Source organism: Fopius arisanus, unplaced genomic scaffold (assembly GCF_000806365.1).
Source record: "Fopius arisanus strain USDA-PBARC FA_bdor unplaced genomic scaffold, ASM80636v1 scaffold00052, whole genome shotgun sequence".
Lineage (NCBI taxonomy): Eukaryota > Metazoa > Arthropoda > Insecta > Hymenoptera > Braconidae > Fopius > Fopius arisanus.
Window position 1 is genome coordinate 472245 of NW_011887791.1, and position 60770 is coordinate 533014.

The following is a 60770-nucleotide window of genomic DNA, read 5'->3' on the forward strand; positions in this document are numbered from 1 at the left end:
GAAGTGATAATCGCACACAATTAAAAAATCATTGAAACACTTTGTTTTTTCTACTCAATTATTTTTGAAAAGTAACACAAAAACGAATTATTAACAAAAATAGAATTTTTGTTTCACTGGTTATTGAGTTATGCACTGTGACGAATTTTGTTTTTATTTTTCAAATGTTATTACCTCTTTCTGCTGTCAATCTGTCACGAATGGGGAGTCTCTTGAATATTTCCCGCAAGCAATCATCAGTCAGCTCTGCAATGGCACAGGGATCGTTTCCGAAAGTGTTATTCATTATTGAAGACGAAATCGAAGGAATATTATTCAAAAATTAATCGACTCGATATGCACAGAGCAGTGAACACTCGATATTTGAACAGATCAACCGAAACGACTGTGAAAGAATCTGGTGTTTTCAACTCAAAGTTTTAGCTTTGACTGAGGTAATGTCCTTTGGCCACCCTTTTATCTATCTACTGGTAAGTCATAATAATTGCAGGTGCCAAATGCTCTGATTGGTTGCAATTCAGTTAAGAAGGACCTGTGGGATTACGGGATTTTATGGGAGAAGTGAGGATTTGCGTTGGGGGATTGCAGGTACGGGGGGATGGATCATGCGCGGGGTATGACCCATTGACAAACTCAGGTAAGACCCAACCTTTCTGAGTAAAGGGTAATTGAACCCTTGAACAATGCAATCAATCCACTACAAATCTCGGGATCAGTCCTAAACTATTGGTGCAATAAACTCCACTTTTAACAATAAACTATTGTTCCTTTTTAGCGTTCATATAGAAAATATGAAAAGTCACTCCAAGGGTTATTATTCTCGCTGTCGCCAAACATTTTCCCAAGATTAAAGAAAATCAGAACCGTCTGGTCTTGTTTTAATTGATTTTCCACGAAATTCTTATTTTCCAATCATAAAATCCCCGGGAATTTTCATGGGGTATCATAACAAGTTTTCGGTGCACGTGTCAAACTGCGGATTTGTCCTTTTCTAATCCATCTCCATAGGAAAATGGAAGACTAAATGGAGGAATATGTATATAGCGGGGATATGTGATATATTAAATATATTTTATGCAGTTGGAAATATCTGTGAATATATCGCGAACATGACATGAACATGATTTATGGAGGAACAATTATATTTTACACGTGGACATATTTTCGTATGGCATCTCTGGAATTTTTAATTTCATGGAAAAATATCGGTAATAATTACCCTTGTTATGGTGCAAATATCATTTCCGATTGAAATATCCACATTTTTGTTTGGAGATGTAAATTTATTATATTTATATCCACAATTATATTTATTAAATAAGATTTTTGGCAGATAATTCATGATTACACTTCTCAGCAATAAATTCACACTTTCAGAATATACAAATATAATTTTTGGTATTCCTTGCCGTAAAAAAACTTAGGGTGATAATAAATCAGCAATAATAATAATTTTTAATTTAAAATAATTAAAAGATAATAATAATTCGCGATTAAGAAACCAAAACGTGAAAATCAGAAGAATTAATTATTTGAAAAACAAATAGTTGTTTCCCGGGAATTTTCAATGTTTTAACTCGAAGATTTCAGAGTTGACATTTCGAGAGAGACAACTGGTGTAATTGTCTTCTTGAACATACGAGACGAAACACGACAGAATATACGTGCAGACTCGGTAGAGTATGAATTCTGAAAAAATAATAATCGATAGAATCTAGAGACCGTCATGCAGTTTCAGAGTCCGAGGTGACAACCGGATATGAAGAATTATTTTTCGCGTAGAATAATAAATGCGATGGTGAACATAGACGAATAAATGATATTTTAGTATCGTGAAAACTGGCGTACAAGCAAGACGATAATCCAGCTTCAACGGGTAACACTTCACCATTTTAAAATCGAGATGAAAAAAGCGGATATTTTTAATGACGGGTATTACAAACGGAATAGAATTTTGATGACTTTTTTTGGATTATGGCCGGAATATCCCCAAAGTCAGATGATTTTTATACAATTTTGTGTACTGATGTTGCTGCTGAGCATAATGTTACCGCAAGTATTGTGGATTTCTCTTCTCATTAATGCACTGAGTAGAACAACAGTGCGTAGTGTCACGATAAAATAATTGCAACAATATTCTGTCAAAATTATAGAATAATTCACAATAGGAGTAATTCGCAATAGGAATATTCCGGAGATCTTTAGAGGAACGGAAGGAAAGAAATCTCACATATCCGGTGAATTTTTATGTTTATCACCGGATAAATTTCGGAATCGCCATGTAATATTTCTCCGAGTAAAATCTTACTGAAATTTTTCGACTTGTTTGCAAGTTCAATTGTTATTGGACAATCAACAATTTTTATGAAGGTGGTGAGTGATTTCTACCTTCCGTTCCGTTATTTCATTTTCAATTCCATCTTTCGCCTTTCCAATGACATTTTTCCCTCCGTGTAGCTCTCATTTTTTTCCTGTGACTAATTAACAAAATAACTCGCTTATATTCGCTGCAATAAACAATCACGACCATATTTCATCATCACTTACAGTAAACCTGGATAAATCATAGCAAATCCAAATCTTTATTTCATTAACAATGCCAAATTTTGTCGCACGATTTTTCAATCTGCTTACATTTTTTATTTATCAATTGACCCTAGAACTTTTTCATTTCGCTGTCTTTTTAGTACGCATTCATCTGCAAAATGTACAAAAATATAGATGAGCTGACAGCTGGATTAGTAGAAGACATGATTGTTATGTTGGGCATTACTTATTATTATGTTTTTGCAACAAATATGGACTGGGTTTGTATGCATTAATACTTGTGCGAAAATATTCTGACAATTAAATAATGCCATGACAATTTCATCAACATTTTCATGAATTACAACAGGTTCGTTTCACAATAAATAATATGCGCAAAGACTGGAAGACTATGGAGAGATCATCAACCATCAGAATCATGCACACGTATGGTAAAAAAGGATATTCAACCACTACATTCTATCTAGGTATGAAATAAATAATTCCTACAATAGGTATCAATAATGAGCACTCAGGTGCAGCATCAGAAGATTCAACTCGCAAATTAAATTATAAACAATGAATTTTCAGTTATGCTGTATACTGCAACGTGTTTGTACATTCTACTTCCTATGCAAGCAATAATTTCAGATGTGATTACTGCTGCTAATCAATCCGAATCGAAATTACTAATAGTGAAGGCTGATTACATGATCTACGGAATTAACATAAATAATCATTACGCAGCGATGCTAATTCATCAACTCTTCGAAGCTGTGTTGCTGATGAGTTTAATAATGACGATTTCTACATTTATGCTGATTGTTGTCGAACATTGTTGTGGGTTATTCGTGGCTGTTGGGTGATTTTTTTTAATTTATAATCTGCACTGGAATAATTTCCCCCGAAATATTCTCGTACTCCCACTGGATAAATCCTCAGACCCACTGAATAATTATTATATTATTATAAATTAATTATTAAAATGTTACTAACTCCTCTCTGTGTGACGCAGATTGAATGTTTAATGTTTTTTGAATGTTTTTTTGTATGTAGTTAATTTTTTTTTTATTGCAGGGAATTATTGCAACACGTAAAGGGAGAATTTTCTACAGAGCAACAGGATAGAATAATTTTTGAGGCAGTGGAGGTACATCAGCGGGCTCTAACGTAGGATTCTAGTCTACGTATTCTGTGCATTGAGAAATAAATAGGAAACCCATCACGATTTTTTATGGAATGGTACAATTGTTGGAAACGGCAGCAATTTTTTTTTTTCTAGCGGAAGAAGTCTTTGCAGCTCCTGATTTTTTTTCGCGAATTCATTACAAATATTTTTGTATTTATTCCTCTATGTACACGACATGAGCCTCAAGAGTCAGTGTCAGTTAATTATGGATTTGATAATTTGTATTCAACAGATGGGCGGATTTCATTGAGTCGTTATCTACTGTTATGTACGGGGTCTTAGTTTTGATAAGCATGATATCAATCAGCATCACAGGACTCCAAGTATGTAATCAGTTTCAAAGTCGGGTAATACTTAATGAAAAGCAATTGTCAATCCAATTGAAGTGTTACTCGATGCAATCATCAGCTAATTGAATACAACTTTTAATAATTTAAATATCCGTCTTTTAAATCACTGAATTTTGCATTGACTTTGACAATTCAAAAAATTGACTGATTTGTTTTTCAAAAAGTTCGCTGATATTTATGTCCATTTGTCGTTAACAATTTCAAACTGTTCACTTAAAATTTCAACATTGATACCTCAGGAATTTAATTCTTTTAGCTAATTATTAGATTTAACGAACCGACTGAAGCTGTAAGATTCGTTGCGTGTATTGGCGGTCAACTGGTTCACTTGCTCTTCATCAGTATACCAGGACAAGAAATATATGATCACAGTATTCGATTATCGATGGAAATGTAAGTATCACACAGAATTGATAATCACTTGTGAATTTATTTGTCTCAAATTTCTTTTTAGTTACAATTGCAATTGGTTCGAAGTATCACCCAAAGCGAAAAAGTCGATATTAATGATGTTAATGAATAGTGCGAAGCCGGTGTATCTGACAGCTGGAAAATTTTACGTCCTCTCGCTCGAAAGTTATGGGAAGGTAAAATGGACTCGTCCAGTGTATACCCGGGTAAAAAAAAATGTAATCGGAATATTTTTTTTAAATTTTCAAAAAATTTCTAGAGAACTTTTCAGAAAATTTTTTTTACAAAAAAAAAAAACGGGAAATGAAACAATCGTATTTTTTGGAAATGTTTTGAAAAATTTTTCAAAAATTTGTTTTTCTAGGAATTTTTGCGAATATATTTTTTTTTATTATACTGTTGTTTTCTTACTTTTTTAGTTTTTCAAAACCTTTCCCAAAAATAAAATTGTTTTGTTCTCCCATTTTTTTTGTGTTTCATAAAAAAAAATTTCTGAAAAGTGTTCCAGAAATTTTTTGAAAATTTGGAGAAAATATTCTGATTACATTTTTTTACCCGACATACCACATTAACTATTTTATTAAAATCAAGGTATTGAAGGCATCGTTTTCCTTCTTGACGATGATGCGTTCGTCCCGTTGAAGCTTCATCTCCAGCCATTTCTGCATTCTCCGTCTCATTACATCTGTACAAAAATTTGCCTCAAGGCAAACGCGAATGCAATTTATTATTTATTAAAACGACACCGACTGAGGAATATGAATGTATTGCAGGAAATGTACACACATGTTGGTCAATTGACGAAATGAAATCAGAGAGACAAACAGTCTAAAGATGGACTGACTTATTTTTTTTTTTACGTCAGAATCATGTGAGTTGTTCATTGGACTTTTCCCAGCCGCTTTGGAGTACGAGAAAGTTCAATTATATGAACTTTACGCACTCCACGCATGAAAAGGTACACTTTACCTCGATGAGTGAATTCCGATGAGAACTCGGCATGCATCACAAAAAATGGAGAATTCACTCATGGCTGTGCCTGCCTTCACGCATTCATTATTCGTGTGAAAAAGTGCCACTTCCCGCACTCGTTGCGCAACACACTATTTTCATACTCCTTGTCGTAGAAAAATGGTGATAATTATCAATTATATTACAATAAAAAAAAATGATCAATTATACAGGTATTATTAAACTTAAAGCCATAATAATTGACGATGAAGTCGAAAAAAAGTGAAAACCAGAAAAGTTCATTATTTCGAGTGCAAATGGAATAGTCGTGACGTCGAAACACCAGAAATTTAATTCTTCCAGATAATCATTAAAATTAACGAACCAACTGAAAAAAAAGACAAAGTGCGACGAAGTCTTATGTGAAAAAGTTCAGGAATTATTTTTAGCCACGTGGTGTAAAATAATCCTATCCCTCACTCGGAGAAACAGAGGGTGAAACTTATGTACAGGTCTGATATGTTTTTGACGTTTCCGGATATACCAGATCCCAGTTGTTCATTTTTCCCCTTTCGAAGACTTACACCTATGGTGTTTTATAACAACTATAATCCAAGTTTTGCATCCTGTCAACAGTGTGATAGACAAACATCAAATTCTGCGTACAAAAAACTTCACAGAGTACTTCTATATTTTCTCTAGAGTTTACTTCTGAAGTCGAGTTGACTCCGACTCCTTAAATATTTTAACAGAAGAGGGAAAAAGGGGGAATAAACTTCCGACGTCATTCTACCATTATAAAAATTATTATCGGAAGAGATTATTATCGGAGGGGTGATTATAATAATAATACTTGAAGATAAAATAAAATAAAAATATAAATAGAATCATTGGGGAAAGTAATATTATCCGCACATCTCTGATATTTCCTGTTAGACTCATTACACAATAAAAATATAACACGGTTGCTAAAAAAATCGATGGATCACCTCCGTGTCCCCAGGATAGTTCAATACCATTATGTCCATTACTTGTGGCATCAATCAGCTTATGCATCACCTAATGGAACATTCCCCGATAAATACAAAGTGAAAATTTCACATCACGCTGAGCTTGAGTAATAAGCGTTGCAATGTATCCCCTAAAAAGACCGTGGCACTTTATCCTGGTGTACAGTTTTTGGAATTTTTTGGGTGTCAATCCCTTCAGATTGAGAAAAACGAGCGTTATTGTGCCTTCACGCTTTGCCGCTCTCTACGCCATATTCCAAGTAATATTTTTCGGATACATATGCCTGAAAGTCATCATTGACAGATTCTCCAGGACAATTCCTGGTGAAACCCACGTCATGTTCGTAGTCGACATAGAAGTCGTGGTTTTAAAATTCTTGGATTCCTCCATTTTCTGGATATCATCCGGTTTTTACAACAAGAGATTGCTGAGAATTCTTGATAATTGCAGGATCATCGAATGCACTAGTATAAAGTTGGGAATTTTCGATAATCCTAATCTGTTCATAAGAAAAGTGACTCTTGTAGTTATCTCTTTCAATGTGATGATGATGGTGCTGGTCCCATGGACAGTTTGTCACATAATCAGAGCCGGAGGCAATCCACATCCTGTAGCATTTTTCATTTATCAGATGATCCGATTAGTGTCTTACAATATGCTCCTTTTGTTTGGCAGTGGTATTTTATTTGTCAGGAGGAAGTTTAATCTGTTGAATGAATATGTAAAGACTTTAGTCGATGATAATGGAAAGGAACGTTTTAAAATCAGGTAAACTATGACGGTATCACTATTTGTTATTACAGGCTAATGAATAAATGATTTTTTAATGCATAGCATAGAAGCCATATTAATACAGCATCAACTACAAACTTGTCGTCAATTACATCGACAGACCTACGAACTTCTCGATAAAATAACAGCACATTTCGCTTTTCCACTGTTAGTCACGATTATGCTTCATGGAGCCTATATAACTAAACATATTTACACTTATTGGTTGTACATACAAACCAATCCTGTGAATCGAGATTATCCTTACATCGTATCAGTCGGCTACTGGATTATGCTCCCTCTAATGTCAATGCTCATGGTTACACGTAATTGCAGCGTTGCATGTGCAGAAGGAAACAGAACAGCTCAAGTACTTCATGCCTTGGAATGGCCAATCAATTTGCGCTGCAATGCACTTATACTTGCGGTAATGATAATAAATTTATCGATATTATCGATATCACTGCTTTGTTGCGTCATTTTTTAATAACAAAGTCGGGATTATTTCCAGCAAGTTAACATTTTTTCTCTTCAACTGATGCTGAAACCTGTGAGGGTGTCACTATACGGCATTGTCAATATCGATTATTCGTTGTTTGTTCATGTAAGCTTGGAATTTTTTGCTTTTAGTTTTTCTGAAATTTCATCAAGTCGTGGTTATCACATATTAATACTGTTGCAGGTTGTCACTTTGATAACTACATGGATAGTTATACTTTGCCAATTTGACATGATTTGAGGAATTTTATCTACAAATTCTACCGGACAATCCGCTGAGTCAATCAAAATTTAAACTGCACAATCGGTGATTTTTCATGAAATGCATGAATTTCAATTAATGCTAATAATTGAATCAATTTAATCTGCGGACACTCAATCGTCTGAATAAGTTGCAATCATTTTGGAATGTTACTTATAATTTTAATTGTGGCAATTAAATTTTTCGAGTGCTCTATATTGTGGACATTGTTCGCCTTTTCAAAACAAAAATTCATCACCATCATCAAGGATTGGGGAAGAATTGAAGACGTGAATCATCAATTGGGAATTTCCGACGATCTCACTGAATTCATGAAGATATTTTTTATCTACGTTTTATGCTTGAATATTATGTTTACATTGTCAATGGGATTAACAATTCGATTTATCGCGCAACTTTCATTGGTCACGCATTATGAATGGATTTTCTTGTACCAATTAATTGCTCCCCCTGTCCTCTCGTGATTTGATATTCCCCATTAGCTCATTGAATAAAATCTTACTCCATATGAAGATTATCCCCTGAAAAAAATTTATAAAAATATTCTCAACGCCAATAGCTTTCCAATTTTTATCTCCATTTTCATAGTTTTTAATTTGGAAAAAAAATGGTATTGTTAAGTGTTGAATACAATCATTATACAGTATTTTTTAATATTCAGAGCCTTATTTACAATCAATTAGTATATACAAAAAAAATTGATGAATTAATAAGAATCATTACATTTATCGATAATATCACGACGCTGTACTTAAACGAATTATACATATGGCTAACTGATTACTATTTAACTAAGAAATATGTTTAATATCCATTACATAATGCCTACGAAACAATTTATCAGAGTACGAGATAACGTTAAAAGTTGTAATGAATTGGAGTAAAAAAAAATTATCCGATGGCTCATATGTAGACAATCTTAGAATCCACGAAGAAGTCCTTCGGCATTTTCCTCTGCCTCCACTGATCTCGATATTTCTCTTTTGCTATTACATCAATGGCAGATTTAAGAAAATTATCTCAGTTACAAAAGTAGAAAAAAAAAGAATAATTCTGATTACAAAGACTCTTTACACCCGAGTCCAGCGGACCAATTACAAATGCCTCCGACAGGATCGAAGGACAATTTATTGGGGCATGAGTACTCAGTGGGTACCACCTGTCCTCCCACCATTTTCGCGCAGGTGATAAATTTTTTACAAGAATACGGATGTGCGAATGTTCCCTGGTCCAGGCATCCAATCCTTCCACTCGCTGTTACGTAGATTTTATTCTTCAGCTCAGGTTTCACTGAGATGCGCACCTCTTCATCAACGTAGTAATCGTAATCAATAATGGCAGGGCGTCTTGGTTTATGCGAAGTGACTTGAGCATCTTGAAAGGCAGATGTAGGCCGTTGTCTTCTTCTCGAAATTGTCGTCCTCGTAATCGGTGTTTCAGTGATACCTTCAAACTCTTCGTTTTTATGCCTCTGTGCACCTCGATTCGTTAACGTTTCTTTACCTATCCATAACACAATCTCTTCATGTTTATTTACGATTTTACTATTCTTCCGTCGTTAGGGAATTGCACATTGTGGAGTGAAATTCGATTTAAAAAATAGGGGATTGTTCTTAGATGTGTGTAAACTGATGAGTTTAGGGGAACAATCAAAAGATATTTACTGCTGAGAATTTTATGATGTATAACGAAGGTCGAAGGTTTCGGTACATATTTTTGATAAATCTACTATTTTCAAGGATCATTGAAAAAACAGGGCTAATTATCTCCAAGTTTGTTTCGAAATTAATTAATCAATGACATGGGTAATATTATTCAGTGAAAAAATTCTACAAGATGTTCTTAATATTTTTCTATGAATCTATTGGTTTCAGAAATATTAGTACGATGGAGCCCCCAGTGTTGATGTGACTTCATTACAGAATTCGTTAGTAAATGAAGACAGCTATCTAATAAGATTTCTCTCTAACATTCACAAATACAAAGATGAAGATGATGTAATAATTAATTACGTAGATTTGTTGGAGAGTCTCTGCACCATCCGGAGACTTAAATGATGATAGTCGAGAGTATTTTTTTAGATTGTTAGTTGAATGGTGAAACGTTGAGTTCTTTCATAGCTGGAGGGAAGAAATCAATTAGAGAATTAATTTAGAGATGTAGAGTACCAATACCAAGAGGAACGAGAGAGATAGATAATTATGAAGAAAGTAACGTCAATTAAACTTTGATGTAATGCAATTGTTTTTTTTTTTTAATGGAATGATTTTTTACTGGTGGGGGACTTTTACCTGTTTTGAAGGAAGCGAGCACTGATGGATCTATCAGTGACACTGCGACTTCCTGGGCACGACCCGTTTGGTCGTTATTTTCTACTGAAGGCACCACGAATTTACTAGAGTAACGGCGATCTGCGGTTTCATATTCTGGAATTACAGTCATTAGGAAAATCGGTGAATAAACACGATAAAATTATGAAATTCACTGGATTTCAAAAGACAATAGAAAATAATAATAATAATATAATTATTCTTGGGACATATCGATAGCTTTAGAAAATATTTATCTGATAAATTTGATTCATTAAAAGGCATGTCATTCTGATTATGTATTTCCCTGCATGTATTCTAATTTTCATATGTTCACTAACCAATAGCGTAGCTCTTGGAAGTAGTGGGTCTAGCAATAATTCCAGGCTTTCTCAAGATGGCTCCCGGGCTCTTCAACGCTCCGACCTGAATATCAATAAATTCATTAACAGAATCCATCCTACAAAATATCACTGAAACAATAACAATCCGTCTTGTGATCAATTAGACAAAGAGAGAAAAACTAATCGCAAGCGTTAATACAGGAAGTACTATCTAGACTATTCACAGAAGAAAATAGTATATGTTACAACCAGGGTGCAAAGTCGTGCTTTGCAACCGGATTGTTTATGAGACTTTTCATCATATCTGAACCAGAAATTATAAATTTTCTCTTATCTAATCTAATCTTCTCTCGTAAAAAGTAATTCCCATTTTTTACTATTCATATTCAATTATGAATTTTCATTTTAATCATGAAGATATTCCATCGATAATTATATATATCGAAATAATTGTTTTGTCAATTATTATTATTAATTTATTTATTTCTGTGAGGATTATCATTCATATTGGTTCGATTCAATCGGTTCATTGACTCTTTACTGATGTTCATATTAATATAATGATGCTATGTTAATTTGTATATTTATAATGGAAGGTTTGATTTTCAAATTTCTGTTTTTTTTGGGAATCTCAAAATGATAGAATTCGTGCTTCGCATTGAAAGGGCACTCGTAGAATCGACAGGGAGAAATTTAACGTACAGATATGATGAAAAACGCGGCATAATCAAAAGCACACACTTTAGAACATCATAAACAAGAGCTGAACAGAAATTCAGAGGCATAAAAAAAAACAGAATGATTGTTATTCAAGAAGTAGCCATGTTTGTTGTGTTCGACGAAGCCCAATGTGTCCCACAATTCTGCTGAATTATTGAGGTGTTAGATGACAGGATAAGATCCATCATCTTGATATTGTTAAACCGTCCACTGTTATTAGCATTTGTGGGGGGGGAAAATGATTCTTATCTCCATGTGGTCTGAAGATGAACTAGAACTAGGACTCGGAGAAGAGACCCACAGCAATAGCAATAGGCGTATTTATTTGCATCAGAGGTATCTTCTGGATTTTATTTATAACTTAGTCGTTTGTTCATCATTTTTCATAAACTGACCTCCCCAAAGACATCCGTATGACTGCTCTCGGCGATGATTTGATCGTCTTCTTTAGTGTATTCTGTTTGAGGAGTCTTGAGGATAGCCTCCCTTTTCGAATTGTCATCTTTACTTTCGAAGACTTCAGTGGATGCTTCTGCGGATACTTCCGTGAATGTCTCAATCACTGGGAAACTTTGCTCAGTCGTCGTGCTCGAAGTTTGACGAATTCTCCCTCGCCCTCGGCCCCGGGAAAATATTCTACTTTTCGCGGTGGGTGAAGATGGCAATGACTTCGTTGGAGGTGATGGTTGCTGTGGGGTTATTACTCGAGGTTTTTCCTCTGATGATTCTGAAGACTCTGATCGATTTTTAAGGAATTGTGATTGCCGGCGAATTGTTGAGAATGGACGGGGCTTTCGCTCTCTAGGAGCGGAAGTTGTTGATGATTGTCTGAAGCGAACTCTTCCTCGTGTTCGAGCACCTGTTCGAGTTCTCTCCGGTACGATTTCAGGGGTAGATGGTGGTGATGTGGAGGTATACATAGGAGTTGATGAAGATGATAGAAGAGTTATTAATGGAGAAGTCATGAGAGTTGATGAAGACGTTCGTGGGTTTGGGACAGTTGGACTAGAGTCTCCGGTATCTTCTGGCATGGGAGGAGTCACTTCAGATGATTCTGTTGTTGACACTGTGGTTGCATTGGACTGTTGTTCCTCTTCTTGTGAAAATGTGATTATTTTAAGAATTATCGTTGATCCATTCTCATTACTTCCATCGACTACATCATCAATCGAAATTGTTGGAATTGTATCCGGAGTTTTCGTCGAACTTTCATTCACTTCTAACTTTATCGTACTGTCTTCAACGTCTGGTGAAACGTCCATTGATGGCACATCATTCACCATAGTAGTAATACTTCTGGGTGTGGTGAACACCATTGTATCGTAATAACTTTCCGTCGTCGTATATTCTTCCTTACTTTCACCTGTTACGAAGTTCAATTCATTCAGTTTTTCCTGTAAGCCATCGTAAATTGACGTCTCATCAACGGAACGCGTCGTCGTTTCTTCACCCCTAAAAGCTACAGGAAACGTTTCCCTCTCATCATCTTCATCGTTGACGTACGTTTCATTTGATAATTTTTTGTCCTCAATTATTTGCGACGGATGATAAACTGTTGTTTCTGTTTTCATTGTAGTTACCTCACGATCTTCCCTTATTTCAGCGTTGAGAGTCCTTTCATCGGGCTCAAAAGCCGTTGTTAAATCATTGGTGAAGGCTTCAGGAGTCGTCCCTTCTGTAAGAGGTGCATCCTGTTCATCGCCAATTTCATTATTCCGTAAGTGATAGCTTCTCGTAGTAACAGGTCTAGTAAAAACATTATCATCTTCTTTAACTGTTGTATAAATCACATCTTGAGGAGTGGAAGAAGGCATTTCTGTCGTAAACTCCGTTACACCAATTTTCTCAGTCATGTTAGGAAGTTCTGCAAGACTTTTAGTAATGAAGAATCCTTTGACAGGTTCATCACTGCTGTGAATCACCACTGAACTGCCACGCAGAGTAGTTGGTTTCACGGTCGTATTAATTTGTTCATCCACAGACATTGGAGTCGTTGAAGAAATATTGATAATTTCTGTATTTTGAGCATTCTGATCTACAGAATTTATCCTAGAAACCCTTCTTCGCCCATTTCTTCTATTATCAATCGAATTAGGAGTTGTTGGCTGCTGAACTCTCACTCTCCTTCTAGAACTTCTCTGAGATAATTCGCCGGTGACATTCTGATCTTCGATTCTTTTTTTTCTTGACAGTCGATTCTCCAGAGCCTCGACTTTGTCAGGTATCAATCGCTCTGCTGAGTCATTGATAACTTCGATCTTCAGGACAGTACTGGTAACGTTTGGATTGATAGCCCCGTGGGGTAAACTCAGGATAGCGAACTCGTTGATTTTAACTTCTCCACTTCCATAATCATCCAAAATTTTGACCCTCACTTTGATCCCATCGGAATCAATAGTCTGCGGTAATTTATTCTCAATCTCGTCATCGAGTGAATTGACATACATTTGCGTACTTTTCAATGAAGTATCAAACGACCTTGTACTTCCATAGTTATCATCAATCAGCTGCTTCAGTGTCGGTAGATCAGGCTTCTCAGCAATTAGCAGGTTCTGAAAAATATCATATAGATGTGGCCTTAAGTTCGCTACAAAATTTATCTCTCAGGTGTTCCATTTGCTCTCAAGTGCAGGTTCATTTATCATTTTTGGTTCATTGTGGATTTGTCAAAGCGTGGAACGACATTTTCGACGTTCAAGGTCGAGATCATTAGTCGTATTGGTGGTTTTGTTTGTTTTTTTTTTTGAAGCATAGCTCGTGATTATTATCGTCATGGCAATTTGTTACATTCATGAATGATGCATTGTTTGATTACGAATGATGAGAATTGTTTAAATATTATAACTAATTGGCGTTTGTGCGAGCCTATATTCTTTCTCTACCCGCGAGATCGTTGAAGACTGATTCGATCTCGATGGTAGATGACTCAATACTGGGTTCAGTTACAAAATAACGCGCGCGTCTTGCGAACACACGCTCAATGGGTAATGTTGATTTTTCAACAGCTCTTTCGGTTGGTTCATGAATCTCATTCAGTAAGAAGTATCTCTGGTCCTCGGAGGAGGGATAATCCTTATCATAATGAAGGGAATTGTCATATGGTATTTTTGTTGCTGATGTTAATGACGAGTATTTAGTCTTAATGAGAATAATCTGTCGTTCTGTTGTTCCAGATTCAACGACTGATGTTACTAATCTTGTGACTGATTGTTTTGGTGTTGGTGGGGTATTAGATGGTGGTTTTTGAGACTGCTGTTTTCTAAGTAATGCATCAGCTACATAATCGAATTTTCGGGCTGGGATGAGGGTTTCCGTGACTGATGACTCGGTTGTCGTTGGTTTTCGGGGGTAGGATCGAGTCTTTGGATTTTGACTCTGCCAGAAGCCTACGGGAACATTTGACTGTTTTTTTATCAAATTTCCTCTGCTGTTTTGTACTGGAGGCTTGAAGACTCCATCATCTTCATCTTCATCGATGTTTGTGGGCTCGGCTTCGTTTTCACCAATGAATCGATTCCTGCCCGTTCGAAAACCAACGGCGTTCCCCAGTTTGTCAGAGGATTCTTCAGGGGATGAATCGGGTTCTTTAGAAATTAGTGTGGATGACGTTTCTGAGTCGTAGATTGGGGTCAGTCCAATAGTCGTTGCTGGTGTTGTGCGGCGATTCCAGAATGTTTGTTGTTCTTCATTGACATCGGTGTCTTCAATTGCACTAGCTGTGGTGGAAGGGACCGGTCGTCTTCGAACAAACAGACCCTTCCTGCGAGAATTTATCCCACTATTGGAAGAATCTGTTGTTGATCTTCCTGACGACCTCGAAACACCGAATTTCCGCGTTGATATTGGAGGTGTTGCAGTTGTTGATGAGAAGGCCGGACGCTTCCTCACAAATTTCCTCCGCACAAATCTGGAAACAGGATCTGATGCTGTTGTACTTACTGAAGTCGTTGAAACTGTTGTTGGTATTGTTCTTGGTTCTTCAAGTTCTGGTTCCGTTGAATTTATTGTCGTCTCTAATAGATTATCATCATCTGATGGCTTTTCAGTCCCCAGGGTTGCAACACTTTCTGTCGTCATCTCATCTTCGAGAATTGTCGTGGGAATGATTGTTGGTTTTCTTGAATTATCGAAGATCGTTGTTAATTTGTCAATTAAATCTGTCGTAATTTCATTGTGCTGAGACTCCGCTGGGGGTTTAGTCGGTCCCGTTTGTTCATCGTATGATGAAATTGATGGAGTCGTCGATTTCTCATTGTACCTGGAGCTGAAGACAACCTCGGGTTCTTCAGCTGATGGTAATTCGTTAAAGGCACCTTCCAAGTGCGGTCGGACGAGCTTCAGAACTTTTCTCCTTCTTTTCACTTCGATCGTTGAGCTTTCCGTCGAGGTGGGAGTCACTGGACGCCTTCTCAGTAAGACTTTCCTTTTCAATGATTTTTTATTCTCCTTTCCCGGCTGTTCATTATCTGCAGTGCTATTATCTAAATTGGTATCATCGAGAGTTGTTGTAATGTCGGTTGTGAAATTAGTGTCAGCAGCTTCTGTAATTTCTGTGAAAACTTCCGTAGGCGTGAAAATCGTTGATGTAGAGACAGGCCCATCAGAAATTGACGAGTCAGGTATCGAACTCGATGTGTCTGGAATTAAACTCGATGTCTCTGGAATTAAATTCGATGTCTCCGGGATTAGACTCGATGTCTCCGGAATGAAATTCGATGTCGATGGACTCAAAGTCGATGTTTCTGAAATCGAACTCGGTGTCTCTGATATCGAATTCAATAACTCTGTAGATTTTGGCGTCTCATTTTCCACCCCCGATGGATCAATCACATTGGATACGTCTTCATCAACTTTGAATACTCGAATTTTCGTGATTTTCTCATCATCCTCATTATTCTCAATAAATTCCGAGTTCGGTTGCTTAAGTCGCTCAGAATAATCCGATGAAATTCGAATTATTTTGCTGTCTGTGGGTCTTCTTCTTCTGGCAATTCCAGAAGGATTTGTCGTGTTTTCAGTGGTAGAAGTGAGTCTTCCTCCTCTTCTCGAACTGAATTTCGAGGTCGATATAGCGTCAAGTGTGGTTAACGTACTTTTATAACTTTCCGTTGTTGTTCTTGACGAATATCTAACTCCCCCTCTCCTTGTCCCCAGCCTCGATCGTTTAATAGTCTGGACTTCAGGTTCCACTGAAGTAACCTCATTAGAATTGTCCTCCACTGATTGATTGATGTAATTGGACACTGTCGATGCTCTTGTTCGTGTTCTTACCCGATTTTGATACGAGCTCGACGACCTCGCAAAGTTTCTCGTTGGTCTGTTACTCACCTTGGCTCTTGATTGCTCAGTTGTCGATGGTGTTGGTGTTGTTGATGATGGTGATGTTGTCGTTGGACGTGTTCGTCGAGAATATCCAAAGGGTCTAGGTGATGATACTGCTGATACTGTTGTCCTTGGTAAAGGAGTTGTGCGAGGGGTCGATGGTGCTGGGAATGTTGTTAGTAGTATTTCAGTGACTGAGTTCTCTACCAGTTTAACTGGCTCTGTTGCTGGCTGGTGTGTTGTGCTTATTGTGGGGTTTGTGACTTCAGGGAGAAATTCTGTGGAGGACTTTGATGCCTCTGTGGTAGGGGAGGGAGTTGAGAAGACCTGGGGCTCGGTTGGGGTCAGCTCTAGGGGACTAGTTGGGGGAGACTCTGAGGTTTCTTCTGAAGATTTAACAGGATCTTCGGATTCCGTGGATGATACCGTTGTACTTCTGAAGCGATGAATATTGGTGTATCTAGAATAACGAAAATACTTGCATATCTGCGATAATAAAAAAATCATAAGTTACAGGTTATAAATACCTGGATTTTGGAGTATTTGATTCTTGAGAGACTTCCTCAATGGATTCAGTGGATGATGGTTTATTCGCTGGTTCCTCGTCGTTTTCAAAACTGAAACCCAAAAAAAATGTAGCTTTCACGAAGAAACGAGGCGAACTAAAATAAGTGAACGCTATTTACTTTCTGTTGTGCTGTTTGCGGGAAAATTTTGAAGAATTTTCTTCTTGGGAGCCGCTTTCTTTGATATCACCGTCACTTCTGTATAAAAATGATCATTGTGTAACTTTCGCCAAAGTTATTTCCGATGAAAGTATTTTCACTGGAGTTTTTTACTCAACGAGTTTTTTGTAACAAGTTTTTTTTAACGCAAAATTTGAATTAGATTATATGTATTCGACTCAGATTTATATGATCTTGATTGACTTACGCTGGAGTGGTCGGTCGAGATCTACGGATGTTGACGTAATTAGGTGTTACTCGTTTCAGATACGAATTTCTCTCTTTCCCCGGAGGATTACTCACTTCGCGATCATCAGAGGATGCATCATCATTGTCCTCTTCAACTTCTTCATTAGAAAGTTCATCCTCGCTCACTGCAGGTTCATTCGTTGAAGATCTGAACCGATGAAATAACTCAATATCAAAGAAACTTGACCTGAGCCAAGACTCCAAAAAAATATACCGCACTCACCTCTGGCGTGCAATTGTCACATACTGATGCTTATTTATTCTCCTCAAGTTCTTCACCTCTGGCAGTTCATCAAGCCCCTCGAATTGCGATTTCCCCGGTCCATTCTGGAGTGAACCCCTCGAATTTGTCACCTGCTTCGTATCCTTTCCACTAGACCCTCCAAAGAGCTTCGTGGCTTGTCGATTCAGCACTTTCTCGTATAAACTCCTACTGATCGTAGCTGGAGTAGCTAAACTACCCTCAGTGGTATCACCAACTAGACCCTTTTCCTGCAGATGCAGTTGTTTTTCAAGCTGCTCAATCCCTCCGGCTTTCTTAATCAAATCAATCAATTCTTTGAGGACCTTGGGATCCTCAGTGTCATCGCCCTCTCCATCTTCGATTCCTTTGAATCCTCTAGAGGTCTCAATAGTTCCTTGAGTCGTCGTTGCTTCAGTACTTGTAGTACTACTCGAAGTGGTCGGTCTATTTCTACTAATTGTCTTATACAACAAAGGCTTTGCAGTTGTGCTAACAGGAATTTCTTCCTCCTCTCCAGCTGAATTCTCCTCATCTTCTTCATACTCGTATTCATCGTCTCCCTCAATCTCTGGACTGGCAGTTGTAGTTCTCTTGGTTGTTTTGCTCGTAGGGGTGGGTTTAGGAGTCGTCGGAGATGCTTTCGCCTTTGGGCAGACGACATTGCGAGGATAATCGCAGGAATCGGCTGCTTTGTTGAAGACTAGACCAGATGGGCATGTGAACTGATGAGCAACCACTCCAAGACCGCTGGGACCACTGTCCAAACACCAGAAATACTTCTTGCAGTCTCGGGGATGAGGGAAAAAGCCCTCGTCCTCGCACTTGAAGTCTGACCCTGGATCTGGGGTCGTTGGAGGCTCCGGTGTGGTTAGACTGTTGCTGAAGGGAGATGGGTCTTCTTCCGTTCGCTCTATTTTTCTTGTTTGCTCTTGTCTGTGAGTTCCTGTGCGGAATTTTGGACGCGTTTTGCGGGGCCGAGTCGATGTGCCACGTTCTTCACTCGATTCTCGAGATTCAACTGTATCTTCTGAAGCAATCTTGGAACGAGGGGTCGATCGAGTGGAGGATGGACGCTTTCGAGGTGGTTTAGAACCTGATCGCCGAGGAGATGAGTATTTTCGTTCTGTTGAGGTATCTGATGTACGACTTGTTTGAGGCTTTGTCTTTTTTCGAGAACCCGTTGGCTTCGATATCTCCGAGATTTTCCTGAAGATTCCAAATTTTTTTTTAACAAATTAAAAATATCACATTCATTCTCGATTCAAATCCAAAAAATACTCATAAAATTGGTATTTAATTGTGATATGAATAATTGTGAATAATTAGATAGTGAGTGTTATTTAATTAATCGTACTCATTTCCGGAGAGGAGAGCCTCTTTGGCAGCTTCAATGAGTGGATACGGACGTCCATGACACTTCCCCCGGAAATCGTCGTTGTCAATGGACCAGAACATAATGCCTCCCAGTTTCTTCTCTTTAACGTAAAATGCTTTCACCCGGACAATATTCTCGTCGTCGTAGCCAACCCATTGGTTTCCTCGGAAAGCGTAGGGCCCCGTTGCCTTTTCATTCGGCTGAACCACTTCCCATTCGTCTGATTTCGCTATATTTTCGCAAATCTTGGGAAAAAAGTTCATTACACATTCATTCATTCATTCAATAAGTAAATTATTAATTCCATTTAAAAATCCATTTAAAAAGATTTCTTCAATTATCGAATTGGAATTGATGATTTATCATTAATATTTGCTTATTGGACCATTTTTTTTTTAATTTACGAGATAAAATGTAGTAATTGAGATAATGAAAATTCTGGAGCTCACTTCGTAATACGCCAAGTATCCTTTCTCTCTAGTTGCATCTCCTTCCTCTCCAGGTCCATCAGCTGGAGCTCCTATATCCGTTGCTTCTGCATTATAAAGTGTATAGGATCTTCCATAGGTGGGTATTCCAAGTACAACTTTCTCAGACGAAACGTCATGATTTAAGAGATAACTTATCGTATAATCCTAGAATAAAAAATTGGGGAGAATCCAGATATATTCTAATATATTCTGATATATTCTGATATATTCTCCTAAGGGATACACTGAGAAAAAAAATGAATCGATCAAGTATTCAGCGATTGATCGTCATTTAATCTTTTTTTCTTATTCATGTGCAAAATGACTTGTGAGAATCGGATAAATGCTGAAGAAAATGATTTTGTTGTAAATTTTAATGGAGATGGTACATTGTTGGCTTTTTTTCAGTTTACCCAGACCTGGTGATAGCAATATATACTCACGATGGTTAATTCACTGTCATAATTGTACTCATTAGCCTCTTCGAGTCCGTACAACGGCGAGTGATGGTTGACCGCAGGCTCGAAGGCCGAGTGATAATCGTAAGACAGGAGATTGAAGAAATCGAGATATTCGTTCAGTCTTGGGAGATCGTATCCTTTTTCCAAATACTCAATCCCAGCGGGTATTGCCATTGATAGAAGAAGTCGTGGTCTACCTGTTTTCAACGATTCCTTTTCAAACTCTTCTCTCAATTCCTGTAAAAATTTCAACATTGTAACTGGTCTATTCACGTAGAAAAAAATAAAACTGGAAATCAGATTATGAGATAATGTCTATTGAGTCATAGCTACCCCTGGACCTCTAAGAAATTTCCCTTAAACATCTTTTTCCTTTCTGTTTCATTATTATCCATTTTATTATTATCCCTGATGTAAATATTTAAGAAGTCAACTAATTCATCAAGATTTCATTATGAAAGAATAAATGTAAAGATAAAACACAAATTGAGAAATAAATCCTGTTTTTACTATTTTCATATAAATTTTGTTGACTGAATGTTTCTCTGCACTCGTTGAGACATTTGCTGTTTAAAAAGTCGTAAACAATTCCAAGTGTTCGCAATGGAAGGATAATTAATGAAAAAAAAGACCTGAACAAGATCGGCGTAATTATTTTTATCGCGGGGTTTGCCGCCGTCCCTGAATGCCGGATACTCCCAATCGAGGTCGAGACCATCGAAATGATTTTGTCTGAGAAATTTCACTGAGTTTTTCACCAACTCCCTCCTCCTCTCTGGATCAGCCACCATAGGTGAAAATCTACTGGAGCCCTCATTCCATCCACCGATGGCTAGCATTGTCTTCAAGTTTTTATTGTACGTCTTGAGACCAGTGAACTTGGCATATCCACCTAAAACCAATTATCCGTAAACCTTGATGTCTCGGACTGCAATTTCAATCATTTCAGGGTAATTTATCATGCCAATGTTTTCACTACCTTTCTCAACATCTTGGTATTTGTCGAATGGCTTCAGTGTGTTATCCTTGGTGAAACCCCCAAAGGCATAAATAAGATGAGTACAGAGGTATGGATTTATGTTCTGCGGTGAATATTTCGCCGTTCCTGGCCGATACACCGACCAATTTGTGTAATAACATACGACTCTTTGATCTCCATTACCTAAATCAAATTGCATCGATTTTTTTTATCTGTTGCCTCAATAGAATTAATTAATTATGCATGATTACGTTGGTGGCACTCGTCGAAATGAACAAGTGAAAAGACTAGTGGAACTTCTACATGTGAATGGAGGGCAGGGAAAACTAGTTGAGAGAAATTCAGACGATGGACTTTCGTTTTAAATATTCCATAATTATTTATCCATTGATGATGGCATAATCGATACATCGTCGGTACATCATAGCTGCCGTCGACCACTCGATTTTTCGGGAAAATATATATTTTTGGGAGGAGAAAAGAATTTCTCTACAAAAAAGGGAAAACGACTTTCTTTCGACGCAATCATTTTATCTCTATGAATTTTTATGGTGCCACTTACAATCTCTGATAGCTGAAAGTCCTATCACTACCCAGAGGATCAACGTCGTCGCCCTAAGACCCTGTAAAATAAATAAAATTGAAATATTAATTAATAAATAAGACCCCACTGCACTGTTGGAAAATTACACTTGAAATTTCAAGTAAAAAAATTCAATTACCTTGAAACAAATTAAATTCAAGATAAATGGAAAATTTTGTGACAATTTTTAATTGACACTGAATTCAATCTCAGTTATAGTTATGAAATGATAATTAATTATTATAATGGAATAATTTATTAGCTCGTGACCCAGACATGTCAAGGAAGCACCGAAATTCAATTTTTACGGATATTTCAGTATTTTTTTTACAGTGTATCTCATTAGCAAAATTTTGCATCGTAATTGACTTGCAATGTAACATTAATTGTATTGGGCAATGGTCTCCAGAGGAAGTGACACGCCTCGTAGCACGTCTACACTAACATTTCTACGTGCGTCTGTACCTGCAACATCCGTTTGGAAAATACAAGACACCCTTTTCCCAGTTTTTTTTTATTCCACGGACACAGCAGAATGCGGATAGAGATTATTTTACGACTCGATTACTATTGTCGTCACGTTATTGACGTGTTTGCGTTGAATAAACAGTTAAAATCCACTTGGGCCCAGTGTCTTTGAACTTCGATAAAAAAATACTCATCTCTTTAAAAAAAAAAATGGAGAACGTATCATATATAAATTTTTACAGTTATAGAGTCGGACTATTGATTATTGGGTTCGTTAACCGCTAGTCTTGCGGTGGACTATCGAGAACTTTTTTGTAGATCATAAATTTTCCAAATTGATTTTTTTTTTCAACGTCTCGTAAAATCGCTCGGGCGCGTAATAGCTGTAAAATTATTATTTTCACAACTAAAATAACAAAGCGTGCAATATTTTTCCTTTCCACACGTTTATCAATTCATTTTTTATATTACGGATTTTTCATTGGTGAATCATTGGAGAAAATATTCATTTTTTATCGTCTAGCTTTCCAATTTCTCATTCAAAATGTCACCCAACATTTTTCCTTAAACTTGATTATGAACAAGATTTCATAATCATTCTTACAGAAAAACTAAAATGTGAAATGCCTTTCCTTCTGGAATATTTAGCGTTGTGTATCCCAAGTTTATTAAACGAAATATCCAAAACTTTTCTGATCGTTTTTTAAATCCAATCGTTCCAGACTTCAAAGTCCAAATCATTCTCTCGGAATTCTTTCTCAACTGAATCTCAATGTTAAAAATGCCCCCTATTCTTTCTAAATTTCTATGAAAAACTCAGTAGCCTTTCCTGCCGATTATTAGACAAAAAAAAATCGGGGGTAACACATAATTTTTCTGTCCAAGCGCCGGAAAAAAAATTGATAGGATTTTCCATTAAATTTGAAACTGATTTATTCAAAAAAATGTATTTTCCTGCAGTACATCAATTATTGTTGAAGTTGTAAAAACTTCAATACCTTTAAAAAAAAAAACGCAAAAAGGGAGCGGATCATCTGCTTATCGATATTTAAAATATGTTTTGCATATATTTTTATATATTCCCCCTAAAAGACTATTATATACATCTTCTATATATTTTCGCATCCATTTTATCGTGGAAGAAATTTGACGAAATAAATTATAATGAACGAAAGATTATTTATTTTCGCGTAAATAGAAACTGACGACAGGGAGGAGTGTCTAATGACACATTAGATGTTACATTTATTAAACACTCGGGAATGTATGAGGCGATGCTGCAGTGTTGTTATGCAACTCGTGTGTAAAGAGAAAGCAAGAAAAAGAATTTGGAAAAAAAGAGAGAAGGAATGGCTGAGTTCGAGACACTCGACCACTTTCTCGGGCCGGTGTTTCGGGTCCAGAAGACGTAACTGACGTTACGTCGTCGGATGGAACGTCATGTCAATGTTAATTAGAGGATGACTATATTACCCGACCCCCGAAATACATTAGCAACAATAATACCTGTTGTCAAATTTATTCGCATAATTTGAATATAAAAATCCACACATTTTCAATACAAATATTGATGTACATTCGAATTCACCTGACACTAGTAATTTTTTTTACTTCAATCACTCTTGCCAATTGAATTCACTAATTATAAATAATCCAATTTAATTTTTTTATATACATTTATGCAGCGGGAAAATAATGAAAAATTAATTCCAATTGAATTCTTTTAATTAAATGGACTAATCACATCAATAATCCACACATTTCAATTGAAAATATTGATGTACATCCCAAATTAATCGAGAAATTTTATTTTCCCATCTGCGTACGCGATAATTGAATGAACGGGAAAAATGAATGAAAGCAATATCTTAGAGACTATTATTTTCATGAGTTGAAAAAAAAGGAAAAATAAAAAAATAAAAATAAATCACTCTTACTCGGGAAAGTGGAGCATTGCATACCATCGGGATAATTATCGACGTGTGAAATATCGGCTCTTTAATGCGTCTGGTAATGGATAAGTGGGTTATTATAATGGTGTTGTTTTTACAATTTTTTGTTGAATAGAACTCTCTTGGGAATATTCTGCGTGTATGATAGGCTCTTACTTTGTTCCAAACACGGTAATGAGCATGTGGGAGTTTTAATGAATGTAACACGCTTAGGAGAACACCGTGCGAGAATCCACTTTACGTTACGCTAGAATAACGATGGACTTTACGTATCTCAATTAATTTCGTTATGAAATTCTTCATTGACTTGATTTTTATCGAACGATTGAATTCTTTGACACTTGTGTATCGGAACTACCGCTGCAACTCATAAAATGTTATTTAGAAATTATTGGCCGGTCGAGATGTTTTATTGAATGAAGGTTGGGGTGAAAGGAAAGATCGGTAAAGAAATCAGAATCGAAAGGATATTCCTGATTTTTCCACGAATATCCATATGGTCCCTGTCAGCGCAATGAAAAATCTCCACTAAAATGAGAAAATCGGTTCCTTATTTTCTCTTTAGAATCAATAAAATGACGTAATGACGGGTAAACCGATTAATCTCATCGGTACTTTCTTCTTTCATCATGACCATCGCCTAAATTCCAGTAAAATCATCCACGAAACGGTTGCATCACGATGTTTTCAATTTTCCATTCAATTTTCCAAATTTTCACTGTAGAAAATTTTAGTTATATCAACTGAAATATACCCAGATGATAAGAAGACCTGTTTATTTATTTCCTACGATGTAACAGTGTTCTAAGACCCGTTAGCAAATTCCAGTTTAAAAGTAAAAGTGAGTCAGATCCATAGCCTCTTGATAGAGCAAGAGGCGACGCCTTAGATTAACATTTTGTTAATTTCAAAATGACGTCAATATTTATTAAAAGAGATTTATAATCGTGATAAAAATGAGGATATGATTTGAGTCTCTCTGTCTTTTGCACAGAAAAAATAAAAATGAAGTTCTATCAGGGATAATTTGCATCTTTTGAAATGTATGCGGTTTGTTGGCCATACGACCTTGAAGAGCACAGCTCTCTTGCATTCTGGTTTCTTTTCGAGACACCGAAAGGTCGAGGAAATACTATATGCATTTTTAAGAGGAGAAAAAAAGGGAACAGAAATTTAAGATGAGGGGAAAAAATTGAGATTTGTCGCCATACGAGGCTGAACCGGATTTTAAATTGGACTCCGGTGAAAATTGACTTAGAGGATTCTTCTTCAGGATTCTGATGAGTTTCAGGTCGACCCGAGACATAAATTCACTGTGAAGAGTGAAAAATTTGAGTTAATGGAATTTTTGAAGTTTAATGCAATTTAAGTGGCAGCCGTTCATGAAAGTTGCCATTTGACTAGTAAATATCTTAAAAATTCAAGAACATTTTATTTTTTATTGCTGTAATGCATAATGTAATCCTTAAAGGACGGGCGAGGAAACCATGTTAAATATTCAAATAAGGTGAATAACCGGGAAAGAGGCAGGGAGTGGAATTTTCAGTTTATATGCAGAAAAAAAATCATGAAATTGAACGAATTTCTTACCGAACACACAAGCAGTTCGGAAATTAAATCTGAACAAGTACCATTCATAAAAAAATAGCCTAAGCAATTAATTCCACTGATTCTTCAAATTAATCAATTACAATCATGAGATATTCACAGATATTCACGGATAACAGTTCAAGACTAACGAATTAGACAACAGTCAGTTCAATTGATAGGAAATTAATACAATGCCGATTTGAGAGACATAATTACATCTAAAATTTGAATATTACGTTAGATTCCGTCTGAATACCGGAACATTCTGAAACTATTTCTCCACGAAAATTTGAATAAAATCGGCAGTACTCCACACTTTCTAAGAAAATTAAACTGACGTTGATTTCTACGCGGGTGATTTTATTTTCCCACAACAATTACCCCCAATTAACAATTTAGAAATCGAAAATTCCACGAAGCCAAGACCTCTGGGCGTTAGATTTCCATAGCGAAGTACAGTAAAGCATACTGATTCCCTGGAAGACCTGTCGATGTATGAAGAAATGGGAAGCACAAGTCTGTAATTCTCGACCAGTCCAGGATGCCTGAAGGCACTGGAGAAAGGTCAACCAGCTGAACGTCCTCGGGAATTTCAATTTAAATTTATACGTATTTTAACACGACCGCTATAAACTTTTGTTGCAACTCCACTCATTCTCCTTTCACGATTTATTCTCTTATCGATATTATTCATGTATGAAGGAATTTGTTGAAGAGTTTTTCACCCATTCGGAAGGTCAATCACTTTATTGATTGCCAATTGCCCATGCATTCCAGGGGGTCTATACTGATACCAATTATCAGCCATGGCAATAGTAATTAGTCCTCTAAAATTGCCAGTACAAATTGTTCATACAATTGTATAATAATATCTCCTGGATAAATGAAGCTATTCCATTTCACATTAATAAGTCACTTGAGATGAACTTCATTAATTTGTGAAGATGGCCAGTACTTCTCCAATTATTTACAGAAAGTAATTTAAAAAATTTGAAGAATGTTAATTTTCTGGTAAATGGTAAGACTTCAGTGAAATAATGTAAATGAAAAAGTTTTCGATAGTCAATTTAATTATGACTTTAATTCTGATTATATTTTTGGTTGATCAATTATGGATTGATTATCACCTCACCCTCACCAATTGCATTCAATCGGCTCATCAATTTTTTAGAATAAAAAAGGCGAGAAGTTGCAAATGTAGCCAGAGAATTCCTACGACCTTTCAATTTAATAATCATTTACAGAGGATTGCTCTTCATGTTAATGACTATTTAAAAGTGGAAAAAATAATTACATACATATTTCAATCAGCTATTGAAATTTCCTCGTGCAATCTGTGAAATCATTTAATCTTTCTTTAATTAAACTACATTAATGGAGCAACGAAGGTCGTCGGGATGATCTCTTCCTAGATTACATATGTATTCTCCCTCCGTATAAATAAAAGATCATCGTTCTAGCTTTCACTATCCACTCGAACTACGCACGTGGACGATTGACTACTTTTCTTTTCCTCGAAAGCCACCGACTGTTTTTATTTTTTATTTTTTTTCACAAACATACCTTCTTCCTAATTATTGTTATTTCCGCGGCATTAAATTTGTCTTAAAGTACAGACCCAGCCAGCTACTCTGTTATACAATTGTGTTGATTTTCTAAATCATGAAAATTCCTAAACATCTGTTATTTAGTTTTTTTTCCTTGGCACTGCACAACAATTTAGAAATCACATTTTTTTTGTGAGCCGATGGAGTTCTATAATTTTTCTATGATTTTGCAATGCTAGTCTCTCGCCTTTGGGAAAATTGTCGGGATTTTCACATGTGGGACAATAGAAATGCGCGTGTATGTATTTTCTACTGTCTTGCTTATTTACACATTGATTGGAGATTATGAAATTGTTTGAGGTATTAAATTAAATTATGATTGAAAATTGACTAGTCAAAATTTCTAGTTTTAATAAATTATTCAGAGAGAAAAGGGAATCAATTAAATATTTTATTGATACGATTTGCAATTTTTTATTCAGAGATTTGGCAAATGATTGGCGTAAATCCTCTCTTGTGTCATCACAATATTGAAAAATTTCCAATTACGAAATTTTCCGGTACAACACAATCATCTAGCACTCGGTATTTCTAACGAAAGTTCATCCGTTGTCTCAACAGAGCTCAACGAGGAAAGGAAATAGAAAAATCTGCACAAAGCGAAGAGAAAATTATTTCTCTACTCACAAACCGACAATAAAAAATATAATGAAATTGATTGAGAATTTAACTGAATCGTTAAGAAAACTCTCCATTCACCGAACATACATTATTGTATTCATTCCCCGAATTATTTATGAAATCTAGGAAATGCACTCACCCAATTCATTATGGATAATGACTTCCTCTTATTTAACGTTGAAAAATTGATGAGTTACTCAAAACATCTCGATGATAACAGCAGAACACAAAAATTCACTTGGCAATTTTATATTTCTGGATTCGTAATGATTTGTATTGATTCGCAATGATTCGTTATGATTTGTAGTGATGATTTATTGGGAATAATCGAAGGAATCTTGGAGTCACAGAGGCACAGAAATAATGACTGAAGTCGAGAGTAAATCCTTTCGCATGCACCAAAGTGCTAGACAGCACTGTTACTTTCATGGGTGTTCATTGCCGGTTCAACTCCACCTCTTCATTCTGCCCCACCAGGACTCCGACATCGTGATTCTGCCAGTTGCCCATTCCAAACGTTCATCCGAGGTACTGGGGCAGATTTTTTAATGGTGAGGGAGGTGAAAGGAAGACATTTTTCTTCCTTATTGATGATTTTTAGAATTTATTTTCAGCGTTCAACTTTTGTCCTTTAGACAAGGTAAAATCATATGAGATATTATTAAAGCGACAATGGAATGTCAAGGAATTGACTAATTTACAAAGTTGTTACAATTCATGGGATTAAAAGTTTTTTCAAACTGTAGATTGCCAATTCATCTCTAGACTATTTTTCAGGAATGGATCTCATTTTTTACGAAGCTGTAAATAATTTCCATTAGAAATGAAAGGATCAGCTTCATTCTTACAATTTCCATTCAATTTATCACAATTTCTGTAATCTCCATGAATATGTTAATTGGCAGTAGTTATTACCGATTCAAAATGTATTCAATCCCTCGAGAATTCACGAGAATCGAATCCCAGATACATGACATTAAAACCGAGGTTGTTTGCCTCGCGATAATTCAATCGAGAGAGTGAGAGAATAAATTGAGGGAAGAGTTCTGTTTTGAGTACGTGACAGGACACTCAAAATTGAAAGTAAAAGTCAATTATAATTTGGAAATTTTGGCACAGACCCAGGCCAATTAAAAATTTTCCTCTCGACTAACTTATTTTTTTTATATTGAACAACTAAAGAATTTCATCATTCATTTTTCCTTTCGAAAGTCATTTTCGAATCATTCAAGATTCCTTGATGAATTAATAAGCCATTCGTCAATTACTATAAATGTTACTTTATTTACAGGCTATATATTTCAATCAATTCATATTTATTCTGTAGCTAGTCCAACAGATTCAGGATCCAGTGCTGCCTTTTTACTTCTCTTACTCGATGACTCTGGAATCCAGTGAAATAAAATTATTTACCTAACTATTTATGGTGTTAAAAAATTAGTATCACTTTTGAGTGGTGAGATGTCTTTAAAATGTCAGTGGAATGGATTAAGTTTGATACCTTGGTGAAAATGTTTTGCTGTTCGCTTTCTAATATCGTCCACGTCTTCAATGGCCTGGGCCCATTCCAGTACCAATCTTCTGCCATACAAATGAGTACTTTGGCACAACGCTTTGAAGGCTCTCTAAGTAGAAAACACAATTTAAAAATTTCAAGTGAAAATCACCTCGCTTGCAGACATCATTTTTTAAAAGAAAGTTGAGGAATTTATTTGGGTTGGACATCTGGGAAAATTGAACGAATACTGAAATTTAGGCAAGACACGAAATTCCTATTCCTATCACGTTCAAACCGCCATAACTATTTTTTTTAAGCTTATGCAATAAATTTTCGGATGATGATTCAATAAATTTTTTACCTTAGAATCACTTTTAGTGTAATATTCAACAAATCCAAAGCCTCTGTGTTTTTCCTGTCCCACGAGTTTCTTTGGTAATCTGACAGCTTTCAGTTCCCCAAAAGCCCTTGAAAAATAAAAATCACAAACATCTATCAAACACATCAGTTCCAGTTGCGAATATATTGCCAGAAAAAAATCTATTGGGAATTTCCCACTGGGACTAAATCTTCAGTTACACGAGAACAATCGAAATTTCCCCAATACTCACTTGAATAATTCAGTGATCTCGTCAGCATTCGCCTGGAACGGTATGTTCTTAATCAAAATCTTGGTGCCAGTCTGTTCCCCCACTTTTGTCGTCTTCTTCATCGTTGAAACATCGGAACTAAAAATAAAGTCATTAATTAAACCAGTCCCAACGAGACATCCCCAAATGCTAAAGAACTCACCTGAGTGTTCTCTCAGATCGTTTTAGCTCCAGTGTTTTTCCATCGAGGGTCGTTAATTGCAGTTCTTTAAGAGCCCTATCAGCATCTGACTTGAATTTATACCTGACAAAGCCATAACCCATCGAGAGTTTCTGGCCAGGATTATTCGGATCCTTTTTCGTGGTGACAGTGGCATAATGCAGCTTCCCACATTTGCTAAAATATTTATTCAGAGTCTCTTCGTCGGTGGTGAAATTCAAATTTTTAACGAAGAGAGTTGTATCAGGTTCTGGCTCATCATCTTCATCGTCGTCCTCACTGATTTTTTCTTCCTTAATTTTTATATTTTTTATATTTCGCTCACTCTTCCCTACTTCACTCTCTGTTTTAACAGTTTTATCAGCTGGAGTTAGACTGTTGTCAGGTGCCCACTCCAGATACAGTGGAATATGTTTGAATTTAGTGTAAGCCAACCTAGTAAAAGCCTTACGAGCCTCCGAAGGTTCAAGAAATTCGACTAAAGCAGTAACACCCGATGGAGGAAGTAACAAACGTCCTACCTCTCCGTGGACTTTGAATTTTTCCCTCAATTCATGAGGTTTGGTCCCTGGTGGAAGATTCTTCACTAGGATAGTGGTTTTCGAACGTTTCTCAGGGGCCTGATTGAAAGCATCCAGTCTCACTCCATTTTCTTCTAGAAATTTACGAGTTTCCTCGACGATTTGTGTCTCCCCCAAGGCAAGTCGCACAGCCACACTAGTTCCTTTGCCTCCATCCTCCAGAACTTTTTCCTTCGTTGTGTTGTAACTGGAGGCTATAGCGTTGACTACGGTGTTCTGACCCAGGAAGAGGGTATTCCAGTTGTGAGAGGAACCCGCTGTTGCTTTTCTTTCAATCTCTTTTTTCTCTTTGAAGGTGAGACCTGCGGTTTGGAGCAGGTCAGTCAGTGAAGGTTTCGATTTACCGGGGAGTAGGTGAAGCATTCTACCATTTAGGATCGATCCATCAAGCTCGGAATAAGCCTTAGCAGCATGCTCTGGCATCATAAACGTCACTGTTCCGAATCCCTTCAATTTTCTTGTAACTTTATCAACCGGTAAATTCACTTCCGTAATTTGTCCATACTTCTCAAAAATCCCTCTCACGTCATCTTCAGTCGTCGAGTACGACAAGTTCCTCACGAACATTCTCCCGGACTCGGCAATGGACTCCTCATCCTTGAGGGCTTCTTCCTGCTTTTTCCATTTCGGATCGCGTTTCCCGTCAGATGCTTTCAGTTGATTCAATTCTGACTGTTTATCACCGTCGTATTTTGTTATGAATATTCTCTTGCCCTCCAGGAAACTCTTGTCTCTATTCAATGCTTGAAGTTGTTGTCTCTCGGTTTTGAAACCCACATACGCGATTCCCTTGATTTTCTGGGGGACTCGGATTGATTTTGCTTTCAGAGGATGAAAAAATTGCTTTATATGTTTCTTTTTGTGATTGTAACCTAGCCCTTTTAATTTTACGGTGTAAAATTTAGTGGAACCATGACCTGAGGACTTTGTGGAGTTTTTTGTTTTTACGGTGGAGTCCTGGGATTTTTTCTTGAGAGATTCCATGTAGTCAAGGTCTGATAATTTCTTATCCGCGAGTTTTTGGGATTTTTTCTCGGACTCTTCGGCGGAGTCGTCAGAATCTTCGGCTTCTTCATCGGAATTTTCATCTTCTGAAGTTTTTTCGAATTTTTGGGAGTCCAGAATCGAGGGTTCGGTATCATTTCCCCAGATTTTTGAACCGTCTGCTCCATGGGTCTCCATAAACTCAACAAATAAGGGATCATCTTTGTTTTTTTCTATGAGGGATTTTACCTCGTCGTTCTGCTCAGCTTTTTTATTCTTCTTTTTCGATGGTTTTTCCTCAATTTTTTGAGGTTTTTCTTCCGAATTTATGAGGTTTTTATGGGCCGTACTGTCTTGGGCATATTTGCTCCAGGCTTTTGGCTTCGATGCATCTCCTGATATCGTTGAATTATGGGGTAAACGGTATTAAAGTACAGAATAAATAAACTTTTTCAGATAAATACAAAAAACATAATTTTTCCAGGTGTTGGGATTCTTGATGGAATTTTAATTAATTTGCCCGAGAATAATTATATTTATTCACACATTGAGGACTCACATAATGAGGAATTAATTAATCTAGTTACCCAATGCAGCACAGAGTTGAACAGTGATCTTAGCAGTGTCGATATAAGTTTTATCAAAGAAATTCAACGCAGCCTGCGCCTGCTCGTCAGTTTTGAATCCAACAAATCCAAATCTACGAAATTTTCCATCATTCGTAAACTTCAGTTGCACGTCAGTAACAACTCCCTTTTCACTGAACAATTCTTTTAATTTAGTATCAGTAACCTGTAAGAGAATTATCCAACAATAATAAAATTATCTGACATTTTCGGAGACCATTTTCATTAATTTTTTTGTTTATACTCACATTGGGCGGTAAATTCTTAACGATGAGCCTTGACATTTTCACATGTCAATAATTAATCACTCCGAAAATAAAGAATTTAAAACTGGTAGACTGAAATAAATATTGGTGCACTTCCTTAATTCGAACCCACGTGTTTTTAACCTAGCCGATGAAGGAATGAGGATATGAAGAAAATCTTATAGCCAGTAGAGAGAATGAAGAATCCCTAAGGTAATGATTACTCTACCGAAATGATAAGTTACCGACAGAAAATTTTAATAATAATCGACACAGTGCAAAAGACAGTTAAATCGCTCGACAAAATTATTTGATTATGTTCATTATATTTATAACCATCCCCGTGATAATTACTGTCCTAATTACTAACTATTTTACATATTCGTTCAGTAATTTTTTAGTCATGTTTCCCTATAGGGAAGGGTATAGGTGCAATTTTTTTTCGAATTTATAAAATTGCGCTTATCTCGGTTCCTATGCGTCGGAGCGCGGAAATTTTTAAAAAGGGAAAAGTGAGAAAAAAAACCGTTCACTTTTGCGATGAGGGCTACATAAATTACCCGTACAAATATCTTTTACGATTCATAAACTTATTTTAATTACCCGACGAGTTTTTTACGTTTTTCATTAATCGGAAAAACGTCCCGTTCTAAGTAATATTTGTTTTTCAACTGAACGCTGAAGTTGCTTGATTATTCTTAATTATATCGTAAAAAAATTGAGAGTAAAATTGTAAAGATTACAATATTCGTGAGAAAGACGTAAAACATGGTAAGAAAGGGGAGAAAATTGAGAAAATGGTAAGATAATCTTTTTAGGAAAGTTAAGTGTCCATTCGTCAAACGTTCGAATCTTATTTATTCAGCAAATAAATAATAACGCCTCATTGTTTCCTCAGTTGGTTCAGTATTTCATTATCGTCCATAAAATCCATTGTCTGACCGCAAAATGTGAAACTGAATGCATTAAACTTCCCATCACGCATCAGTCCAGTCGCTTCTCACTGCCCCAAAGACCCTCATATTTACAATAATTCTCGTTTCATCGATAAAATAAAATTGTAAAGGGGTCGACGAATGAATTATGAATGAAATTTCCATCGCGTCAGTTTCGGGAACAATGAAACTCTCCATCGAGCGAATTCCATTGCCTCGAGACGAATTGCTGAAGTATCGATAGTTCTCGATCATTCCCCACAAATTCTGATTTTTTTTTGTCGATATTCTCGTGGATAAACATCTCGAATTTTTTCAGATTTACTCTCTTGCTTTCGAGTTTTGAAATCACGGGAAAAGTGGAGCACTTATTGATTTTTTTAAATTATAATTTAGAAACAAACATTGACGCTGAAAATTTGGAAAATGATTGATATAATTTTAGAGAGCTATTTTGTAATTTGAAAGTTACTCTTTTTAATATTGAATTTATCTACTTGGAATTTCTATTTTTATGAATCTGGTAATTCAATCCGTTATAATCCGTAATAATTCTCAAGCGGTTCATCATTTCGTTAATTCATAATTTCCTTCATAAATATGAAAATTATGAAACGGTAAATATTGGATAAACTCTTGAGTAAGTTTTCAATTTCCGAGACATTAAATAATCCCCAGCCCCGTGTCCATAAATTCCAATAATCTGATTCGCAATCAGCAATAAAATGTAATTAGCAAGTGCTGTTAAAAATTCGTAATTTCCTTTAGTAATATGACACAGGGAAATATCGAAGTGTGCGTGAGCGTTTTAAAATAAATCCTATAAATAACTTCCTATAGAACAGGAAGTTAATAAATAAATAATATATAAATAAATTGAACAAGTATTGACATACCTTTGAACTGTTCACAAGTTTCGCTTCCCAAAATCGACTTTCCCACCGCCAGTGAAAAAAAGGCAAACCGGAAAAGCCTCTTCACCATGAAATCGCCGTGAGGACAGGAAGTGTTTGAAATGACTCCTTAGGAATGAAGATCCCGATATCGGGGCGGGATAATACGAAGAATCGTGGAGAGTTGTCAGTGTGTTTCTGGAACTCACGTAGCATTTTAAACCGGACAAAGGAAGACACGTTGGCAATGAAGTAGCCGATGTAACATAGATGCAACAAGTAGACAGACATTTTCCAAGTATTTCGATTCAGTATAAAGAACGATTCACAATATTGGGTTAGTTTTTCAATCGTTCCAGTTTTCCCAATGAGGATTTATATCCCGTACAAATCACAACGTCTCTAGATCTTTGTTCACGTCAAGGTTGACTGGCTGATATCTATTCATAAAAAATTAATTAAACATTAATTCCAAGTCAAATTTACCCCGATATTCTAGCAACAGTTGCCACCCTCTTAATTAGAAATGGTGATCTGAAATTAAATGATATGATGATTTTTATTCATCATAAAAAAATCGTCTCTCGACGTGTACAAAATTTAATTTACAATTGCAATTAAAGATTAACATTTACACAGATGTATTCATCAACTAACACTGCATAAATTTAAAAATAGCATTGTATAATATACGGCACAACGTTTAAAGCTTGATATACAGTATTGATACCAGTACACAACACGTACTAATGATAATAAATTAATTCATTGAATAAAACGACGAGATATAAGATCTAAGAACAATAATAATAATAATCATAAAATATACACGTCTTTTTTGAGAATATAAAAAAAATTTTCGAAAACAAATTTTTGGAAAATTTTTCAAAAGATTTTCCAAAAATAAAACTGTTTTGTTTTTCGATTTTTTTTTTGTTTCAAAAGAAAAATTTTCTGAAAAGTTTTCGAAAAATGTTTTGAAAATTTGGAAAAAATATTCCGATTACAATTTTTTTTTACCTGGGTAAACTAAATGATAATAAAGGCAATGGAATATTTCAATATAAATTTCTAAAATCTAATAAATAACACAATTAAATAAATAAAACGAATAGTGTGTTAATAATTATAACGTATACTGTTTGGTAACTGATTAAGAAAGATAAGACTAGTGTTAATATTAAATACTTATCAATAAGGAATATTCATCCATATCGTATACTGGCACTGGTACTATCTGATAAAACGATTTCCCGATTGTTATATCTATTTCTATCGATTTTATTGGACATTCCGTGGACTTTCAAACGGTAGATACGTGTGTAGTCGAGGTTTCTCCCCAGTTTGAGAGTATTTGAAGTGTAAATTGTTTCGTTACTGTTAATATCGCGTCACTCGTTAAAAATAGTGAATGCACTGACGCCCTTCTGCACTAGATTAAGCAGACTATCGTTCTTGTTTTCCCGTCGAATCCCTTCAGTGGTGGTCTTGATCTCCATCCGCCTGGTATTTTCATTAACAAACTGCTCGAACTTGGAAATCGGTCTCAGGGTGGTTTCCATTGGCAGGGGTACGCCATGCTTGCTAATCGTGGGTTTATAAGTCTTAACCTTAGAGTGCCCTTGGATGATCAAGTAAGGGGGTCCATGAAGAGGGGCTGCTGGTTGCTTGTAATGCGAAAATATGGGATCTGTTGTGAAGCTGTCAGCGATCAGCGTCGTAGAGGGCGTTGTTGTTGATGTTGTTGTTGTTGTTGTTGGGGTGGTGACTTTGGTGGCCTCCTTCTGGAGGAGAGCCCCGAGGGTCGACCTGATTGTGGTAGGTCGAAAGGCTTCATTGCTGAACATCATCATCGAGCCCATAGGTCTTCCTCCAAACAGAGGTCTATGATTGAAACCCGGTCTTCGATAGATCTTCGGTGGTGCCCTCATCGGAAACATCGGGGGTGGGGCCTGGTCCTGTTGCCAGGACGTGTCCATGATCGGAGGGGGTGCTACCGTCGTCGAAGGGACAAACGGCGTCGTTGCACTCATTTCCACGAATGAAGATGAAAATGAAGAGGTCGAAGTAGAAGAAGAAGTAGAAGAAGATGACGAGGAAAAAGTAGTGCCCAAATGTACTTCCGTCCCCCTGGAGATGCTCTTCGTGGTGTCTTTGTAGTTTGTTGGCATAACAACGCTCACCGTGACATTGGCCCTGCTCTCGAAATCCCCAGGTGTCGTCGAGGTGTTCGCCAGAATGACAGACATGTTGAGGTCCGGTGACTTGTGACCCACGACGATCATTTCTTTGGCATCACCGCTGTCCCCGGCGTCGACGATAATGTTGGCATTGGGACCGACGACGATCTCGTGGTTCATGGATGCTGCGTGGTGATGGTCACGCTCGAAGATGCCGGAGTCTTCCTTGGAAGGTCCTGGCCAGGTGATGGAGGGCGAATTACTTGGGTAATTATCCTGAATCGGACGGTGGAAGGCCTGTAGAGGCTTCCCTGGGGGCCAGTCCAGTGCCTGGTGACTTGACTGATGATAAATCAAGTTGGACTTCTCGAAGGAGATCGAGGATGACGTTGTCGAGGAGTTTGGCTCGTAGTTGGGTTCGTCATTTGAGTCGTAATTTGACTTCTTCTGCGGACTCTGGGGCAGTCCGAACTGAAGAGTGTTGGCGACGGAGTATAAGGGCGGAGGGAGCATCACTGTGTAGGGCTTTTGCTTTTCTGGGTAGTAATAATCGCTGGTTTCCGGGTGGGATGGGTAGTGGCCCTTCGTCGGGTGCTTGAAGTCTAGTGGACTACGAAATTTAGTGGTGCGGAGTGGCTTCGGGGGCTCCGCACCTGTGCTCCCGGTGAAGTCGCGCGTCAAGTACGTCGGCGGGTGCTTCGGTGTGTCCATGAACTTGAGAAAGTGCTCGGGAATCTGGGGACTTGTCTTCTTAGCCGTCACTCCTAGCACCAGGACGTCTCGCTTAGAGGAGGGCTCTGTTGTCTGCGTGTCGCCCAACCAGTATTGCACTCGTTCCAATACTGGGGGAACGTAGTCGAATGTCGGGTCGTTCTTCAGGGGATCTCCCCGGCCCAGGGGCGTCCACTCGTCGTAGTCCATACGGGGGGAGAAAATTCGCGTACTCTCGTTGATGCCTGCGGTCATGAAATCAGAGGTGACTAGCTTTCACTGGGAAGTTTCTTTTTCGGGGTGATTCTTCTAACTTCTGGTATTCGTGCCACAAACGTTTGATGATTATTTTATTTGCCCTCTGCTTGGGCTAGGCTACGCTTTTTAATTTGTATTTTAACTTTCTCAATTTTCCAAATTTATACAAAATATTTCTCATAATATACATTTTTTTACGTGACTGCCAATAAATTATGAAATATTATTCACAACGCGGTGGATAATTTTTATGAAGAGTCGATGAACTTTGTAATTTGGATTGATTGGTTCTCGAAAATCCTACCTCGCAATAAACATTTTATTTCACGATATGATTTATTTGGCAAAAACCTAAGAATTTAGTGACGCGCAGTAAATATTCTTCAGAGCAGAGATTTTTCTTCTCAGTGCACGGCACCTGTAGCTCCGCACCTCGCATTCCCTCGGAACCGTAGCCCCAAAAATGTAGAAAAAAAAAGGAGGTACCCTTGATCCCAGATTTATTAAACATAAAATCAAGGCTTCTGACAGAAAGGAACGCGTGTCCACGACAAGCAGGGCTCTTAACACCAAGTGGAGTATGACCTACTGACCCATCGTCGTTACAACCGCGCACGCCTGAGACTCGTCTATACTCTTTGACGGTCTCCTCTGCTTCTTCAACTTTTTCCTCACCTCCGCCAAAAACCAGAATGATGAGAAAAAAAATCCCCGGACAATCTCAAGAATTTCATTGAGAAAAAAAAAATAACTCACCACTCTTGTGCTGATAGGACTCGCTGGAGCACTGGCAGGTCCCCCAGAGCATGAAGCACCAGATGAAGAGTTTCCTGGCCATCGGGAAACTTTTCATCATCTGGAAAATTGATGATCAATAACTTGGATTAGCATGAGGGATTCTGTGCTCTTGGTGTCATTGAACATCTTCTGATTGTCAATGTCGACCTTGTCTTGGCATCTTCACTACTACATGTACTTTCACGATTCCCCCCTTGGGCAAAACGAGTTTCCTAGTCTCTCATGATTTTATTTGAGACTCGTTTAACGTGTGCGAACGACCCAAGTCGACATCGTAACAACTTTTAAACGCTCATCCGAAAGATATATACGACGAGAAAGTCCTTGGCACTGGGGCTCCACACAATTTTGCACTTGTTTGAGGATTACTTTTTTTTTTACGCTCTTTCAACAATCAGTGGACAGTGAGTCAACGATAAACATTAGATTTTTCACAATTTTTCATCGATTAATTATCGGATTGATCAATCCTTGAAATTGCCGATATCTTCTCATTTTTCATATTTCTTTGTAAATTTCTGGTAATATTTTGTGAATTTTTGCAAAAAATCACTGACAACGTGGGAAAATTATTCCACGGCGAAGAAACTTCACGAGACATTGAATAATAATAAACCTTAAAAACGATATATTTTTTTACATCAATTTCATCAACGGTTTCCCATAAAAAATATTAAAAGTTAAAAATATTAAACATTTAGACGGATCTGTTAAATAGCGATATGGCAGTTTCACCCGTCGATCACCGACGGTGAGAGCGAATTAATGAGGGAAAAAATGAAGCTGGGTGGAGTGAAAAGGGAGGAAATAATGAAAATGAGGGGAGACGGTGATTATGTTAATTCGATGTAATTTGTGAGAGAAATGGAACGGGTGAATGGTGGGAAGTGGAATTGATTGCATTACATGGGCAAGTGATTTTGAGAGGAAAAGAAGATATGGGAACAAGTCCATTGAATACGTGATAGCGAGGAGAGGAAAGAGGGACGAGAGCACGTGGTAACGGTAGACGACGCTGGGAGTGACGAATGAGTAGAGAGTATACCCGGGTATTCAATTCCCAGCCCTCCTTATCAGGATCCTTCATCAATCCTTCATCCAGTCATCTGAGGGATGCCCTCATGCAATAAAAATGGAGCGTAGAGAGACTCCAGCCGAATGGAAGCATTGTAATCGATCAGATTTAAGTTTTACATTTTTTGTAATGGATGGACACATCTATTAAGACCCAAAAAGTCCCAAAATACAATTTTTGGAGCATCTCCGTCGGTGGGTGTGTGTGTGGGTAACTTTTTTCAACTTTATCCGGAAATTGAATCTTTTTTTTCTGTAAAGTGTTGAAGACTAATTGTCGATATTAATCTCGGAAGGGCTGACACTGGAGGATCGATGACTTAACATGATCTAGAATTTGCTAATCGTTTTCCTCGTGAATCAAATTTACAATTATATTTTCCAGAGAAATCGATTTTTAGAAAATTTGATCATCTGTTTCACGGACTTTTAGAATTACAATATCATCAATACTCAGCGAATTTTTTTTTTGTGGAATGGGAAAGAAAGCCGTTTTCTTTGATAAATTTGACGGCTATTTTAATTGCTTAACCTGGAAATTCAGATGTCGTTAAATGTTTAAAACATGACAAGTCTATTATTGAAAGCCAAAACATTCTAGTAAACGAGGGCTCAAGCATTACGTGAAGTAATTCAGATTTGCAATTAAGACGATGCGTTATGGATTATTTCAAAATTTTTTCACGCAAATCGCCGAATTCATCCGAATTACGCAGATTTCTCTTCATTGTTTTATAGTAAATGTTTCAGCCGTGATTTCCCCTTCAGATTCTCCATCGACAGTTTTTTCTCATGTACCGATTTTATTTTCAATCACAATGAATACTGCTAAATCATGAGAAAAACCAAGAGAAACGAGCGTAAAGAAACCGAGGACTCACAGCCGATTGGACAGAGAGAAATTTATTTAAAAGAATTAGTCGCAATCCATAAAAATTTCAAAATGTTCCGTAAAAATGGAAATGTTTCCCTGGAATTTCAATAAAAACATTGTGTAATTCTTACTTGCATTTTCTGGTACACAGCGAGAAAAATTCAATAAAAAATACGTGAATGAGAATTTAAATTCTCCAAATTGCCACATAAATACCGCGATGTGTTCACAGAATCAATTACCCGTATGAAAAAAAATCGCCCGTTATTTGTCTACCCTGATTGGCAAATTTTGCGCAACAGAAATAAAAATAACTGACTAGTCCCCAAAAACAACGAATTATTGAAAAATAAAATAAGAATATATTTGTATATTTATTCGATATTCACATTAAATTAAATTTTATTCCGTGATCGAATGTATTAGTCATGATTTCTCTTCACTTTTATTAGGGAATAAAAAGGCGCAAACAAATAAATAAATAATAAATAAATGAGGACCATATTGAATATATTGTTATAGAGTTTATTGATCGAATTAATTTTTTTCCACGCGCCCGTATGTGATGACCTATCAAAATATCCGGAAGACGATTTGCGGATTTTTGATTGATCGATTTATTCGGTAATTGTGGCTGCATATTTCCCCGGGTGTGGGGTAATTTGTTAAATAAATTTCTCTCTGTGTGGGTCATCACGCCATGGCCTATATTAGCTAAAAAGCATTATGTATGCAAGCCACCTGCCTCCGCCCTCTCTCACTCGCGTGCAATGAAATTTCTATTTTTTTTTTTTCATCATGCATCTCTCTCTTTACAAGTGTCAAGTAATAGTGTTACACGCGTGATGTGACTCGGAATAATTTCGGGGTATTTTCAATTGGAATGGAATTGTCACGCGATTTTATCAGGAATGACGGTAATTTGAGTAATGGGAGCGAGTATGTGTGCCGATTAATTAAATCCTGTAGATTACAGAGTTTCACTATCGTTGGGGAGTTGTTCCCGAAAAAGTGGATCGCTGTTGAGAAAACCGGATCGATGTATGGGTGACAGCAGCATGAGTCGATTAACGATTTTTATCTTTATTTTACATTAATTTATTCGATCGGTCATGGGCAGTAAATCGGAAAAACTACTGGATCTTCAATTCTCATATATTCGCGTAATTATTCATTAAAAATCACTACCAATTGTAAAACGATTTTTTTCATTCAATTAAAAAATCGAATTATATAAATAATCAAATAAAAAATTGATAATAAAATTAGAAAAAACCAAAAAGTGATCATTCGATTCGAATAAAATCGTGACTTACGAATCAACTATTGAAACCGAAATAATATGAACAATTAACGACAATAAATAATAGGAGTAAAAAATAAATAGCAATGAGGTTTTAATGAAATTTGAGGGTTTCTCTCTTTTGTAATGATAAATTAAAATAACAAATGAAATTTGATGAACAAACCTGAATAGTAAATTCCGTAGTCCAGGAGTTTTCCAAAAAAATCGGCGAAACTGATAAAAATGGTCACCACTAATTTTGAGGACTCAGCAACGATGGGATCGGTATTTGATAGTCATGGTTCTTAGGAGATCGGAGGAGATCGCAGATCAGAGGAGATCAGAGGAGATTAGAGTAGATCAGAGTTGGTTTGGTTGAGGGAATTGCTGGTACCGTATTGCTCAAAGCTCAGCGAAATACTGAGCGATCGGCAGTCTTGGCTGAGTGACTGCCGGCCGGCGCTTCATCGCTTTTTCTCATGTTTTCTTCAGCACTCGCTAAAGCTACAGATGGCTCATTCACCAATCGCATATCACCTCTCACCCTGTCCACGTGTGGTCGATCTGTCATTTCACTTCGAAATCATTGATCGTGATAAAAATAAAGATATCGGTAATAGATAAAAATTTGAACTCCATCACTCAGTAGCGAAATGGTAAACTAGGATAAGTGCATTTTTTCCGAATCCACTTTTTACCCGGTATCTCAGAATTGAAGGAAGATGGCGAATTTTTCATATCAACATTTTCTATAGAACAGGATGAGACCTATAAAAAAGGTATTCACAAAAAAATCGTTATCTTCCTTCAATTTCGAGATATTGCGTAAAAATTGAACTCGATAAAAATGCACTTCGTAATTCGTCTTTTACCACTTCACAACCGAATTGTTCGCAAAAAACCTCAAACCCCCACTACATAGCCTTCTTATCGTAACAATAAATTTATAATACATTTTCCCTGTAGATAATCTAACGGTGGAAATTTCTCTAAGTGTACCACAACTATCGCCACTCACTGAAAACAATTCATAATTCATATCTGCATTTGCACTGGAGGTGAAAAATGTGCTTGTCACATATTGAATTACAAAGGATACAAATCTATATACGGATAATGATGAGGTGACGATAGTATCGAATGAAGTTTTAGGCCAAGCCCCTAAGCCCTGTGAGAGTTGACCGTGGAACGTGATCGAGGTCTCACTTTCGAGTCGTCTGAGTCGTTTATCGTTTTCCTCCAGGCAATTACACTGTCAGAATGTTGCATTTATGCTCCCCATTGGCTTATCCAACATTCGTTATTGCTTATTGAATCTCGGGGCTGTAAACCATTCGCCGAGACACATCGGGGATTTTTTTTTCACCCGTCTGCCAACTCGTTTGTGGATAATGAGTCGACTCAATTCACACGTTGATTGCAACCCAATTTTACTTTCAACTGCGATATGCGTGATGACTCTGTCGTTAATAATTGGACAACTGCCTAATGCTAAATAGTCTGCAATTATTTAAAAACATTTTAATGTGATTGAATCGATGAACTTGATGATTGTATATAATAATAATTTCTGGTATTTATTGTTCATTCATATTTCCATCTTTACACTACAGTAAATTGCTTAATAAATATTAATTGTTTTCCTGCGAAATTAAAAGAACGAATTTTAATATATAAGTCATCTTTATTTATACATATATATTTAATTTTCATGTACAGCAGAGAAAAATACGTCTTGCTTTATATCAATAGGTACACAGAGTTTATTTTTCTCGTCCTTCATTACTCACGATTAATAATGCACACACATCAAAGATTTTCATTAATATACACTCGGCCAATATTAATTACCACGTATGAGTGGAAGATATGACGTTATTTGACAGCACCAGCATCAAGTCCTCACTCATTAATGCATCGTAGATGATGCTAATAAATAAAGATTGTCGAAATGCATGGCAAAATAAGAGGATTCTTGGTAAAAATAAAATAATTAACAGGGGATGTCTGACATCCAATACTGACTTGCGTTAGTTATAAACATTTTAGATCCAATTTGAGAGATTCGCAAATTAAATTCCATTTTCTCTGCAATTACCAAAGAATAGAAATTATTATTTCAATTGTTGCAGTTTTAAAAATATTAATCAGAATTCTCCAATCCAGACATTTTCATCGGAAAAATTACATCACAAGAAATGACAATATTGAAAATCAGTAATTCTCAATTCCTCCCATTTGCTATTTAAATTGCACACACGATTAAGAATCATTGGGAATGATTGTGCGCCAGAATTATTCAATAAAAAATTTGTGCTGTGATTTCGAGGGTAAATTATAAAAAATCAGTAAAAACCGTAAATTCTAAAAAATTATTCTATGAAAATTCATTGATTCTATGAAAATTATTCTCAATTATGCGATGAATTGGAAAAAAAATTGCAATTCATCAGTGCAGTAGTAAAATGAAATGTCTCTCAACTCCAAAAAACATCAACACTCCATAAAATATTCTTAACAATGTGACACCCCGCTTGATTCCCATCTCCATTTTCATTTCAGCCATTAATTAAGTACTTCAACTCAGGAATTAAATATTCCTCCGCCATTTTTTCCTACTCAGAGTTATCTATGCTTCACCACAATGTATTACGTACTTTTCATGTTGAATGCAAACAGGTACACACACCTGAGTTTACTCAGTAATGTGATGAGTGCTGTATTATGCAGATAAATTCAAGTCTTCAGAAGTTTAAGTATCTTCATGTAGTTGTTTCATGTAGAAACATAATAAGTGACTGGATAACCTGAGGCGTCTCTCCATCATAATGACTCCACAAATGTAAATATTACAGCCGAACACTCCGAATTAAAAGTTACACATTTATAAAGAAATTAGATATAAAAGAAAAAGAGAACGGCAGAACGTATGATAGTCAATTACAGAATAATTTACCGATTCCTACGGGATTCAACAGAATAAATTGCTTGTCAGATTATGTGAATGATTTGCTTCTTGAGCCAAATATTCTTTCCGAATTGAAAGTAGAGTAAGTATTCATCCTGAGACCTTTCAAATTCTCATTAAGGCCCGCATGTACTATCGATCAAACACAATACAGAAATATTTTACACTAAAACGACAGAATTCAAGATTAGGTCCGATGGATAGTACAGGCTTAAATAATTTTTAATTAACTATCTGTTTGGATATTCAACACAAATATATGTAGTATCTAATAAATACTTCATTGCCCGTGATAAATCGAATGAATATTTAGTGACGCCAACGAAATCCAGTATTAATTCGTTCAATCAATGTAATGATTTTTCTCTCACGTATGCATGATGATAAATCTGGAGAATTGACTTACAATGATGAAGCCTCGACATCGGGTATATTAACAAGACCAGCTTTTTCCCAGTAAAAATTGGGTGGTCCCTCGGTGAAGCAGTACTTCGTATTGAGAGGTTCGCCTTGGTCCACGTAATACATCAAGTAAAAATTGCACATCTCGTCATCATTGGTCGATCCAATGCTCGTCCATCTGTTTCGATTGCTCAGCATCGTGCATCTCGCTGCTAAAGTGTCACCGGTGGTGATGGTCATGTTGTTGTGGATGGGATAGAACATCTGGGGTGTCAGAGGATCTCTCTTCCCCAGCTCCACCCACTCATTGTTCCTGATTACGTAGCCAGATACAACTTTACCGAGGGAATGTGTGTGCGTTCTGTATGCAAAAGGATGAATAGTCTTTTCCTCTTTTATGGTGCACGCTGTCTCCATCTTCTCGGTTTGCATCGGGGGAATGAGCCCAGATGTGCCCAGGACAAAAACACCGGCCAATTTGCTCATTGGTTCATCGGTGTATCGCAAAAATATTCCGGAGTCGTCGGTTTTACCACCGGCGAAGGGCTCGATGTGCGCATAATGGACTTGGAGAACTAGGTATTCGATTGCAGAGTCACGTCCAATTTTGAAACCCACTCCTTCTGGGAGCGAAAGGGTAGGTGCATCTCGGGCCCAAGCGTAAATAATCTGGAGTTTGAAATCAGGAGAATATGGTTTTACATCAAGAGATCGAAAAATGGGTGGGAAGGTGACGACTTCTTTATTACATTCGAGAAAAGGTACTTCATTCCAGGATTCTGAGTAATATTTTTTCAAGTCATAAATCAATATGGAAAGATGGTATTTAAAAAAATATCTACACAGCACATAAAAATAATCTTTTCCTCTAAGAAAATGAGTTATATAATTTTCCTCGAATCAGTCACCCTAAGAGCGAATCGGTAATTCCTGATTTATTTCCATTTACCTCGGAACCTTCACTGCAGGGAGCAGCTGTTTTCAAATCATTTCCAGATCTCGACATTTCCCCGCAATTCCACACACCCTTAGCAGCTCCAGGTTTTTTGCACCCATAAAGAATCATATGGTGGGCTGTATTCATGGTGGCATTGGGTTCGAACCCCACGATGTAATAACTCGTCGTTGAATTGACCTTGATAGGTGTGCAGAGGTACAGCTCGGGCTGAATCGAAATCAATAAGTTTAATTTAAAGAATTTGAATATTGCGCTCACCTTTTTAATTTACGTACAATATTCGGCTTGACATCTGGCATCAGCAGTGGATATCTTTCGATGCTGTAACATTGCGATTTGTCAACTAACAGGGTTACTATCACGATTACGGATAAAATGCACTTATTCATTGTTGAGATAATTTTTGAGCTAATTGTTGCTTTCCAATTTGTGCATTGGGGGTCGTCGGACGACGTGGTGCAATCACCTGTCGGCTGTCGCACGCTCTTATCACTACTGAGGTAAATCGATACGCACTTTACTTGTTGGCAATAGTGTACAGAGGAGGGGACTTATCAGACTTGTCAGCTGCATCTGTGCGCAAATTGTGACGTCAATGCGTGGGTGGATGAGCGCCACCGGTCGGCAAGGAAGAATTTTTTAATGATCAATTTCTCATTTAAAATACACTGCTCGTATGATAAAAAATAGAATTTTTAACGCGGGCGTGCGGAAAGCGGTTCTTTCCGCACTTGTAGCATAATTTAGTATTAGACAAAAATTAGGCGAAATGTGGAGCCGTTCGCTTACCGACAGATGCACATTGTTATCCACGAGTGTTTGTGTCGTGTTTGAGCGGTTTATTTCAGAATGTTTCGTTCTTCTACCGCACAATATTTTTCCCTGGACGTGACTCTCTGCGTGACTCTTTTAATTTCAATTCTCCATGGTTTACGTTACTTTCACCAACTTGTTTATTTGAAATGTCCAGGTGATTAGCAGTGTTTTGTGATGCTGATGGGTATCAAGTATTTTTGAGAAATTGTTCTGTTGGATCAATTCGTAACAAACGCGAGGGGTCAACAAATGATAAAATGGTTCGATACGCTGTGCTCAAGGGACTTTATGAGCTCGATAAAACAATTGGTTGTGGTGGTTTTGCCAAAGTTAAACTTGGAATACATGTTGCAACTGGAGAAAAGGTAGCAGTGAAAATTATGGAAAAATCGGCACTTGGGGTACGTATATTTTTAGTCATAACTCTTTGAACAGAGACGATAAAATTATTTCTAAAAGTTGCCCCAATGAAGTCTAATTTTATTTGGTTGCATTTTTTTTTAATTCGTGGTGAATTTAGGATGATCTGCCAAGGGTGAAACTTGAAGTTGACGCCTTGAAGACTCTGGTGCATCAACACATTTGCAGACTTTATCAAACAATCGAGACTGACAGTCATTATTTTATGGTTATGGAGTACTGTTCAGGGGGTGAACTCTTCGATCACATCGGTATGTTTTTCCTCGACCGTGGAATCCAATGCTAAATCATTTTTTGTACACTCGAAGAAGAAAAATCTTCCCATAAATTTTCGCCGTTTCAATTAATTAAATTGATTGACAATTTATTCCTTCATGATTTGATTATTCTTCGACTCAAATCGAGAAATCGGCATTTCGACTGAAGAATGGAGATTTTCAATGTGTGCTCAACGAAAATTGATTTCCAGTCTTATTCTCGTTGTGGTTAATTAATTACTGTTTACTATTTTTAATTTATCTTTTTTCTGCTACAGTTGAGAAAAACCGACTGTCGGAAACAGAGTCTCGAAAGTTTTTCAGACAGATCGTATCTGCTGTGGCATATCTTCATAGTTTGGGATTCGCACATAGAGACCTAAAGCCAGAGAATGTTCTATTGGACAAAGATCAAAATTTAAAGTTGATAGACTTTGGACTTTGCGCCAAACCCAAAGGTGGTATGCAGGCTCACCTGTATACATCTTGCGGATCACCAACTTATGCGGCACCTGAATTAATTCTTGGAAAAAAATATCTAGGATCAGAAGTCGATATTTGGAGCATGGGAGTGTTGTTATATGCACTTTTGTGTGGCTTTCTTCCATTTGACGATAACAGCATTGAAAATTTGTATAGAAAAATTCTTAGCGGCAAATACGATGAACCCGGTTGGTTGTCTACCAGCAGCAAAAGATTAATACGTGCAATGTTGCAAATCGATCCAAAAAAGAGAATAACCATTGAAGAACTCTGTTGTCACCCTTGGGTAACAGCTGGCTTCTTGTCACCAGTGACTTTCGCCAAGAAAACTAATTTAGAACGAAATGATGAAGTTTTGAACACGATGTCAGCTATTTGTTGTGAATCAATGGAGGACATCTGGAAGGCTCTGTCCAAGAGTACGAGAACTGATTACAGAACGGCCACTTACCTTTTGCTCCTCGATCGAAAACTAAAAGGATTATCATTACGAATTTCCAGCTCTTCGCGGTCTCATTTTCGACTACAAAACACCGAAAATTACCTGAGTCCTCCATTAAATAATTTTATAACTCAATTGGATCAGTCACCAAGCAGAAAAGATCCTAGAAAATCTCCGAAGGAAGGAAAAACCTACAATGTTCTCCCTAAGACCCCGGAATCCGGTGAATATCACGCACTATTAACTCCACGCTAATTTTTCCACTGAATTTATCGATTCCTAACGATTGACTTTGAATTATCAGAGAGACATCCCCCGAAAAGTTTAATGGAACCACCGGCTCCAGGACGGAAAAGACTTCGCTCCAGAGAGGAGGACGATCTATCTTCACCCGGTGAGTTAACTGGATGATACGAAAGCAATTAAACTTACAGTTACTTTCATTGCATCTTACTTCTCATTAAAAAAAAGTTGTACCTAGTTAGAGTCTTTAGCGTGAAAATATATGATACTGCGTGCCATGTCTGAGGCACAGCCTCCAGTGGGTAATTAACTCGGTGAAAAGATAATAGATCTTTTTTCTAGTACTTTCTCAGTTCGATATGAAACATTCAAATTTTTTTTAAGTCTAAAATATTCCGTGATGTAGAATCACATTTTGTGAATCTTCCACTCATCACAATTATTTTTAAATAATTCAGTTCCTGCGAAAAAAACTGCCGATGAGAGAGGAGCTGCGACACCATCAACTCCAGTTGCCACGCATTCCAAGTAAATAAAATGTTTATTTATTTTAATTATCGCATTAAGACTCAGTAGAGTAACAACTCAATAACTTCTATTTGTTTTCTGAATAAATTGTGGTATTCCAATTTTCCTATCACAGAGACATTCAATCAACCCCAGGAAGTGCAAAAAAAGTAATAATGGGCTTGGAAAGAGGTTTGAACAAAATGAGATGTGTCCTGACACCCAAACGACGAATGAAACCCGAGGAAAACAGTCCAGATCAGCCAATCGTTCTATCCGGCAAAGGTCTCTGCAATATTTCATCGACATCCAGTGATTCCCCAGAGTACGTTCTGCAGCAGTTGCGACGTGCCCTCCAGAGAAAAGGGATTTCTTGTCGACAGAAGGGCTTCACTCTCACCGGAGGAACCGAGAGTGGTAATACCGAGAATGTTAAAGAATGTGGCAGACCCTTTGGCACAAGGAAAGCCTGTCGATTTCAACTCGAAGTCTGCCTGCTGGAGGGGATTTCCGATGGAAAACCATTAGTTGGGATACGAAGAAAAAGGCTGAAAGGTGATGCATGGGTGTACAAACGGGTTTGCGAAGAGGTGCTGGCACTTGCTGCTGAGCCCACACCGAACAATTCTAATGAGCACACTGGCTCAAATTGTTTGATCTGAGGTGCAACATTACGAGAGAAAACTCATTGACGAATCATTGGAATTTTCATCCACACATTTCCACAATAACGAGATGTGTGACTTTTCTGTAACTTATTGTCCATGCATTCCACATTTTGTAAACGATGTAAAAGAAGAAAAGAACTTGAAATAATTTTTTTACTGTCTTTATAAGCCTCGAAATATCACATCAGGGGCGAAATTCTACAGAAAAGATGTCTGTGGAATCAGTCGTATTCAAAAATCTGTACTGAGATTTGTTATAGAATACTTTTTATAAATTTTTGAAACGAGCCAGCGAAAAAAAGATAGAAAGTCCAATAAAAATGAAGGTAAATGTGTATAAAATTGTCCATCACTAATAATTTATAATATTTCGGTTAATTGAACAAAGTTGGGTAATAACAATCAGATTATAAACAAGAACGGATGGAAAGGGTCCTGAGTTCATTTTTTTTTATTTCAGCCAAACTGGGTTGGGTTAAATAATCACCTGTACCTCAATCAGCCTCAAGTTCTCCATCTTGTTTTTATCAATTGAATATTGAATTGACTAGTTTGCAAAATTCCCACAATTTCAAATCAATTGGATTAATGCATGAACACAAAAACAAGATTTTAATCTCATCACTTTCCGGGAAATGAAATTCAAAAAATATCCATTGAGAATAATGACATTTGTGTGATCGACTACTGAATATTTCAAGCAATAAAAACGATAAAAATAATAACGATGGTTCATGAAAAGTGCTCAATGATTCTTCTCTGTAACTTATTGTCCATGCATTCCACGGTTTTTACGATGTAAAAGGGGTGAAGAAACTTGAAATAAATTTTGTATTGTCTTTATAAGCCTCGGAATATCTGTGAAATCCAGAAAATTGGACGAAGGGCATGAGAATTTTTTCACGACCAGCGTAGAAGACCATAAAATTCAACAAGACTGTTTCTAGTTGGAGCATTCGGCTCGGATGATTGTTCTGAATATATTGCATGAACTTGTTCTCAAGTTTATGTTACAGATACAAAGAGGATCGCGGCTCGTTTGATCGGGGGCTATTGGTTGGGTTCATGACTAGCGAATAGACAGGTGAAGTTATAAAATCATGCCAAATCGATCAGCATAAACTGGATAACGCTCACCAGTTTATTTTATGGATGCCCTGGTAATGTTCGTTCATTCTGAAAAGCCGAAAGGTATTGTATCGGGTGACTCCCGTATATTCCCCGAGCTTCCAAATCCCCGGATTCTCATATATCGGCCTGAGAAATTCCATCTTCGAAAAATATAGCGAACTGAAAAAACTGAATTAAAAAACTTCGATTACACCGTGAGTTTTTCAAACATGAACGCGAAAATTTCAATAAAATTCGATTTTTCCATAGAATTTATTCTCTAAAAATATTTTCTGTATAATTTTCCTCTATTCAAATTTACTAATTTATTTTTATTTAATTACTATTTCAGTTTTACCAATAATCAAAGAAAACAACTTCTAAAATTATTGCTAAAGAAACTATACAGAAAAAAAAACATTACATAAATTTGTTCTCTAGAATATTATAGAGTATTTCCGATGAACTTTCAACAGGTATTTTTATAAAAATATTTTCAAATGTAGAGAAGCCCGTATGTTGACGTTTTCATAGAATTAGTATAATTATAGAATAAGGTTGGATAATTCTTGAAAAATCTATCTCGTGGAATCGGAAAATATATTTCTCTTTTCCAACTCGGGCCATTCCCCGTGATAACGATCATCCTCGGAGGATAATTGAGTGAGCGTAATTAGAAATGAGGCGAGTTGTTGTACATGGCCTCTCCTCTTTAGTATATAAGCGATATAACGAATATAGAAGAGTGCACGGTGGTTTATTGCGCGAGGATATCGTCGGCGAAGGCCAATAGTCGGTTATTCCCGCAATGGACGATGTGTACAGTGTCGGATATGAGTCTAAGTAAGGTAAGTCGAGTAGCTTGAGGTAAAGTAAGTCAGGTAAGGATGGCACGCGCGGTGTGTTCTATCACTTCCGGGCATCAGCGTGCTCGCGAGCCGCGGCTAATTGCCCTTTAATGCGCAAGTGCGTTGGCTTTTCTATATACCTTTCGCCAATCGCGGACCTAGATTGAATCCTGCGAAATTCGTGTCGCTATTTCGCCTTTTTTTCCTTCCCTCGTTCACTCAAAAAATCACAGGATCACATCTCCCCAGAAAAAAAAAACTAGAATCAAGTATACTTCACACTTGATATGAGCAATATACTGCAGGTTTCAAGTATACTCTATTTTTAATTACTCAAAATAATTATATTATTTATCGGCTTTTGAAAATTCAGAGTTTTCACTTGAAATTTAAAGGGTCATTTTCTAACACGTGATATGACTTTTTACGAGATATATTTTTTTTAGAAATCATAGCGAAATACGAGTTCATGCATATGCAATTCGCGTATGAAAGCTTGAAAAAATGAATATGCAAGTCAGTGGTACTGGATGAAGACATTCGGTGCAAGGGTATAACGTACCGCGAGGAGGAGGGGGAGAAGAAGGGGGAGTCATTTCGTGGGTTTTTTATACTCTGTTGAAAAAACATGCATTTCTCTATAAATTTTATATGTACCATATATGATATATTCCGAAATATCTCGATATATATACCAGATATATACCATATATCAAAACGTAAGGAAAAAAATTTTTGAATCCACATTTATATTTATATTATATTCTTTGATATCATAAATACGGTATAATGATATCTCATATGTAAATAAAAATTATATATATGAGGGAATATATTAAATATATAAGATTTATGTCGCACGTATTTCCCCCAGTTTTTGGACTTAAATTTTCTTATAGGGAGGTTCGCTCAAAAATTTATGGACTCTTTTGGAATAATTCATAAAAATAGTGGAATTATTAGTTATTCATTCCACCGAGTCGTATTGCTATCAAATACGTATTCCGGTGTTCCTAGATGATATTTTCGAATGATAGACCGTAACTCGTCGGAAGACGCCCTCTTTTGTACTCGTTAGGATGGTATTATAGTAATAAAAATACGATTGCGACGGACGTTGTGTTCTATAAAAATTGTTGGGCCCCTTATCGCAAAGCAGAGGAAACGGAACATTAAATCGAGTCCGCTGAGGGCGGGGTGTTTCGGTGGGTGCATTTGAGATTTCCTGTGTACATCGGGTACGTCCTCTGAATACCTAGAGCAATAGTTTTCGACAAGCCACCATCGAATCGTATAAAATTTTCTTCAATCTCCTTACTATTTTTATGACACGGGACTAGCATCGTCCCAAGCCGGAATGAATTTTTATATGACTCTCCGGATATCTGGGGGTAGAAAAGAGTACGATGCCCGTTTATTGAGGCAGCAGTCAGTGCACATTAACATTTACTAAATTTGTATATAATGGTGTTATGTACATATGCAACGCACGTGAGCTGTACATGATAGAGATATCAGATGATACGATGCCAATAGCCGCAATTGTATGGAAATATTTGTCTATGAATGAAGACACTCTCATTTATGGAAGCAGATATGTGGACTTTGTATGAGTCTATGTGTAACATCCTGCTTTTATGAGGCCTTTAATTCAGAACACAAGGAACAAAGTTTATTGCTGAATTTATTCTGATGAATAGAGGAAATAATTCAGCGCTATTTTACAAAAAATTACAGAATTAACCGAAATTTTTATTTTAGTTTAACACTCTCATTTGATATTCCAAGAGAATTGTAGGTGACAGTCACGTAAAAATATCAGAATCTCTAATTAATTTGTGCTAATTTATATTTAATTTTTATCTTTAAAAAAGTGCAGACAATCGGAACAAGCGAGTTTAAATGATCTAATATTAATATTAAATATAAATAATAAACTGGATTGAAGCTGAATAAAATTGTGAATTCAGCTTAATGAATTCCTGATTAATAATTTTCCCGGGGATCACTTGAAATCAAATTTGAAATTGTTCCATGAAAACTTGTTGTGTACATAATTACTTCACTAATTATGAGCGCGATGTTTTAGATTTTTCCTCGGCACGCCACCACATATCGTTCCATCGGCCCATCAACCCCTTGAGGAACGTAGGAAGAAGGAAATACCGGAGGTGGAGTAAAAGTTGGAAAAAAAAAGGAATGGGCAAAGTAAGAGGAAGAAAGAACGGGGCTGTATTCGTTGACTGTGACGCTTTCCGGTCAGGTGCCGCCCTGACGATCCTACTTCCAATTTTAAGACACCGACTTGCTCGTCTCCACCCGCCAAAAACCGACAACAAAATTACCAAAACATAACAACAACGCTTACACCCGAAGAAAAATCGGTAAGATACCACGAAAATCGTCTCTCGAATAATCGAAACTGAAAAATATATCAATAAATAATATATACTTCAAACAGAATTATTTATCTCAGCGTAATTAATCGACATTAATAGTAATGAATATCTCTACGGGTCGAGAGCAGCAAAATATAAATAGTTATAATAAATAAATAAAAAAAAAATTGTAGTAAAAATCTCACCGAAATCCCGTCCCCTTCCTCGAAGAAACCGATCATCCCCTGGATCTCCAAATCCGAAAATCCCAGAGAATGTCAACAATTTCTTCCTCAACCAAGTAAATAAATAAAAAAGCCACAATTACTGTCAGACAATATCAGGTACATCAGCCAGTGGTATTTATGTTTCCCAACATTTGTTATTTTTCTCTCGTTATTCAGTAACTCTCGTCCATTGCAATTATCTACACCTCGAGAACCCTTGACACAATGGCAACGGCCGGGAGTTTCACTGTAATTATCCATCCAAAATCTCTGGATAACGATAGGGGGGAAGTGGGGTAAAAAGGAGCAAGAGAAAAAGGTAGAGAGGAACTTCCTGCGCCAGAGTGGACAATGACCACTTGCCGCAATGGTAGACGCGCGCTCCTAATATCTGGCCAACGATCTAGTTCGCGGAAGTAGGTACGAGTTGGTGAGCTACGCGTTGGTGAGCTACATGTAGGTGAGCTATACCATGTTTGTGTCTTTACGCGGTGAACGGGATGCGCGGGTCTTTTATGGCTGGAAGAAGAGGGAATATGGCACGCTTTGGAGGGGGTCTTTTTCCCCCCAGTCGAACAATTCCACTTGTTCGATTTTCACTTTTAATCTTTTTGGTCACTCCACCAACGTTCATCCCCATAGTCTTCATCCCACATCAGTCCCCATTAGGCCCCATCTGGTCCCATCAGCCCCCACCAACCCCCGTGTCGTAATACAACATTTCGTCACTAGGCCGTCAGAAATATCCATCACATCTGATTAACCAACAATATTTTTCGCTATTTAGTCCATGGACAGAAGTTTATGACCACAGGGCAGTCGTAAACCACTGCTTCACAGGCTGACTGGCAAAAGGTGTCTTTTCGTTTACTAGTTAATGAAAAATCAAAAATTCGCGAAAAATGAAAAGACTTTGTTTAGGACTGAAGGAGAAGTCGGACAGGTGCGTTTATAGTCACGATTCGAGGAGTGGGATTCGTGGATCATTCACGTTATCGACTTCACTGGATTCATCGTGACTCGATCAAATAAAAAAGATTTTTTTAAACAACCATCATCTGGGCCCTGAATTAGCTATTCTGATAAACAAGAAAAATGAGTTCTGAGGAATGATTCGATTAAGGAAAAGGAGAAATATTGGTGTGCGGGTGGGGATTTCCACAGGGTAGGAGAGGAGTTGAGCGAGAGCTCGTGCGGAGGCCTTTCTGGAAGGAGGATATGATGGCTCGTGGCGTTATGCTCTGCGAATCGTTATGCTCCTCGGGCACCACCGGACCATAAGCGAGGCTACTTCACTCGGCTCTCCGTGCTAGCCACGTTTCTCATTATTAACACATCGGCGCCGACCGTGCCCTCCAAATAAAGCCACGAAAAAAATCCCCGTTGAGATTTTTTTTCATCTTCGGCGGTTTTCCCCCTCAACACTCCGATTACTCCATCGCGTCTTTACGGGATCTGAGGTTTTCGGGGGCAGGAGGTGCGCTATCATCAGCCTGGACACCTGCTCCTGGCTGTTTCGAGATCGATCCTGGTGTTTGTACGGCTCCAATGGGTTTTCAATCGATACGCTTTCGGCACCGATCAACCTGAAAAATCATACGTTTGGTGGTTTCGGTTTGTTTTGGGAGAGGGCCGCCGGGGATTTTACAATTTTTACAATTTTCGGGAAATTTTTTGGGACCGAATTTTTGGATACAAATTCGACAAATTTCTGGAAAAAAATAAATATTCACTGCGGAGTTCTCCAGAATTCTCTAAAATTCCCTGAATTTTGGAAACCAAAATTCTGGAATATCCATGAGAGATAGACTGTCACATAAGTATTCCCCAGACTTAAATAGCCCCTCATTTCTCAATATAATAACAATATAATCAACCTCATATATAATTCCAACCATCCCATCTGAACTGAACTAAAAAATTAGCCGATGAGTAACCGATCGACGACCGGTCAGAATAATTCGAGATCAGATCATGACGACCTCTCACTGGTCAGTCCCTACGAATATTTCCAATTCATATTACATTCTGTGATGCAATGGACAATGCAAAAATTTCAGATGAAAAAATGATGTAAGTGTTGAGGACGAGGCGATAGTGATGATAATGAGGATAGTGAGCTTTTTATAAAAAAAGTCATTTGAATTTCCAGTGGAGGGCATGACTAGATAGTGTGACGTATCTAGGCACGAGCCAACGTTAGCACAGGCTGTGAGTGTTTTGGTGAAGGAGGTGAATATGCCTGAAGTCTCTGACCCGGAGTTCCTCTCGAGGGTTGTCTTCCGGGGGGAGCGTTCAGCATGCGTAAGGAGCGTTATATCGTGTGGAGAAGGAATAAGAAAGTCGATGGGTTTATCGTTGGTGTAGGACACTGAGGTGTGTTGGAAGGAGGTATAAAACAGCGGGGGACAGGAGGACGGGGTGGATTGCCACGCGCTACCTATCCTGCACCTCCTACATGTCTTGGTGCCTCACCGTGCCGTAATGTAACAACGACTCGTCATACTCTGCTTGTCAGCGCACACGATAATTGTCTTCATTACAGTTATTTAAAAAGACCTGCGGTGGATACTGAAACAAAAAGGGGAAAAAATCGGGGATATGTGGAATCCTGCAGAGGTTTAATCGTCGCTTCGAGCTTTCATGCTTCGAGAAAAAAACACTATTACATTATAGTAGGATATGGCTAGTACTTTGGGTGAGGCGAACTTAATTTTAATATCATTTTGGGCTAATCTACCCCTTTTTAGAGGAAATTCATTTATTCACAGTTCATCTGGGGGGTTGGAATAATTCACAATTCATCCGGAATGTCGGGATTGTGCAATAATTTTTACGCGTTTTTTCACACTTTTTGAAAATTTAGAAAACTTTGGGGGAAGCACTGGAAAATTATTGCACTTTACAATTATTGAGACTTTGTGAGCCATGAAATAACGATAAAATGGAGAAACGGGATATTTTTTCCGGTCAATCATTTTTCGCACACAAAATTTTTCGATTTTATCTTCGAAATATGTGGTTATATTTTTTTTTTATTGTCTGGGATAGAATAGAATATATATCATAAAATCTGTGTTTATTTTTTATTAATTTCAAGTTTTCATAGAACTTAGGATAAAATCGTGATGGGATGGGCAAATTTCTGACTTCTCATGAATCAATTCTGTTGACACTTGTCGTTTCCAATATTCATTTAAATGTTATATTTTTTTTTTAGAGCGCAGCATGCGAATTATTCATTTCATAATGAAATGCACGAGTTTCTGAAATTTCGGCCATCTGGTGCAGGTCATTCCCACGGCGATAAGAAATGTTGAGAGCCAGAAGTTGTCCTGATCGTCAACGCTGTACACGAAAAAGCGCACAGTGGCATGTATGCTTCCGCATTTGTTTAATAAAAAAATGATGATAATAAGTTACTGCTCTTGGGTTGTACACAACACGAATTTTATCACCGTATCCTCCTCACGATGGGAACACGCGCCCGGCATTTTTAATTTTTCTCTTCTCCACTTTTTTCTTATCACCACGAATGATGGGATTATGATCCGCGAAATGTCCGAAAGTTTTAACTCAGTTGAAAAAAAATTGGAGTTTTGTAAACAGTTAAAGAATTTTTAAAAGAATCGTCAAAACCAATTAAGGTGAAACGATTAATTTACTCGATTGCTTTTATTAATTAATTTTTATTAACGTAGAGGTGTGAATAGGAATTTTTCCAAAGTCATTTCGTCTCGAAATGTCTTTGGAATCTGGGGAGGGGGAAGTTTGCAAGGGGCGAATGAAAAAATTCAAACTACACGATTGAATATTCTTAGAGATATGATTTAACACAGACTTTGGTACGAAGTTGTCGTGGGACAATGCAGCATTGTGTTTGGTACTCTCGGCTGGTGGTATCTAGCCAGTAGTCGTGCCTTTCGCGTAATGTTTATTATCTCCAAGTTGCAAAAATCTGGAGGCAGTGAAAAATGAGCAGTGGATTTTATTATGTTACTATTAGATGTACGTGCGAACTCTAGTAAAATGCAATCGGTTTCGCAGGAATATATATTTTACATTCATCTGCGATTTTTATGAATGCAGTTACAGAAAAATAAAATTCATTTCTACAATTAATTTTGTGATTTTTGCGAATATCTTGACAACAAACAAAAATAGTGATATTTTCATAGATATATTTTCCCTAGCTCTCATTTTTGCTTACGAAAAATGTCTCCACCAAAATAATCCTATCTTTCTTCGATCCCGAGGTATGGGGTGGACAAAATCCATTTATTGAGAAATTCTTTACAGAAATAATAGCATCTGGCAATATATTTCCATGAAAATTGAATTTGGCAATTTGGACAAAACAATACCATTCCGGTGTTTGAAATGCAAATTTATAGTAGTTGAAAAAAAGGAAAGAACCACCGTAAGGGCATTATAATTTATATTACTACATGTGGCAGCAGCACTTCCGGCGAGAGCATAGGCGCAGTTCCGGTCAGCTCGGGTTGGAGATCCTACATCGCCAGATTATGAGCCCAACGTCAGGGTATACAATGGATCGTCTGCCTCACTAATACGTCAGCAAGAATAATCCCCTCCTCGTCTCCGTGATTATGCACAAATTTTTTTTTTCCAACGTTTTTCACGTTGAAAATTTCACCTCAAAAACCCATCAATTCTGGGATAAACGTGAAATCGATTCCCAAAAATTACAGATTTTATAGATAAAATGGGGAATAATTTCGAGAGCAGAGGGCCACACAGGAGAATTTTTATTTTGAAAAATATAGGAAAAAATATCTTGAACTGATGTTTGAAAAAATATATGACGGGTACACAACGAAATGGAAGAGTCACAAGGCGATTCCTCAGTTCGGATGTTTTTTCAGGAATATCTCTGAAATTGAGGGAGATAACAAAATAGTCGTAATAACCTTTTCTATAGATCTCGATTCGGCCCATAGAAAAGGTATCAAGAAAAATTTTTGTATCGCCCTTAGATTTCGAGATTTTCACAAAAAACCGGTGGGTAACATATGTATAGACATTTTTTTCTTACGCATTTGTCTGTAGTTTTATTTTAAACACAGAATTAATTGTTTACAATGTGTAAATTATTTTGAAAATTAAATGCCGAGAGACTTTCGCGTTTTCAGATATGAGACGTATATAATTAAATGTCGAGATATCGTTATGGTAGAAATACTCCGGATTTCGTGAAGTCAACAATTTTTTTAATGAGTTTTTGGAACCGATGGAGAGTTTGTTTGGCCTCTGCTGGAGATTTGGATTTGAAGATAGCCTGAGTGTAGGACGCAGTTATGTTGGATACCAGATCTTGAGCTTTTTTATGGGCAGCTTGAAATGAAGCTTTTGGGTTTCCTTTAATTAGTCTTGCCGCATCAATGACTCCGTTCTTCATTAATTCCAACAAATTGCCATCATCATCTGGAAACTTTCTATTCGTTATTGCGGACAACACTCGCCGTACGGCCGCATCATTCACTGAAGAACAAAAAAAAATTCAACAATTGAATGTTTTCACAATTTTATTAATGAATTCCTGTGAAATTGCTTCTGTATGAAAGAATCACTAAAAATGGGGAGAACTTAATTAACTTGATTAATTTGGATTTTTCGAGTATCAATAGAATAAAAAAATAGGTTTTCAAGAATTCAAAGAAATTCTGGCTCTTGGATACTCACGGGATTCAGTTGCTCCAGTCCCTGAACTGATTTTTGAGGGAAACTCAATTTTTTTATTTGGATTTTCACCCCGAATTCGATCTGCAACGACAAGTGCTACAATCCAATAAATGTGAATCTTCATTTTGAAGGAATCGATCGATTTTGCTCGTCGAATGGAGAATCTTTCTTTTATATTCTCGAAGTATTAATTTCCTGAACTCGAGTGGGGATATTATGCAGACGAGCAGGGGAATTTCATATGAATTTCATATACGCTATTTAGAAATGGAACTGTCTTTCCTTCGATGACAGGTGATGAAAAGCAGGAGAAAGCGTAGTAGACTGTCATATCAAGGTAATCACACATGCATTCACTTTTCGTTTCTATTTTTCATAAATTAATTGAAGAGCATTTCGCGAAATTACGTAAATTTCTCGGTGAAAACATCGGGACGAGACGCGGTTCAATGAATCTCAAATATTTGTTATTTTTTTTTATCGCGTTGGAAAAAAAAATTGTTAATATATCAGAAAAATCATTTCTTGTGCGAAAAATATGGCGCACAATTTTTTCAACAGCCATTTTGATGAATGGTTTCCCAGAAATTCGGGTGAAAT

At 37.0% G+C, this 60770-nt stretch overlaps 7 protein-coding genes and 1 long non-coding RNA gene across 11 annotated transcripts; 3 read left to right on the forward strand and 5 right to left on the reverse strand.

Moving 5' to 3' along the window:
- The first annotated feature begins 581 nt into the window (after nt 1–581).
- Nucleotides 582–5336, forward strand: LOC105267996 (odorant receptor 9a-like). Of its 2 annotated transcripts, none has more exons than XM_011307215.1 (9): nt 582–637; nt 2688–2807; nt 2897–3014; nt 3118–3388; nt 3604–3696; nt 3948–4038; nt 4322–4458; nt 4520–4652; nt 5068–5336. In XM_011307215.1, exons 2-9 carry the CDS (start codon nt 2706–2708, stop codon nt 5116–5118), a joined length of 996 nt encoding a protein of 331 aa, XP_011305517.1. In that variant the 5' UTR covers nt 582–637; nt 2688–2705; the 3' UTR covers nt 5119–5336. The 2 variants fall into 2 exon arrangements, with proteins under 2 accessions (XP_011305517.1, XP_011305516.1); XM_011307214.1 differs by lacking the exon at nt 582–637 and adding an exon at nt 1868–2056.
- Nucleotides 5337–8104: 2768 nt separating this feature from the next.
- On the reverse strand, nt 8105–28392 carry Cht6 (Chitinase 6). 2 transcript variants are annotated; one of them, XM_011307217.1, is made up of 15 exons: nt 28128–28392; nt 21730–21790; nt 21168–21350; nt 20821–21080; nt 20171–20425; nt 19707–19892; nt 19237–19502; nt 17862–19088; nt 17598–17786; nt 17351–17425; nt 17192–17281; nt 16671–17124; nt 10620–10704; nt 10261–10395; nt 8105–9472 (listed from the first exon to the last, which is right to left on the reverse strand). In XM_011307217.1, the coding sequence occupies exons 1-15, from the start codon at nt 28134–28136 to the stop codon at nt 9027–9029; spliced, it is 3921 nt and encodes a 1306-aa protein (XP_011305519.1). In that variant the 5' UTR covers nt 28137–28392; the 3' UTR covers nt 8105–9026. The 2 variants fall into 2 exon arrangements, with proteins under 2 accessions (XP_011305519.1, XP_011305518.1); XM_011307216.1 differs by having other exon boundaries at nt 17351–17428.
- Nucleotides 28393–29273: 881 nt separating this feature from the next.
- Nucleotides 29274–32875, reverse strand: LOC105267998 (probable RNA-binding protein 19). Its single transcript, XM_011307218.1, has 7 exons — nt 32736–32875; nt 32449–32653; nt 30279–32256; nt 30098–30214; nt 29848–29953; nt 29490–29613; nt 29274–29372 (listed from the first exon to the last, which is right to left on the reverse strand). Exons 1-7 carry the CDS (start codon nt 32769–32771, stop codon nt 29305–29307), a joined length of 2634 nt encoding a protein of 877 aa, XP_011305520.1. The 5' UTR covers nt 32772–32875; the 3' UTR covers nt 29274–29304.
- Nucleotides 32876–35707: 2832 nt separating this feature from the next.
- On the reverse strand, nt 35708–42083 carry LOC105268000 (uncharacterized). The gene is made up of 3 exons (XM_011307219.1): nt 41925–42083; nt 38466–38565; nt 35708–37696 (listed from the first exon to the last, which is right to left on the reverse strand). The coding sequence occupies exons 2-3, from the start codon at nt 38563–38565 to the stop codon at nt 35952–35954; spliced, it is 1845 nt and encodes a 614-aa protein (XP_011305521.1). The 5' UTR covers nt 41925–42083; the 3' UTR covers nt 35708–35951.
- A 2029-nt stretch (nt 42084–44112) lies between these two features.
- On the reverse strand, nt 44113–46622 carry Phm (Peptidylglycine-alpha-hydroxylating monooxygenase). The gene is made up of 3 exons (XM_011307220.1): nt 46344–46622; nt 46060–46275; nt 44113–45779 (listed from the first exon to the last, which is right to left on the reverse strand). The coding sequence occupies exons 1-3, from the start codon at nt 46455–46457 to the stop codon at nt 45111–45113; spliced, it is 999 nt and encodes a 332-aa protein (XP_011305522.1). The 5' UTR covers nt 46458–46622; the 3' UTR covers nt 44113–45110.
- Nucleotides 46623–47025: 403 nt separating this feature from the next.
- LOC105268002 (maternal embryonic leucine zipper kinase) lies at nt 47026–50705 on the forward strand. The gene is made up of 6 exons (XM_011307221.1): nt 47026–47285; nt 47405–47555; nt 47840–48709; nt 48791–48880; nt 49188–49257; nt 49373–50705. Exons 1-6 carry the CDS (start codon nt 47142–47144, stop codon nt 49896–49898), a joined length of 1851 nt encoding a protein of 616 aa, XP_011305523.1. The 5' UTR covers nt 47026–47141; the 3' UTR covers nt 49899–50705.
- A 1072-nt stretch (nt 50706–51777) lies between these two features.
- Nucleotides 51778–54048, forward strand: LOC105268003 (uncharacterized). The gene is made up of 2 exons (XR_892299.1): nt 51778–51862; nt 53952–54048. It is a non-coding gene; the product is annotated as an uncharacterized lncRNA (long non-coding RNA).
- Nucleotides 54049–59479: 5431 nt separating this feature from the next.
- On the reverse strand, nt 59480–60299 carry LOC105268004 (uncharacterized). 2 transcript variants are annotated; one of them, XM_011307224.1, is made up of 2 exons: nt 60171–60299; nt 59480–59912 (listed from the first exon to the last, which is right to left on the reverse strand). In XM_011307224.1, the coding sequence occupies exons 1-2, from the start codon at nt 60292–60294 to the stop codon at nt 59656–59658; spliced, it is 381 nt and encodes a 126-aa protein (XP_011305526.1). In that variant the 5' UTR covers nt 60295–60299; the 3' UTR covers nt 59480–59655. The 2 variants fall into 2 exon arrangements, with proteins under 2 accessions (XP_011305526.1, XP_011305525.1); XM_011307223.1 differs by having other exon boundaries at nt 59501–59969.
- Between the last annotated feature and the right edge of the window lie 471 nt (nt 60300–60770).

Excerpts from the sequence above, each read along its gene's own strand:
- LOC105267998 (XM_011307218.1), bottom strand. The coding sequence starts at position 32,771 with ATGTCAAGGCTCATCGTTAAGAATTTACCGCCCAAT. Across the intron at positions 30,215-30,278 it reads CGATCTGAGAGAACACTCAG|TTCCGATGTTTCAACGATGA; the intron begins GTGAGTTCTTTA and ends CTTTATTTTTAG. Across the intron at positions 29,373-29,489 it reads AGCAAAACATTTTCACCAAG|AGTCATCGAGTAAGAGAAGT; the intron begins GTATCAAACTTA and ends ACTGGATTCCAG.
- LOC105267996 (XM_011307214.1), top strand. The coding sequence starts at position 1,904 with ATGAAAAAAGCGGATATTTTTAATGACGGGTATTACAAACGGAATAGA. Across the intron at positions 3,015-3,117 it reads AACCACTACATTCTATCTAG|TTATGCTGTATACTGCAACG; the intron begins GTATGAAATAAA and ends ATGAATTTTCAG. Across the intron at positions 4,653-5,067 it reads CGCTCGAAAGTTATGGGAAG|GTATTGAAGGCATCGTTTTC; the intron begins GTAAAATGGACT and ends ATTAAAATCAAG.
- LOC105268002 (XM_011307221.1), top strand. The coding sequence starts at position 47,142 with ATGGTTCGATACGCTGTGCTCAAGGGACTTTATGAGCTCGATAAAACA. Across the intron at positions 48,881-49,187 it reads GGACGATCTATCTTCACCCG|TTCCTGCGAAAAAAACTGCC; the intron begins GTGAGTTAACTG and ends TAAATAATTCAG. Across the intron at positions 49,258-49,372 it reads CCAGTTGCCACGCATTCCAA|AGACATTCAATCAACCCCAG; the intron begins GTAAATAAAATG and ends TTCCTATCACAG.
- LOC105268000 (XM_011307219.1), bottom strand. The coding sequence starts at position 38,565 with ATGATGAAAAGTTTCCCGATGGCCAGGAAACTCTTCATCTGGTGCTTC. Across the intron at positions 37,697-38,465 it reads GTCCTATCAGCACAAGAGTG|GCATCAACGAGAGTACGCGA; the intron begins GTGAGTTATTTT and ends TCATGACCGCAG.
- Cht6 (XM_011307216.1), bottom strand. Across the intron at positions 20,426-20,820 it reads ATTACGCCGATCTTGTTCAG|GAATTGAGAGAAGAGTTTGA; the intron begins GTCTTTTTTTTC and ends AAATTTTTACAG. Across the intron at positions 19,089-19,236 it reads GCTCTCCTCTCCGGAAATGA|GAAAATCTCGGAGATATCGA; the intron begins GTACGATTAATT and ends TGGAATCTTCAG.
- Phm (XM_011307220.1), bottom strand. The coding sequence starts at position 46,457 with ATGAATAAGTGCATTTTATCCGTAATCGTGATAGTAACCCTGTTAGTT. Across the intron at positions 46,276-46,343 it reads CAGATGTCAAGCCGAATATT|CCCGAGCTGTACCTCTGCAC; the intron begins GTACGTAAATTA and ends ATTTCGATTCAG. Across the intron at positions 45,780-46,059 it reads CCTGCAGTGAAGGTTCCGAG|ATTATTTACGCTTGGGCCCG; the intron begins GTAAATGGAAAT and ends TTCAAACTCCAG.
- LOC105268004 (XM_011307223.1), bottom strand. The coding sequence starts at position 60,294 with ATGAAGATTCACATTTATTGGATTGTAGCACTTGTCGTTGCAGATCGA. Across the intron at positions 59,970-60,170 it reads GACTGGAGCAACTGAATCCC|TGAATGATGCGGCCGTACGG; the intron begins GTGAGTATCCAA and ends TTTGTTCTTCAG.